Source organism: Sorex fumeus, unplaced genomic scaffold (genome assembly GCF_029834395.1).
Source record: "Sorex fumeus unplaced genomic scaffold, SorFum_2.1 ptg000010l, whole genome shotgun sequence".
Taxonomy (NCBI): Eukaryota; Metazoa; Chordata; class Mammalia; order Eulipotyphla; family Soricidae; genus Sorex; species Sorex fumeus.
The window spans coordinates 29,347,750-29,419,838 of record NW_026606067.1 but is presented as its reverse complement, the minus strand read 5'-3'; the positions used below and the strand labels follow the sequence as shown (position 1 = coordinate 29,419,838).

Below are 72,089 nucleotides of genomic sequence, written 5' to 3'. Positions count from 1 at the left end.
GCAAGCAAAATCTCTCCGTACCAGTAATCACGGATCTGGGCCTTTCCATAGCCATCAAGAGGTTCTTCCATGCTACCATAATGCAGGGACCTGGTGCAAGGGACGTCAGTGGGTAAAAATGGGGGGGTGGGTGGGTTCATCATAAAATTTTGAAATATCAAAAATATTAAGAGTGGAAAGGGCTAGGGACAACCTGACATTGGGCGTTATACTCCCTCTATTTGTTTTTTAAGATAAGAGTTCAGGGTATTATAGGCACATTTCTCCAAGGATTGTCCTTGAGGATCATATGGAATATCAGTGGTGTCATTGAATACAAAAACCTCTACAGGAGGAACTAATAAAGGCATAACTATTATCCGGTTTTAAACTTAGGGGAAGGCCCATCGTGGCCAGGCAGGCCAGCCTGTGATGAATGATAGGGTGTGCCCTCTTGCCAGCCTGGGCTGGGCCCATATAAACTTGGAATAAATATCAATAGTGACAAAAACATGTTTCTGGTGGCTGACTTCTGATATATGGGCAATATCAATGTGCCAGAGATCATTGGGTTTAAGGCCTCTGGGGTTCACTCCTGGAACTTAGAGGCCCTAAGTTACAATTATACTGGCATGATGAGCAGGTAAGTAAAATAAGACAGACATGGGCATGAGGAACATAAAGAAAGCGGGCCTGAGGCCTTTTGGATTAATATGACTTAAATGATGAAGGTCTCCTGCTAGATCTAGTGATGCAACAAGAGCTCTGGTGGAGGTGACGCAAACAGCTCCGGCAAGCCCCTTGGTTGGAGGTCCTGGCAAGCTCCTCGTGACGTATTCGATATGCCAGACACAGTAACAACAAAGTCTCCAATGGAGACGTTACTGGGCCCACTCGAGCAAATCGATGATCAATGTGAGGGCCTATCTTAATAAGACAGAGCTGAAGGGAAGTAGCATTTAATTGTGTATGGGAACAAGCAAACCAGGGGAGAAGGTCAACAACATAAACCACTATCTGAGAAAAAATTCACAGGACCTGTAACTTCCAGCAAAATCATTAGGATGGCATACAGTTCCTTGAATTGAGGAGAATTATTAGGGGAGGGATAGAAAAAGGCGGAAGGGTCAACTTTACCAGGAGACCAAAGCACCAGAGCTGCACCTTGTGAGCCGCCATCAATAAAGACATGGAAGCATTTTCAGGAGGAGAGGTTACAAATAAGCGGGTGCCAGACTGAGTCTCCTCAGAGGCACTCCAGGGGGAAGGGGTGAGCCCATCACCTGCCCAAGCAACCCCGGCAACTGAGATCCTCAAGAACCCAGTTGCTACCATGCCCGTGGCCAATCTACACAGGCTCAGAAGAGCCTCAACCATGAGTGAATCTATTGAAAACCTCAGGCTGCATGTTTTGTGGCTGAAATCTCCAGGCTCTTACAAAGTCGGGAATGAGTGACCTGCAGGATCTCTCTTTTTCCAGCAGCCTGGCAGCCATGCCCACTACCTCTGTTATCATATAAGCTCATTAACAGCCATGATCTAGAGACTCACAAATAAATCTCGGAAGACAGCAACAAGCTGTAGTGAAGCCTCAGACCCCAAAGTCACCATCCAGTTAAAAACTTAACTCCAGCTGTATCATCCTACTTAAAATTTTAGAATTCCTTACGCTCTACACCACTGATGTGCTAGGAGTAGTATACCACATTGTTGGATGGGATATGAAGTAGAAGGCTTAGCACAAAATCTCAACCTGTAACAACACATGGTAGTTATTTACACAAGGACTTAATGGCTCCAGGTTGAGATACAACAGTCTTCACACACTTTCCTCTAAGGAAAATTTTTGGGATCATTTTTAGCAGAATATTAACAAGCAATACAAAATAAATTATTTAGGACCTGCTTTGAGGGCAGGCTTTGGTGGTAGTGGGAAATTTTGAAATAATTGTGGTAAGAAGGAAGGTAGGATGGTGGGACTGGTTTAGGAATATTGACTATAATAAATTATTGTAACAACTTCATAAAAATAAAATAAAATTTGAAAATAAAAAAAGCAAGAGGGCAGAAAAGGGAGGAGGAACAATTTGGCAGTCCATTACTCCTGTGGGTAATGATTACCAAGCTGACCGGGATGTCCACAGAAGATAAAAACAAAGTGAGGATGACACCTGGCAGCCACTGGAGATCAGAAATGGAAAAGTACAAACTAATCTGGCTCCTTACCAAGCAGCTGGAGGGGGTGATTGCGGCCTTGCTGGATCATATCTGCTAAAACACCCACCTCCGTGCAGAACCTAGGTGCCCCCTCCAAGGGGAGTACGTAGCCACTTCATGATGCCCTGAGGCTAATAGAGTCCCCACAACTGTGGAACTAGTATCAAAAAACAGGAGTGGGAAGGGCTATAAAGGTTCATAACTGGCAAGAGCCTAATTCTGCAGTGCAGTATTTATTACCAGTAGGGGCTCTTTTGCACCTACATTTAGATAACATGGTTAGGTCACCAATTTGTCACCTTCCAAAAGATCAAACAGGCTTAGGGTGACTGTGGGAATACCCATCCACGGGCAGAGCCAAATGAAATTGTCTAGGAAACTCTGGAAGGAAGCCAAGGTCAACTTCTGTGGGAAAATTCATCTGGGTTTCAATGGATGAACAGAAGTGAGGGTAATTTCAGACCCCAAAATTTATATTGGGGGAAATATCTGGATTTTCTCCAAGGAGATTGTGAGGCCACCAAGGTATGAATGACAGACAGAGAGGAGCATGCTTCTTGTAAATGGGCTAAATCAGAGGGACCCCCCCCCCACAAAAGATCATCCACGTAACGGTAAATGTGAAAGTCAGCTTGATAACATTTATCTCTGTAATAGGCCTCCCATAGCAGAAAGAGGGAGGCAGGGAGGGTGGCCCGAGTAAGGTCCCTCCAATTCTGGGGAGTGTTAAGATGTTGTGCCAATACATATAACACAGATTTCATCCAGGGACTGTGGACCTCATCTTACCTCCTAGTACTGCAGAGTTCCTTAAGATCTGGACAAATATGAGGACCACTAGGGACGCTGTTGATTGGGACCTTTCCTAAAAGGAAATGTGTATATGTGAGGAGGGCCGGTCATCAGGGGTGGAAAAGGGGTCTCCATGATTTGGGAGTATACCAGCCAGCATAGCCCAGAGTTTCTGGGGCTAAAGGGGCAAAGCGTGGGGGTGGAAGAGAAGGAGGCTGAGGGGGATATTGGATTGGGTGGGGTAGGGGGTGTGGATCAAAGAAGATCAGGAGGAACAAGCAAATCGAGGATGGAGGCTGGGTCTTTCACTGGCAATTTCAGAGAGTTGAAAGAGGTCTGCGGAAAGGGTGTTTTGGATTCTGACACATCTTTGTCCCATAGGTGACAGGGCACTTCTGAATGACTGTCAGAATGGCAAAAAAATTAGAGGGGGGGGGACTTGCCATCCTAATTTTCAGCCATGTGGGTTGAAGTGATGACTCATTCCCGTTATGGAGTCATCAAAGACATGGACTGCTTTGATCCATGGGGCAATGTTGGTAATGGCATACCAGAAAGTTCCAGCTTAGGACCTAGAGAGGTGAAGACCATACCCAATAAGGTCCCCGGAGGATTCTGAGAGCAATACCTAAGTGCAGTCAGGAATAAGTCCTGAACCCCATGACTGTTGCTCCAAAACAAAACAAAGCAATAAGTAGAAAGTAAGAATTTTTAAAAGTCTAGAAATGAAATGAATTTGAAACCAAAATCAATACAAACTGTCTATGAAACCTAGATTTGCCTTCTTGAAAGAACAAAATATATAACTTCTTAACTATATTCGCAGATAAAAAGTCAAAAACACTGAGAATAAAAATCAGAAGTGAAAAGAGAAGCTTCAACAGATATGACCAAATTCATAAAAATAAATTGAAGAAACTAGGGAAAGTATGCACATTCTGAGAATTATTCAACCTCCCAAGGCAGAATCTGGAGAAAACAGAGGAGAGACATTACACAGAAGAAAATTGTAATATCAATATAATGTCTCCCAATAAATAAAATTATGCAAATGTAAATCACAATCTACTAGTGAAGAAAGACATAGGATCTATCTTTCTTGAAATTCTCTGAAAAAGTTGAGAAATAACATTTATGGTTTCTGTTAATGTAACATTATCCTAATAATGAAATCAAATAGAGACATCTTCATAAAATAATTATGGGCCAATATCCAGATGAGCATAGATGCAAAAACCTTCAACAAAATCTTACTGAACCAAATTCAGTAATATATTCTATAATGTATTTATACTCAGTGGGATTTATTCCACAATTTCATATGTTTCAGACATGCAAAAAAGCTAGTGGTATGCTTATTTGCTTATAAATATATATATGCTTATATATATCCTTATTTGTTTATATGTAATATCGTTTATGTAATATTATCTGGAATACACAATTGTCAATGTTGTTTATGTGAAAACAAAAGGAAATATAGACTGTCATATCATAGTATCATTAAGTGTATAGACATCTTTTGACAAGCACTGACATAATTCATTGTACGATAACATTGGTTTGTCCTTTCCATCTTGCCACAGGGAGTTTAGGTTTATTGTGTTATTCCCATCACAGTGCTCCCATTCCTCTGTGTTTGTCCCATAGGTGACAGGGCACTTCTGAATGACTGTCAGAATGGCAAAAAAATTAGAGGGGGGGGGACTTTTTTCTTTGTGCTCTCTTAACTTTTTTCTTTGTGCTCTCTTAACTTGTAAATATTGCTTTTCTCTTCTTCGTAAGTTCTTTGCATAGTTATTTCAAAGCAATGTCCTAGACACTGGAAGACAGTTAATGCTATGCTTTTGTAACTTGGGAGTTAATTGACTCCGAATAATGTTCACTCCTGGACATCTGTGCTCTTGACTTAAGCCTCAGTTGCCCTTACTTCCTCGCACGGCAAAGAGAAGGGTCCCAATGAAGGACAGGATGGATCCAGGGCAAGCCATGAGCTACCCTGGCATCAAAATGGGCCAGGCCAAAGTGTCATAATACTAACTATAAGTTAAGAACATGGTCATGGACAAATTCTGTTATGATCCAAAGAGTAATAACTGAAGTAGGGCCATGCTAGGATTAGGAAAGATTAATCTGGCCTGAGCACTGTAATCTGAGTCTGTGGTGAGGTGTCCCCAGGAAAGCTACCCTACAAGCTCAATATGTCTTACTGTGTTCATACAAAATACCAAATATTAAGAAGGATGATTAAGATGTTAATTAAGATGTTAATTATGTTAATGGACTAAGGAGAGGAGAAAACCCCTAAGTGCTATATCTGTCCTTGAGCCTGATGAGAGATTAGAAAGGGTCTTTGATATGTTGATTTTGCTATAGGCAATGCTGGGGAGTTGAGAGAAACTAGAGAGAGAGAGCAGGGCAGCAAGATGGAGCAGAGAGAATAGAAAGGGGGACAGAGGGAGAAGAATGTAGGGGAAGAATGCAGGAGCAGGCACGTGGAGAGAGGAGAGAAGCAGCTTTGAGAGGGAGCACAGAGAGACAAGCAGGAGATAGAGGAGGAGACGGGAATGAGGGGCAGCGTGGAAATAGAATCAGGGGCTCAGTGAGACTGGAACAGGCACATGGGGAGAATGGAATAAATGGCACCTGATCATCAAACAACATTTTCTCCTTCATCTGCTCATGGCATGGGCCGATCCAGGAAGGGGAGCAACCCAATTCCACTGAACGTAGGTGGCGAGAGGGAGAGCCGCCAGGGCTCTTCCTAGGCGCCCGAGATTACACATGCCATAATAAAATCTTTCAATGAAATGGGAAATAGGCAAAGTTAATCTTATTTCGTAGAGGTCGTATACAACAAATCCACAGCTTACATCACACACCCCAGAGAGAGGCTTGTGTCCTCTATGTGGTAATCATCACTGGGATGTTTTGTCTTTAGGAATATCTTGCAGCATCACTCATCCCAAAAATCAATAAATACATGGTATTTCTAGAATTAATGAAATATACAAATAGATTTCCCTAAAATATTTCTATCTGTAGTTTTGATCTTACTATATTGACGGTGAGATATCTTAAACCATTTCTTCATATTGGCTGAGATAGGTAAGTCTTCATATAATTCCTACAATGTCTCCTTAAGTGTTTCCTTGGCTAGAGAGTGGGTAGATCACCTGATCAACCTGGTTCAATCCCCAGCATCCCATATGGTCCCTAGATCCCTGTAAGTAGTAGTTTTTGAGTGCAGAGCCAAAAGCACTGAGCATCACTGGGTGTGCCCCCCCCACCCGCCCCCGACCCACAATAAAGTAAAAACAATAAAAACATTTCCTGGGGCTGGAGGGATAGCTGGTAGGCCCACCCCCAACCCATATCTCCAGGTGGGGCCAGGAGTTCAATGCCAGGCACATGGTCCCGTCTCCCCCAAGCACCATAGGGTACAATCCTGGAGGCCCCTAGCTCCGTGGGGGAAGAACAGGGGTGGGTGGAGGGTGACCCAAGGGCCCAAGCAGCACTGTATCTGTGTCCTCAGCCTTGAATAGCTGCCCAGCTAACTGAGAATCATGAGGGGACCCTACACCACTTGAATGCCCCTCAGGCGCCTCCCCAAACTCCTAGAAACACTTCCTGGGCTGCAGAGAGAGACAAAGGGTGTATTCTTTTCTCAGTACAAGGAAACTCAGTTTTAAGAAAGACTCTAAAAATCTTCATTAAGAAGCTTGAAAGATAGTACAGGTGTTAAGGTTCTTGTTTTATATCCTGTTGACTTTAGTTCAAATTCCAGGCACCGTTTATAGTCCTCTGAGCATAGTCAGGAATGATCATTGAGCATGGAGCCAGAAATAATCTCTGAGCACTGCCAGGAGAGGCCCAAACCCCACTTTTACCTGTCCCCCTCCTCAGCCCCCCCCAAAAGAAAAGAAAACCACAGAGAATCAAATAATCGAGTGATCTTGCTGGTATTTGTATGACAGTGCAAACATTAGCAGGGTTGTGCTTAGGGTCAGAAAGAGTGTGGACATTAGAGCCATGCAGGGAGGCCAGATTAGGCCTGGAGTGGCTTGGAGCACTAAGAACAAGCAGTGTCACTTTGTTGTCACTTTGCATTTATCTTCTTCAAACATTGATGGGACATTTGTAATAATATCCTCAGTAGAATGCTAATAATGCTCATCTGAATATTACCTCTGTAAGTGAAAATTAGTGCGATAAATTCTCACTTAGTCTCTTTTCAGTAGGTACTTTGGGAACTGTGGCTTTAAGCAAAATGACGTGATAAACCGGGTTTTTTTTCCTCATTTTAAAAAAATTTTGCTTAGTCAGGGCTGGAGTGATAGCACAAGCGGGTAGGGCATTTGCCTTGCAAACCCAACCCAGCCGACCCGGCTGACATGAGTTTGATTTCTCCACCCCTCTTGGAGAGCCCAGGAAGCTACCAAGAGTATCTCGCCCACACGGCAAAGCTGGCAAGCTACCTGTGACATATTCAACATGCCAAAAACAGTAACAACAAGTCTCACAATGGGGACATTACTGGGCCCGCTCGAGCAAAGCGAATAACGGGAGGACAGTGCTACAGTGCCACATCACACAAGCCATAAACATATTTACTCAGTGATCAGAAACGAAGTAAAAATGTCAACTCATCCTTGTTTTCAACACAGTATTGAAAATAGTAGCCAGAGATTAGGAAAAAAAGACGAAATAAAAGGAATACAATCAGTAAAATAATTAAAATTAATTCAATGAAGGATTATATAAATCCCTAAAGTACATAAGATTCATAGAAATGTAGGTAGGAAAAAAAAACAGAAAATTCCAGACTACACAAAAATAAAATATAATAAGCCCTATGAATAAATTGAATACATAGTAGGTTTGCAAAAGTATGTTGCATTTTGTATGAGAAAGCTAATGATAAATAAACAAATTATAATACTATTTATAATTACTGGAGCACTGTAGCACTGTCCTCCTATTGTTCATTGATTTGCTCAAGCGGACCCAGTAACATATCCATTGTGAGACTTGTTGTTACTTTGTTTGGCATAAGGAACACGTCACGGGTAGCTTGCCAGGCTTTGCCGTGTGGGTGAGATACTCTTGGTAGCTTGCCGTGCTCTCGGTGATGGGTGGAGGAATTGAACCCAGGTCAGCCGCGTGCAAGGCAAACGCCCTACCCACTGTGCTATCGCTCCAGCCCATAAAATCAAATATCAAAGAATCATTAAAAAAACACAAAGGACCTATATAAAACATTTAAGTCACCAATTAAAGGAATATGTTATAGGAAATAGAAAAACATTCCATGTTCATAAATTGAATGATTAGTATTAGTAAATTGATTAGTAAATTGATTAGTATTTTGATTATTCCCAAAACATGACACAGATTAAACGCTGAATCTATTAAAATACCAATGATATTCTTCAAGACCATGAACAAATACTGTGAAAATTTGTATGTAATCACAAATTGCCCTGGGAAAGCAAAGTAACTCGAAGAAAAAATTTAAGGTAAGGTTTCTCACAGGCCTCAACATTAAACTAAATTATAATCTACTCTACGTGATACCAGAATTTAAGTATGCACTCTGACCTACGGAATGGTATTGACAGACCAGAAATATGTTCTCAAGTATAAATTCTCAGTTAAAAGGATTACTAGGTAACTATAACTCTCTTTAATACATAATACATTAATACTCTAGTACATGATGCTTAGAACTTGGAAAAAATCAGTTACATCTCACACTATAAAATTAAATTTAAATTAAATATTAAAGTTAAATAGTTAAATGTAAAGTTTAATTAAAATAAAGTTAAATACAATAAACATTTTAAAATTTTATAAAAGTGGATTAAAGATTTAGATATTAAACACAATTTATCAAAATCTGAAAATAGTGTAGACAAAATATTCTGCAATAAAAATTGTTTAGTGGTTTCTTCTTTGACATGAAACACAAATGCAAACAAAAAAAATGAAAACATTATAATCTAGCCAGAAAGTTGCACACTGAAATAAATTATAACTAAAGATAAATAGCTAAAAACAAATTATAAGTTACTATATGGAAAGAAATATTGTGTACTAAGTCATCAGTACAGTGTAAGATTTTGAATCAATCTATATGTCCAACAACATATCATGAAGATGTGCCACATATACAACATGGAAATACTATGAGCTATAAGGAATGAGGAACTCATACAATTTGCGACAATATGGATGAAACTAGACAATATCATGTTAAGTAAGTAAGTCAAAAGGACAAACACAGGATGATGTCACTTATATGTTGCATTTAGAGGTCTTGAATGAAGAAATGGAAGAGTTAAAAGAGGGATACTTAGATAACCGTGGAAACCAGAGTGGAAGGGAAGGGGAAAAAGTTAGATGAGAAGCAAAAGGACTCAGATATACCTGTGGTGTCAGGGAATGATTGAGCCAAATGATGGGATTGGTAATAGAACATTATATGTCAAAAACCCAACTATGAATAACTTAGTAATTCACGGTGCTTTATTCAAATAAAATTTGAGGCAATTGGAGAAATATTCACACACTATAACAAGGCTAATATCCAAGATACCCAAAAATCTCACAACAGATCTCAACCAGGGAGAAAAACAAAAGAAAAAAGCTTAATCTCACTTCACTAATGAAGACAAAAACATAGCCATTATGCACATTAAAAATATGCTCATCATAGTTGGCTATCAGGGAAGCGTAAAAGAAAGAACAATGATATATAACTTAAGTCAGGTAAAATAGACTTTATATTAAAAATAAAGGAAAGAAAAGAATAAGTGCTGACAGGGATGTAGAGAGACATAAATCTCAGAAAATTTGCATGGAAATGTAAGCTGGTTTTGCCCCTGTATTTAGCAGGCATACGGATATCTTTTATATAAGTACCAGGAGTGAGGAGATGGCATAGTGGTCTCACACACAGAGACCTGACTTCAATCCCTGCTACTCGGTAGGGTCCAATGAACGCAGAGGAAAGAGTATGACCTGAGCATCACCAGGATCAGCCCCGTTCCCTCTCTGCCAAATCAGAATAGAGGAATTATGTAATTCAGAAACTCTACTCTTAAGTGTCTATCACCCAAATACATACATGAATAAATAAATAATTTAAAGCTACAGGGACCCGGAAAAAATGAGATTTCAGCCTTCGTGTGTGTTTGACCTCCTTTTGATCCTTGGCACATTTTAGGGCCTCCAGAGAACTGCAAGTCATCTCTTAGCACCTAATTATGAGTGAGCCGTGAACATTTCTGAGTATTTCCCCAAACCCAAAATATAAAATGTCATATTCATTGCAGCTCTAATTACTATGGCAAAGATCTCAAAAAAGCTTTATAAGTGAGTAAATACAGAGAATGTGGCATATAAACAACGTCTAGCACAGCGGTAGGGTGTTTGCCTTGTGCACAGCCAGCCCGACCGAGTGGGTTCGATTCCTCCGCCCTTCTCGGAGAGCCTGGCAAGCTACCGAGAGTATCTCGCCTGCATGGCAAAGCCTGGCAAGCTCCCCGTGACATATTCCATATGCCAAACACAGTAACAACAAGTCTCACGATGGAGAAGTTACTGGGCCCGCTCGAGAAAATCGATGAACCACGGGAGGACCATGACACATACCAATATATGCCATCTACATACATTCATTTTCTAAGAAAGACAATTCAGAATGAGAAAGAGAAATACAAATGATCTCACTAGTTTGCAGTAGACAATCAAGGGAAAATCTTCAGATAAAAACAAATTCATACTCTCATATTTGAACAGAGAATAACAAGAAGGTGGGAGTGGATGAGAAAGGTCCTGTAAACAGCTGGGTGGGGATAACTTGCATTTCAGTGTTAACACACTAACAACACACCCATAAGGTTGATTGACATTTTAAAAAGGAGTTAAAGTATATGTTGGAAGAGATTTCAAAAAATATTATTGTATGACCTGAGAAAATAGAGAAAATTATAATAAATAAAATAGTGATGTTAAATCCTTTTTAGTACATATATGTGCATACATACATATACACACACATAGATATATATATATATACATACAATTAACGTCTTTTATAAAAAATAGTTTGATGTATTTCCTCAACAATATATAATGCTCACCATCAAGTAGCATTTAACTTTCTTCCAAAAGTTATGCATAGAGACAGGAGTAAGTAAGCCCTGAGCACTGCTTTCATTTACCTTATCAATTTCAAAAAAACTGGACTCTGGAAATTTAATCTTCAGTAAAATTTCAATATTTTACTGATCACATAATTTTCTTTATTTGTAATCACAACTTATTAAATTAAATTTCTTAATTAAATCCTAAAATTCAAAATCCCTTTGTATCTGGATATAGTTGAAACTCCTAAGTCAAATATTTAGTTGAGATTTTAAATGATTTTAACCCCTTCTTTATTTGTGTTTAACCCTTTAAATTATCTTAACTCCTTTTTTCACTTGTTTATTGTGTTTAACCCTTTAACTTATTTTAAGCCCTTTTTTACTTGTACTTAACCCTCTCCAAACATATTTAAAAATTTCAACTGTATTAAATTACAGAAATTTCTATATTTTTTATAAAGTCTTTGATTACCTAGTGCATATTTATAGTGCACAGGAGAAACAAAACTGGTGTTGATGTTTTTAAATTTTTCAAGCTTTATAATATCTATACAGATTTCAAAAGTCTTCAGCTAAACAGGAAGACTGATTTGTGCTTGAAGTTGTATTACCACCACATATTTCGTTTCTCTAGCAACCTTTATGTCAATTTCATTTACTAGTCACAGCAAAGGCATCTCTATTGGGTTAAGCATTGTTCTGTGAGAGTGTTAATCATTATACTGGACATAAGTAATTTACATGTAAAAAAGGTATGCCATTAGTACTATCAACATGTATTGCACATTCTGCAATATAGCTGAGAAATATGGTTAATTCTCTGTAAAGCTTAGACTGATATTAATATCAGTCACCTAAGAGGTAAATGATAGCTATTTAAATCATTATGGTTGGAAGATTATGATTTCTTAATCTCTCTTCATTTTATCTTGTGATGATTAATATGATATTGTCTTAAGCATGAATGCATATGTATATTTGCCTCCTTATCTTTATCCAGCATCTACCTGACTTACATATTTAAGAAAGAAAAAGGAAACAAAATATACACATATTATTTTTGATGGGATATTCAAAATATGAAATTTAAACATTAAACATAAAACTTAAGTTGCACACAACTTAAAGGTAAAATTTACCTTGGCTTGTGGGAGAAGTACTGTAGCACTGTAGCACTGTCCTCCCATTGTTCATCCATTTACTTGAGCTTGCACCAGTAATATCGCCATTGTGAAACTTGTTACTGTTTTGGCATATCGAATATGTCATGGGTAGTTTGCCAGGCTCTGCCATAAGGGCAGGATACTCTCAGTAGCTTGCCACGCTCCTAAATATTTGAAGTACAATATTTTATGTTAGTTTCTAGCAAAAATAAACAAAATCATATTCAATGTTTTTAACTTTACAAGTAAATATTTTATTTTTTAAATGATAAACTGATATTTTAAAGTGATATATTTTTTAAAATGATAAACTTAGATAAACTGATGTTTTTTGTTTTGTTTCTACATAGTTTTTGAGGTAAAGTGGATTTAAAATGTTGAATATGCTTTATTATTATAATTCCACATATGATCTATTTTTAATGATTCTAAGATCAAATGATAAAATTCAGAGTACATTTTAGTTCATAAATTAGCCAAAGTTTTTCATATCACACATCTACATAAATAGTAGCGACAGTCAACATTCTTTTTAATCTTTGTTACAAAGGCATCGTAATTGAAAATTTGTAGACTTCCTTCCCTGTGATATTGTTACATCTTATTTTTCCCCTCTACATAAAAACTGCTTTATAATCTTTAGTTATATAATATTTAAATTTTCTAATTCTTTTCATAATGCCCCTTAAAAGATATGGATAAGAACCAAGACATTGAAGCTGAGTCATATGGGAGCTCTGTTCTTAGTTTTTTGAGAAATTTCTATAGCTTTTTACATAATGCCTGAACAAGACATTTTCAAATATTTAGTTTTCTAGTGATATTGAACGTGATGAATATGGGAGGGGTACAACCGCAGAATAATGTGAGGTAGTAGAAATAGGGTGAAGTGTTTTAGGCAAAATCCACATTTTTTTAAAATGATCCCCGAACATAACTTTATTTCCATATGAAACTAGAGCCAATTGAGGTTAAACTCAAGCAGTAGAGAAATCATACATCTTTTAAAAATCAATTTTCCAAAACTCTATTGAGACATAAAATGAAGACAAAATATGTGTTATGAAATTAAAATAGTTTTGTAACACACCAATGAAACATATATTATTAAACATTAAATTGGTGGACTCACTGTTATTTAATCTAAGAATAGCAAGTAGTTCTAGACTCATGATATTGGCATGTTCATTATAAAAGGTGAGAAATATAGAAAGAAATATTTCATACTGAAAGAACGTGAAGAAAATGTGGGGGGTATCAAATTCAGATAAATAAATCAGAAAAAAATAAAATTTCTGTATAATGTCACTTATAGAGTCTCCTGACCCTGCGCCTGGCTGTCCTCACCTGGGCCCCTTGGAGGCGGGGCAGGTTGAGTTTCCCTCCCCACTCCAAGCAGAACCCTGGTGGCCGAAGACCTCCAGAACCAACCATAGCCATGCTGAGACCACTATCCACACGTTCAGATGACCCTCATGCATGAAGAAACCAGCTGAGGAACCCAGGTGTGCGGGACCCATGGCTGAGACCTCCAAGGCTGCTCGGATTAGGACTGGGGCCTCCTTCACCCAGATCCCCTATCTTCCAGGCATTACACACACCAACTGTCCCTGGTGTTGTATAATCCCATCAACGGCCAAAACCCAGAGACTAGAAAATCCTGCTCCCAGAAGCACGTGGGAGCAACATACTATTATCTAGGTCTTCACAATCACAATCATGACCATCCTGTTATTCGCCGATTGCCTTGAGCAGGCCCCAGTAACATCACCTTCGTCCTAGCCCTCAGATTTTTTAAAAAGTGCCATATTCAAGGCTCTTTCAGAGTTAGGAGAATGAGACCCATCATTGTTACTGGTATTGGCATATTGGGTATGCCACAGAGAGTTTGCCAAACTCTGCCGTGTGGGCAGGTTACATTCGGTAGCCTGCCAGTTTTTCCAAAGTAGGAATGAGATAGTTAAGATGTCGCGCAGCAGCAAATGTGGCCGCACTGTTCTTTTCCGGGAGCTGGGTTTTATAGTCTCTGAGTCTTGGCCGTTGATGGGATTACACGGAGCCAGGGGGCTAGTTGGTGAGTGTGACCCCCGCCTACTGGAATTTGGAGGATCTGGGTGGAGGATGCTCAGCACTGATCTAGGTCTTACTCTGGAGAAACTGACAGGCTACCAAAAGTATCCTGCCCACACGGCAGATTCTGGCAAACTCCCCGTGGTGTATTCAATATGCCAAAAACCAGTAACAATGATGGATCTCATTCTCTTGACCCTGAAAGAGCCTCGAATGTGGCACTTTTTAAAATCTTAGGGCTAGGACAAAGGAGATGTTACTGGTGCCTGCTCGATGCAGTGTATGACCAAAAGGATGACAGTGATATTCAATTAAAAAGCAGTGGGAGAAAGAAGTATATATTTTATATAATAAATGAATACATTTTTATGTGAATTTACTGTGCATTAGTAACGTCTGACTATTACTGGAGTCAAATACTGGAGTTCATAAATCTCTATGAGGACTGGTAAAGAATAAACACAAAAGAGTTTGTTGCTGTTAAAGAAACAGAGGGAAGGTGCAATGGTGGTAGGATTAGTGTTGGAATATTGAATGTAATAAATCATCATGAACAACCATGTAAAAATAAATAAATATATTAATTCTTTAAAAAGAAACATAAAAATTTGACCTAGGGAAAAGTATAAAAGTTAAGGCACTTGCCTGCATGTAGTCCCTGGAACATTGTTGGACTGTGACCCTTCAGCACAGAGAGTAAAGTGATCCCTGTGCACTACCAGGTGTGGCCCAATTCCACCACCACCCACTCCAAAGTGGATCCAATTAGCTCAGAGTTTGCCCAGTACCTTCTAAGATTTTTGAAATTTGTAATCTTCATATGCTTGGATTTTTTCTATATTACTTATTTGCCAGGTTTATAACATAGTTAAATTATATAGTTTATTTGGTGACAACTTTTTAGAACTTTCTAAGTATTAGTTAGTATTTCTCTTTGTAGGGTAAAAGAAGAAAGTTTCTATTAAACACAAAGGAAACTCACCAATCATGACAATTTCATAACTTGATAGCCACTAAGCAATTTTGAAACATATAAGCTCAATCACACTCTCTTCTCATATTGCATTTCCAACTTCAGGGTGATCTTAATGCTAATGAGGAAACAAGAGAGATAGGTATGAAAAAGAAACTACTGTAGATGGAGATGATATGAAAGTCTGTTTTTAAAGGAAAGCTTCATACACATACATAATTTACACCTCCTCCTGGTATTAGTGTATTTATACCACTAACCAAAATTATTTTCTTAGTCTACTACTAAGAATTAATTGTTAGTTATTACTGACACTATCTCAAACTCTTTGAGAAAAACATGGTTAGGCAATCAACTTTCAGTTTAACAAAAATACATAATGCATAAAGCAATTTGCTATCTAGTTTGATATTCCAGCTGAGTAATTGTTTTGAGCAGAAAAGTGAGAAGTTATTTTCATCAATCTATAAGTTCTAGAGATTTTATGAGAAAAAATGTTTTATAAATAATAAAATAAAATGTACTTTAACTTGTCATACAAGCATGAAAATAATGAAGACTATTTCTATTGGTCATTAAAATGAAAATCCTGAGAGATCTTTGCAATATGACATTTTGGCAAATTCTTAAATTCATCTTCTAATTTCTTTGTCTCTTCTAGTTTCTTGTAAGAATGTTTTTTATTTTGGACTAGAGTAGAAATACAGCGGGTAGGGTGTTGGCCGAACGAATGGCTGACCAGGGTTTGATCTCCCAAACCCAACACAGTTACTTGAGCACCAGTAGGAGTGATCCCTGAGATCAGAGACAGGAGTAAGCCCTGAGAGTTGCCAGTGTAGCTAGAAAATAAAATAATAATGCTCTTTACTTTACAGATATTTCTTTGCTTGTGGCTAGGTTTGCACACTAGTATTTTACGTAGTTTTTGATGGATTTTTTTTTTAAATAACCTATTATCTTTCTACCATTGTACGTGGAATGCATTCACACCCAGATTTACAGAATTGGTAAAATATCATTTTACTGAACTTACTAATTTTAGGTTTGTTTGGGGGGTTTCTTTGTTATTTTATAACGTGTTTTCATGTTATTGCAAATAGCTATAGAATTACTTATTTTACCCGATGTGTATTACTTTTATTTTTTTTAATTATTTATAGAGCTGTGACTTCTAGTACTATAGTCTTGTCTAAAAAAAAGAATTCTGTTCTTTGAGAATCATATAATCTATGGATTTGTCATATATAGCCTTTATTGTATAATGCATGTTACTCTATAATTTTTGAAAGTTTTAGATACTGGATCTTGTAAAAATATACCAGCTTATATTAATGTGATTACAATATTTTGTTTCTATTGCTGGGGTCTCATACCTGTTGGTGCTCTGGAGATTGGGCCACTCCTAACAGGAATTTGCCCAGTAGGGCCTCTCAATTCTTCCACCAAGGTCAGTTCCAACAGTGCCTTGTGAGTATAAGTTGCTGGGCACTGAACAAGTACTTCATCCATTCCTGGCTACACTGCATTGTTCTCGAATGCTTGCTATTAATTCCACTTTTTCATAATGAATAAGTCTCTTGTGTACTGTTACATTTAATTAACAAGATTGTGTTCATTTTTTCATCTGTATTTAAAGAACAATAATTTTTTCCTTTTTACCTATGTTTTGGGAAATAAATTGCTAATTACCTATTAAAATGTGTTTTGGAGAATTCTTTTTCTCTTTTTATTTTGCAATGGTTTAAGGTATAGGTATTAGTTTTCCTTTGAATGTTCAGTTGTGGTAAAGAAAATTGAGCCTATATATTTGTCTTCAGGAAGATTTTTAGTTACTGTTTTGAATTCTGAAATGGTTATTGGCCTAGTCAACCTTTCTAATTTTTCCTTATTCATACTTGGAAAACTGTCTGGTTCTAAATAATAGTATCGTACCTTTTCTGTATAGATGTTCACAATAGTTTCCATGAACCTTTGTCTTTTTAAGTAGCTATTTTAACTGTACTCCTGATCATTTTTTAACTTTTCTGTCTTTTTTATGCTTCTAGATTTTATGCTATGTTTAATGTAAAGGTAAAGGTAAAGGCCCTCCCGTTGATCGTCGATTTTGCTCGAGCAGGCCCAGTAACGTCTCCATTGGAGACTTTGTTGTTACTGTGTCTGGCATATCGAATACTCTCGGTAGCTTGCTGGGCTCTCCGAGAGGGGTGGAGGAATCGAACTCGGGTTGGCCATGTTGGCCACTTGCAAGGCGAATGCCCTATCCGCTGTGCTATCGCTCCAGCCCGTTTAATGAATTCTTTAAAAATTAGGTCTTGATTTAGTTCTTCCTTATTTGTTTTTGTCTGATTTTTATTAGTTCTTATTAATGCTATTTCTCCTTTTTTAGGTTCTTTAGATGTAAGTTTAGACAATTCATCTGAAACTTACCTTCTTTATTGATGTGGGTTTAGTTATAAATTTTTCTCTCAAATCTCTTTTTTTTTGCAGTATTCCATTTATGCTCGAGCGGGCCCAGTAACGTCTCTATCGGAGACTTTGTTGTTAATGTGTCTGGCATATCGAATATGTCACAGGGAGCTTGCCAGGCTCTGCCGTGCAGGCGAGATACTCTCGGTAGCTTGCCAGGCTCTCCGAGAGGGGTGGAGGAATCGAACTCGGGTTGACCATGTTGGCTGCGTGCAAGGCAAACACCCTACCCACTGTGCTATCGCTCCAGCTCCCTTTATAACCATGCTCAATGTTAAATGTTTGAAATATTTTTTTGGGACAAAGATTCTTAGAAACATTTTTTGTGATTTAGTTCTGAAGGTGGTGAGCTCACTGGTTTTTGCTTATCTAGAAAAGTCCATCCTATCACAATTTTTTAGGAAAGAAGTTCTTGACTATGCATTTTTTATAATTTTGAATATAAAATTCTATTCTCTTCTATTCAATAGGGTGTCTGAGAAAAAATGTAATGATTACCTTATCAGGGTACCTTGTACACTTCCTAATTTTAGCAGCATCCCTTAATATTTATATATACCAAACTTTTGTTAGTTTAACAGGGAAGTTGTTTTAATTTATTTGGAAATTTCTTTTCAGGAACTTGGCTACTTGCTGCTTCCAAAATTTCTATTAATTTCCCCTTGGTTTTAAATTATTCTTGGCCATTATTTTTTGACTGTGCACTCTGCTCCTTTTCAATATTTGACTGTAATATTTCGATAATGATAATATTACCTATTCTAATGCAGCTCGACATGTTTAAAAACATGTCTTTATTTTTCTTAGTTATTATTTATTTTCTTCCAGTTAAGTTCTTATGACAGTTTCTTTAAGTTTACTTATTATTTTCTCTAAAAGATTGAGAACTTGTTTCTGTGCTTTAAATGAAGGTTTTATTACATTCATTTTATTTATCATATTTCTGCTATATATAGTTTGGAATTTTTGTATAGCTTCATTGTCTTCAGTGTAGGAATTTCTTTGAATTAGATTATTTACTTTGTTGGTGTTTCATTAAGTGATCATTTAATGTAGTTTATAGATTTCATTACTATAGTTACTTTAAAATTCTCTGGTAGAATCACTATTTCCAAGGCTTTTTAGTTATTTGTGACATCATTTCTTCTTTTTTATTTAAACCACCAGATTGACCCTTCTATTGTATTTTATTTCATTATTTTTTTAAATTTAGTTTATTTGTATAAAGTTGTTCACAATGATCTATTTCATTTAATATTCCAACACCAATATCACCACCATTACACATTCCCACCACTGAACTTTGAATATTTACACCCCAACCCCAAATCTCTGCCCTCAAATAATTTACTTTTTATTGCTTGTTATGAATAATGTGCTAAAAATAATCTTAAAAGTTTCCTTATCAGGGAGTGTATAAAGATTGTTGTATTTCATCCTAGAGGCATTAAGCCCTTGTATAAGAAAATTGCTAGCATGTTTTTAAAGATTGAACATTGTGTGCTTATGTATATATATATATATATATATATATATATATAATTTTTCCCTTTTCTCCCTGAGATTAGTTTCCTTCTACTTTACAACCCATCAAATGTGGTGTGCTACTCTTGGCACATCAGTGCCGTAAAGTATGAGATGTCACTTGATGCCTCGTGTACTCAGGGAATTCTAAAATTTTAAATACTATGATATAGCCTAGAGTAAATTAATTTTTTTTTTACTGGATGGTGACTTTGGGGTCTGGAGGCATCTCCGTGGCATGTCGCTCTGTGTTTCTCTCTTCCAAGAGATTTACTTGTGAGTCTCTGGATCATGGCCGTTAATGAGCTATATGCCAGAGGTAGTTATTGTGCATGGCTGCCAGGCTACCAAAAGCACAGGGAGATGGGGGAGTTCACCGAATTCTGACTCCATGAGCCTGGAGATTTCAGTCATAAGTCCCACATACCTGCATTTTCAGCAGATTCACTCATAGATGAGGCTTGTCCCAAGCCTGTGGAGACTGGCCTTGAGCGTGGAGGCAATTGAGTTCTGGAAGTTTTTGCCTGCCGGGGCTTGTTGGGGTGGGGAGGGGATCTCACCTGCCCCCCTCCAGGTTGCCCCTGATGAGACAGCCTAACACAGGGTTTTGGTATTTTATTTTTTCCAGGAGGTTATGCCATAGCTACTGAATTGAAGATACTTTGCATCCATAACTTCAAGTATAGGAGAGGGGCATGATTTAATCTTTTGAGAGCTTCCTGAACTTACTAATTTCTGTGGGATATACTAGTCTGAGTATGTGATCCCCTGAGACCTTTCTCTACCTGATACCAGTAGACCTTTGTATTAGACACAATCACAGACCCCTGTTATTGTTGGTTGAATATTCTAGGGATAGTATTTTCTGGACTACCAACAAAATTTCTGACTTTCAAACATTGTCTGTACTTCTTCTGGAAAGCCTGAGTCAAAATAATAAGTTTTTATACAAAGACTCATAGAGCTACAGATGCTTAGCGGTGGTTACCTAGGAGAGAAGCTTCTTTGCCAATATACATCTGATAAAGTTTTAGGAATTTCTTTTATCTACTACATATTTCCACCTCAGCGGTCATCTGTAACCTCTCTTCTGTAAAGCATTCTATTAACACCTTAGTCATATATATATATATATATATATATATATATATATATATGTGTGTGTGTGTGTGTTATATAGATAGATATAGATATATATCCTCAGTATCTAGGTACTTCCCCCACTTGCTTGTCCATAGTGGTATGATCCCCTTTCTCGTGGTTTTGAACTATTATAAGACTCTTACTTATCTGATTAGGAGGCTTAAGGGTGTTACTTCCAGAAACGCTATGCCAAAATTTCTGATTTTAAGAAGTCATGAAGCAGGCTAGTAGGCAGATAGGGCAAGGAACACCCATGGCAATGAGTTCTTGCCCTGAGACTGCCAGGACCCACTTTGTGGACACAAGATCTGATAAGACTTTTCTTTGCAGGCCCCAAGAAGGCTGGATCCTGAGAGTAGATTCTCTGAGAGGTGCTCCAGCAGAAATGAGTAACAAAGGAATGCCAAAGATAGCCATCTACTGCTTCTAACTCCTCTACTTAGCAACCACACTAGCAAGTGACTCTTACCTACCTGGGTTGAAAGTTCCACATGTAGCAGGTTTGGAGAAACCCTATAAAAGCCAACTTGGAACAAAGGAGGTGCACATATATGATGCCCAAGCACGTGTTGCTGCTGGATGCATGTGTGTTGCCTGAATGCACTGCTACCCAGGTTCGTGTCTCCTGAATCTCCCCTCTCCCCTCTAGAGACATGTACTTTCAAAGTTTTCGTACTTTAATTCTGTGATATTCATTGGAACTCTCTGTCTCTCCATCTCTGTTTCTGTCTCTTTCTCTCCACTCTGGAAAACACTTTGTTCCCTTGTTCTCTCCCAAGCACTTATATTACTTTACTCTCTCTTTAATTTCTTTTATCTCCTCAAAAAAACTTGTTGTCCTTCACAGCTACATCCTCCTGAAACTCTTTTCTGAGAGATAGGCAATACGTTCGCCTTAAACCTTGCCTGGGTAAGGTCTAGGACTCACATTCCCTTTCCTACAAAGTTCAATGCTCACAGCAGATTCTCATGAGTCCCAGATATCCCCATCTTTTCTCTCGGTGGTGGAGGTGGATGGAAAGAAAGGGAGAGATTTCTATCTCGAGGCTGGTGCTTCTCCTCTCCACCTCACATGCAGGATCAGTCATGATACTTTGCCTTGGATTTCCTAATGTATCATTTATTCTTCATGTTCTACTGCAGACCCCTTATTGCTCTGCAATTATTACTTTATTCACTGCTATCTCTTTTCATTTACAGCAATCCCCCCTCCCATTTTGTTCCACCAACGACACTATTAGTTATTCAGCCTTAAGAAAACACAATTTATTGAAATACTCTGAGGTCCTCAAGGAATAAACTGGTTCAGATTATATGGGTGATACAATGATTTCTGGAGTTATTTTATTTTTAATTAGTTTTTTGGGGGACCTCTTGTCTATCCTCTTTTACCAGAAATGGGTGTTTAATATGAATGTCTGAGGATACAGTGCTGCATGTATCCTGCAGTCCTTGGGATAATGCATATCACCCCAGTTGGTTTTAAGGGCTGTGTACACAATGCTTGGGATTGATTTGGGTCAGTTACATACAGGGAGTGAGCTCTATTCCCTGCTTTTCCTCACTGGTCCTGCTTTCTGTTTTATAATGGAATGTTTTGCTATGCCATGTATTACTATATTATCTGAGTATTTACTAGGATAAAGATAAAAGGATAAAATAAAACTTTATAATTAAATATTTAATTCTTTGATATTTACATAATATTTTATTTTATTCCTATGCCTGATTGTTAACATTAATAGTGCAATAGATATGGGTACATTAGCTTAGTGAGCTTATCAAGACAGTAATTAGGGAAAATATAAGATCTCACTAACTTCAATTACTAACTATCACATCTAGAAAACTTTTGTAAACTCCTTAAGAATCGAATGCTTCTTTCCTTGATGGCTTTAATATTTAAATGCCAGTTGTGAGAGTATTCTTATAGTATGTGTATCTATGAATTGATTTGATACAAACTATGGCCAAATTGAGAAAATTGAGTCATATGCTTAGTCATCTGATAATTTTTAAATTAAATAGATATTAGGTTACTCAAGGTGATTTTCTCCTTGGGTGACATATCCTTGGGGGCTGAGATAGCTGATGTGGCTGAGGGGGGTTCAGCAGAGATGTGGAAGCACTGTTTTTCTGAACAAGCTACATCCTTTGTTTCCCAGCTCACCCAAGACAATAGCAAATGGGAAATGTGATTATTTTTAATGTATTTTCTAGATGTTTAAATTTTTTGTACATTAAATACATCACTGAAATTTGTCCTTTATATATTTTAACATTGATTTAAAGACAAGTATAGCTCTGCACTTCAAAGCTTATTACTTTATAAACTATCGATCTATATTCATAATTTCCATTATTTCCTGTACTGAGAGGGAACCCTAATATTATTGCTGACTGTTATCAAGTGTCTTATTCACATAGGACTGCTGCAGGGAGATATGGGAGTGAAGCACGAGTAATAAGCTTTTAAGAAATAAAAAAAATAATAATCAAGATAAAATTGCCCAACCCTGAAGTAGTCCACATGAAGATCGCATCATTTTGAAATGCAAATCCTGAATTCTATAGAGATGGAGTAACTGAGGTTTAATCTAGTTACAGAAACCCAAGGCAACACCTAGAGAAGGGTAGGTCATGCCTATAAAGAGATGCTACAGAAGGCTTTCTTTGTGACATTGGCCAGATTGACTTCCAAATGTTCAGAAACTTCAGGCCAAAATCATTCTGAGTGATTGTATGTATTCTTCTCCCAAAGCGGTTTTAAGCTTGCTCTTTCAAACTCATGTTCTCTCGGACACTTACTTCTTTTCTCTGTTTTTTCTACTCTGTTGAAGCCTGTATTCTCTCTTGAACCTGTAATCCTCCCTTTATGTCCCCTTATATATTTCTAAAAATGTTTTTAATAAAAAGTATGTTGTACCCTTCTGAAATTATTTTCTGTAATGGAAGACCTTTAATGCCTGTGACAATATCAGGCCTAAATTTCCTTCCCTGCAAAGAGAAATGCCTTGCTCCAGTGCTCCTGAGTCTATGTTCTCTGGGCAGTAGGATTGCAGAGGTCATCATGCATTCTGTGCAGAGCAAGTGGACTGCAGGGCGACTGACCAGCTGGCTTGTGGGGTGAGTGAGATGTTTCCACCTGTGTGATGAGGTACTTGTAGCCAACTTCATCAGTCCTGACCAATGCCAGGTACTTACTCTGGTAGCTGAGATGAGTTAAGTGGAGGGGTGGAAGCAATCCTTTTTGAGCTCACCTCCCTTGCTCCCCACTTGACCAGGTCACACGAAACAAATCTACTTCTAATGAGAGAACTTTAGTCTCACTACTTTTTCATCTACCAAAATATTGCATATCAAATATTCTCTAAACATTTCTTAGATCATTTCATAGATTTTCTTATTCATGAGTATAGAATGGGTTAAATAACATCAATTTCTCCTGATAAATATGCTGTCAGTAGCTCACAAGGAGGAGAATGAGGAAGGAAGACTTAACAAGAGTGTCCCTGCCTCTTCTTGGTCCTCCTGGCCACCAGTGCTTGAGAAATGCCTGGCATAGGTCATACCTTCACAGCATGAACCTTCACAGCCTGCAAGTGTTGGGAGGCAGCTGTCAAGATGCAACCTGGTCTCTACTTGTTCTGCTTAGCATTAGAGATGATTCCTGTAACCTGATTATTCTGGGTCCCCAGCACAAGCTGGGCTAGGGATTGCTCTTTGCAGGAGAGGAAAGTCAGTTCCAATCTCTGAATTGGCATTCTAGATTTCAAGCCTTTCCCTCACAGAAAAGAATTTCTAATGAAAGCAAAATAGTGAAGTAAGGTAGTTTATACTGAATGGAATTGACTTAGAAAGAGGTGGGGAGAGTGGAAAAATGCAGGATCAGTGGAGAACATGGACTTGATTAACAATCCTGAATGGTTTCTGCAAGGAACTTTTGTAGAGTTCTTCCAAATAATGTAAGCTTTTAAATGAGTTTTGCATATATAAAAGTAAACCTGACATTGTTACAGGAAAGTCTATCACTGTATATGAATTTTTCTGTAGCTTTCCTTTCCTGAGGGGTCCTCTCTTCTCTGAGTGAGTCCTTGGATTTCTGCATCTGGGAGGTACCTTGGTTTATCTTCTCCAAAGTTCTCATCATTTATATATGTCAGAGGGATGTGTCTTCATGCCTTTGGGCTACGTCACAGCTAAGGAAATCTCTTCTTAAGTTTAAACATTTCCCAAAATTAAATTACCAGAATGCCCCTACCTGTCTTCCTACAACAGATAATTTTAAGTGAACTAAAAAGCAACAAAACTGTAGAATTTTGTTGCCATACAAGCACGTTAACAGCTGTGACACAGAGACTCACAACTGAAAAATGGATGAGATAAACAAGCTGCAAATATGTCCTCAGATCCCATGCCAAGCTGAATCTAATCTAGGTCACCATGGAGGCTGTGTGGTAAAGCCACCACCCACCCCCAACAGAGCTCCAGCAGCCTAAAACCTCCAAGACCCAGTCTCAGCTATACTCATAGCTGATCTCCACAGACCTGGATGAACCTCATCCTTGAGTGAATCTGTTGAAAAGCTCAGGTATGCGGGTTTTGTGACTGATGTCTTAAGGTTCCGGGAATGGGGGACCTCTTATCATCTTCTTTCAGGAGACTGTCAGTCATGCCATGAACTGCCTCTGGTGCCAAATAGGCTCATTAATAGCCGCGATCCAGAGACTCATCAATAAATCTTGGAGGAGATAACAATAGACTTACAGAGATTCCCCCAGATCCCAAAGCAACCTTCCTGTTGAAATTCCAGCTCTATCACCCTATTAAATTTTTAGAATACCTGGGGCAACATCTCATACTCTACACCACTGATATACCAGAGTCACACATCACACTGGATGGGGTATAGAGTGGAAAGCAACTGATCTGGATTAAAATATACATAGATATGGATATAGATATAGATATAGATATATAGATAGATAGAGATAGATAGAAATAGAGATAGAGAGAGGGATAGAGATAGAGATAGAGACAGAGATAGAGATAGAGATAGAGATAGAGATAGAGATAGAGATAGAGATAGAGATAGAGATAGAGATAGAGATAGAGATAGAGATCTGGGTGTAGGAGGCCCAATCCTGATCCAAGCAGCTTGAAGATCTCAGCCCCAGGTCCCGCATACCTGGGTTCTGGAGGTTTTTGGCTGCTGGGGTTCTTCTTGGGGCAGGGAGGGAAACTCAACCCACCCTCCTCTGAGGGGCCCCGGTGAAGACAGCCTGGTGTGGGAGTAGGAGATTCTGCATCACAGCTAAAAATCTCCATAACCCAGCCACAGCCATGCTCAAGGTCACTCTCCACACGTTCAGATAAGCCTCACACATGAAGGAACTGGCAGAGGAACCCAGGCATTCAGGACCCAGGGCTGAGATTTCCAAGCTTGTTTCGATTGTGACTGGGCCTATTCCACCCAGATCCCTCATTTTCCAGTAGCTTGGCAGTCAGATCCACAAACTGCCCCCCACCCAGGCCAAGTAATCCCATCAAAGGACTAGATTCAGAGACTGTAAAACAAAACTCCTAGATATAAAAAAATAATTAAGAGAAAATTGCCTAACCCTGAAGTAACCACAGTCTTTTACCCTGAGGACCTTTTATAGTTTAGCCCACTGATGTAACTAAGCAGCACACATGTGTTTAGTTTTAATATACTTGTTTGTATTCTCTTATATACATTCTTTGTTCCTCTGAGAAAACATGGCAAGCTACCGAGAGTATCCCGCCCATATGTCAGAGCCTGGCAAGCTCCCCATGGTGTATTCGATATGCCAAAAATGGTAACAATAATGGATCTTATTCCCCTGACCCTGAAAAAGCCTCCAATATGCCACCGTTGGGAAGGATGAGTAAAGAGAAGCTGCTAAAATCTCAGGGATGGGAAGAATGGAAACATTAGTGGCTCCTGCTCAAGCAAATCAATAAACAATGGGATGACAGTGATATAGTGATACAGTGATATATATATATATATACATATATATATATATATATATTTGTGCATAGCCTCAACCTATAGTAACATGTTGGCACTCTCTCATATACAAGGAATTAATGGCTCTAGGGTGAGATACAATAACCTTCACACATTTTCTCCTAAAGACACCTTTTAAAAATCATGTTAGTGGATTATTTATTACAAGCAATACAAAATAAATTATTTATGGTCTTCTATTGGGGGAGATTATGTGGTTGTTGGGAAAATTCAAAGCAATGATGATTAGAAGGTATAATGGTGGTGGGATTGGTGTAAGAATATTAAATATTAACACACAAATGAATTTCGTACCCAAGCAACTTGTCACAGAGATGACCCGGGACTTTGCAATAGGCCTTTTCCGCTGGGTTGTTCCAGATGGGGGCAGGTATTGTCTCTCCACCTGCCCTCTAAGAGGTCTGGAGGCCGCCATTTTCTAGAAGCCAGCGAGAAGCTCCATGTATGAGCCTTGGTGTTGGCAAATCTCAAGTCTCAAGGGACAGGGGAGGAGTGAGCCTTTCCCCTGGCCAGATGGGATTCTGAGATGATACCACATCCGCCCATCATCTATTTAAGCTCCCACATGGCCACTAACCAGACACACACAAATGAATCTTGGACCCGAACAATTTGTGGCAGAGATTTCTTCAGACCCCAATTATTAAAATCTTAGAATTCCTAGAGCGACATTATATTATATCCATAGAAAGCAATACAAAGCACATTGTCTAGCGGTGCATTTTCAGCAGGTTTGAGTGGTGGTAGTACTGGTCTAGAAATATTGAAGGTAAAAAAAGTAGAAAAACAGTATTTTGCAAATTCTCTGCCACACAGGCAGGGGGAGGTGGGGAATGAGGGGGGCCTACTGGGGATTTTGGTGGTAGAAAACGTGCACTGGTGAATGGATGGGTGTTTGACAACTGTAATTGAAGTTCAAACATGAAATTTTTGTTTCTATACCTCACAGTGAATAAATTTTAAAAAATTATGTTTACTTCTAGCTTGCTGAGAGATTTTATACATTTTCAATACTGAGTTAATGTCTTATTTTTATTAGTTAAAATCACTTAGCAATTAATCATCAAAGTTGACTTTTATTAATTTATTTTCTAATAGTCCTATTTTCCATTTCTTTAAATTAAGTTGGAGCTAGTGATATGAAACAATGGTGCTGTATACCTGCCAGATGGGCAGGTCGGGACTGGGGGGAACTTGGGGACATTAATGGAGAGAGGGAGATGCTGATGGTGGGGTCGCTGTTGGAACATTTTATGCCTACAAAAACTCTATTAAGAACAACTTTTTAAATCAGGGTGTCAAAATAAAAACTAAAATAAAAAAAGAATATTCAATATAATAAATTACTTTGAACAACTTTATAAAAATAAAATTTAAGATTAAAAAAACTGTAGAATTATTAAAAAACATTTTGATGTAGATTGTGGAAGTGTTAATGTTGAAAATTGAAGCATATCTTACCCCAAAATTCCAGGGTTGTTCCACCAACTCCACCACTGGGATTTCTTCAGTCAACCCAAACTTGTTATCCTCCATTGCAAAAGCCCCTTTAGTGGTCACGATTTATCAGCAGAATCATGCAAAAAAGTTTTCTCTTTGGACATTGGTAGTTAACTTTGCTGGTAAATTGTGTGGTTTTGTTAAATCCCTGGAGTGGGAGAGAAATTCATTTGACTCACAATGTGAAGTAAGGATTTTTTTCAAGAAAGGCAGAACATTAACAGTCAAACTATTGGCCTGGTGTTATATCTCTGAAAAGCTTCTAAGTATGATAAGCATTTCTAGACTCTTATCTACATGAAAGTAAAGCAAATGGAAAATGAGGTTTTAAGAATGATTGTTTATTTTTTCTCCCTGAACCAAGGAATAATTACTACATTGATTTTAACTCTTTGAAATGGAGTGATAGATTTTGCTTGCATTAGCTCAAAGAAGGCAGTCATTTGGATCTCAGTTCTAACAGAAAATTTGATTAATGTGGACATTGCTGTTTCCACACTAGAATTTACTCTGTGTTTACTAGGGAAGCTACAACTGTAATATGTGTTCTGCTACAAAATGAAGTAGCTTCAGGTTATGCAGTTACAAAGAAAACAACGATACCCACATTTGTGCAAGAGAAATGTTTATTTAGGTTTTTTTCCCAAAGAGTAAGGTTGTTTTTTTAGGTTTTGTCCTTTCAAAACAAGTTGTAAATGGTCCTTTTATTTTTTTTAAGAAAAAAAAAGTAAAGGATCTGTGTTTCGATAAAAGGTACTGGCTTTTGATTGTGCTCTGATAACTTTAAAGCTGAAGGCATTAAGTGCTACTTGCATAATTACGTTTAGGTCATACAATGTTTGAGTACCCATAGTCTACTTTCAGCACACATTGACAATCCCCAGTAAGTCCTCCAACCATCATTTATTTAAGTATCCATTCTTTATCCCAGCTGCCTTCTCCCCCAACACATGAGATCAGCTTCCAAGCTATGGAGTGATACTCCTGACCCTTGTCTCTACTATACTTAGGCATTTGTTTACTGTTATGTTACCTTATACTCCACAAATGAGTGCAATTGTTCTATGACTGTCCCTCTCTTTCTGACTCATTACACTTAGCATGATACTCTTCGTGTCAATCCACTTGGATGCAAATTTCATGATTTCATAGTTTCTAACAGCTGCATAGTATTTCATTGAATAGATAAATCAGAGTTTCTTTAACCAGTAATCTTTTCTCGGTATTCGAGGTTTTCTTTTCCAGATTCTGGCTATTGTAAGTAGTGTTGCAATAAACATACAAGTGCAGGTGTCATTTTGACTGCACTCTTTTTTCATCTCCGACATATGTTCCCAGAGGTGGTATTGCTGGGTCAAATGGGAGCTCAATTTCTAGTTTTTTGAGCAATGTCCATACTGTTTTCCAAAAAGGAAAATGTGACCAGTCGGCATTCCCACCAGCAGTGAGAGTCACCTTCTCCCCACCTCCACACCAACACAAGTTGCTTTTGCTGTTCTGGATTTGTGCCAGGCTCTGTGGTGCGAGGTCATTTCTCATCGTTTTTTTATCTGCATCTCAGTGATGTAGAGAATTTTCTCATGTGTCTTTTGGCCATTCTGGTTTCTTCTTTGAGAAAGTTTCTGTTAATTTCGTCACCTCATTTTCTGATAGGATTGGATTTTTTTTTTTTAGTTCAACCAGTTCCTTATATATCCTTGATATTAACCCCTTGTTGGTGGGGTATTGGGTGAATATCCTTTCCCATTCTGTAGACTGTCTTTGTATCCTGGTCACTGTTTCTTTCGAGGTGCAGAAGCTCTTAGTTAAAGATTTGTTTATCTTAACCATTTGTTTATCTCTTTTTCCACTTGCTTCATCAGTGAATTTTTGTCCTTGAAGATACTGTTAGCTTCAATGTCTTACAGGATTTTTCCAACCTTTTCTTCACCTTATGAATTCTGGTGTGTTGTTGAGGTCTTTTATCCATTTTGATCTGACTTTTGTGCATGGTGTTAGGTAGAGGTTTAAGTCCATATTTCTGCATGTAGCTGTCCAGTTTTTTTATCACCATTTTTTTAAAGAGGGTTTCCTTACTCCACTTGCTCCACTTCACATTTCTTGCTCTCTTATCAAAGATTAGATGATCATATATTTGAGAGTGTGTAAGGATGTTCAACCCTATTCCACTGATCTGTGGATCTGCTTTTGTTCTAATACCATGCTGTTTTAATTATTACTGCTTTGTAGTAGAGTTTGAGGTTGGGGAAGGTGATGCCTCCCATCTCTTTTCCCCCAGAACACTTTAGCAATTGGGGGCTTGTTGTTTCATATAAATTTCAGAAGTGTTTGACCAATTTCTTTGAAGAATGTCATAGGAAGTAATAAAAATAACAGACCTAAGGCTCTAGGAGCCACCTTGTGGAAATAGAAATCAAGCACTAAGAAGATCTTTATCTAAAAGTCTGGACCCACTTCTGAGAGAAGCAGCAGCAGAAACAAAGGTCAAGAAAGGAATGGGAAAGAACAGCATCATCTACTCCTATCTCTTCCCCTTTGTCACCAACTAAGCATAAGGTATAGGGAGAGTTCTGTGTGAATAAATTTGTAAAATAAAACCCTATTAATCCAACATGTAACAAAGGGGACATACACATGTATGATGAGCGTCTGTGTTGTCCAGGTTGACTGAACATGCCATCCACATATTTCCTTCGGGATGTGTTCTTCAATACTTTGATGCTGGAATGTGTACTAGAGAAAACCACATTCTCTCTTGAGAATCTTATTCACTCTTATCTCTCTGTTTTTCTCTCTCTTTATTCCCTTTCCTCAGAACTGCTAAAGAAAATCAGTACAAATCTTGCCTATAAACAAAGGTGCCCATCCAATCAAAATAATGGGGTGGGAGATACCAGCAGATATAAGGAAGCCTCCTACCACTCTTTCTCTCTTTCTCTTTCTCTCACTCATCTTCCTCCCCAACTTCTTTTCTCCCACACCCAGGAAAGCTCAGATTGAAGTTGGGTCACAAAGCTCAGGGAGTGATAAAATGCTGATCACAGGAGACTCACAAATGCCAGGACAAAGCACTAGGAGAGATATTAGGAACTGCTGGGGTACAGTGAAGAGGCTCAGTGACAAGCACAGAATGCAGGAATCTTGGACTTCCCATGTGCTGCCATGGCCAGAGATTTAAGGAAAGCTGAAGCTTCAGGGAACCATTGGGGTACAGTCCAAGAGAAGCACAGTGACAAGAGTAGGGATATTGTCCACTGGACCATTCAGCATGCACATTTAATATGACTGAATTATGTCATACATGGCTAAGGGAGAGGTCTAGATATTTGGGAAGGAACCTGGATTTATCTACTTTATCTACACAATAAACTCTCACTTCTTAACCTTCTGAGATTTTTATGAAAATATTTCACACAACTCTCAAGAACCCACCAGTGCAGGAAAAACTGCTTTTGTTCTAAAACAAGGTCTGACTTTCCTTTCTGGCAAAGAACAAGGCTCACAGCAGACTAGTGTCAGTCATAGGTTTACCCACTGCCCCCCGCCAGCCATTCTTCTTGGTGTGAGAGAGGTAGATAAAGTAGTAGATTTCCTTCTTGTGGTGGTCACCTCTCATCTTTCCACTTTACATAAATCACACAAAACCCCCACTAGCATCAAGCTGATGGCAAGTCAGCTACAAGACCAGCATGTGACAACAAGCTGGATTTCAGACTAGGAAATTGTACTAGGGATGGAGAGCAACACTGGGACAGGACCTGGTCTTTATATACTAGACCACGTGGGATATTATAGAAGTTCTTATATAGATAAGGCAGTGCCAGGGACAGGAAGAGTAAATTTTTCATGGGTAAAATAAAGGCCTTGATATTTGGGAAGAGACCTGGACATACATGATTAAACTTCAGTGAAGTCTAGCTTTAATTCTTCTGAGTTTTGTATGCAAACCTCAAGAACCCACCAGCACAGGAAAATCTATTTTTTAAAAAATGTATTTATTTATTGAATCATTGTGGGAAAAGTTACAAAGTTTTCAGGTTTTGGTCTCGGTCATGGAAATATCAAACACATTTCCCTTTACCAATACTTATTTTTCACCACGACGAATCCCAATAAACCCCCACCCCCCAACCCTCCCAATGCCTGTGAGGCAGATGAATTCTAGTTAACACTCTATCTACTTTGACTAGATTCATTGTTTCGATAAAAGATGCACCATTATTATTTAGAGTTTACACCCCCAAATCAGACATGCTGAAAAAGCATTGTGAAATGATTTCCTTTCTACAGCTGTGTTCAAGAATTAAATGATGTCACGCGGCCACTATCGGGACAGCGTGGTTTTGGATTTCTGCTATTTTACTTATTTTTTTAAATTTTTTTTGTTTGTTTCTTTTTTTTTTATAGTTGTAGATTTACAATTTTTTGTGCTTGGGTTTCGATTATACAATGATCAGATACCCATCCCTCCACCAGTGCCCATTTTCCACCACCATGGATAATATCCCCCCACCCCCATCCCCCCATCCCCCCCCTGCCTCTGTGGCAGGGCAATCCCCTGTGTTCTCTCTCTCCTTTTGGGTGTTGTGGTCTGCAAAAGAGGCATTGAGTGGCAAACATGTTCAGTCCATAGTCTACTTTCGACATGCATCTCCCCTCCTGGGAGGATCCTCCAAACTATGATAACACTTAGAAATTTCATAGATGAGAAAGGTAATGACATTTTTTGTCTTTGACACTCATCCCTCATAGTGAATGTCACAAGGAGACATTCTGCTATGCAGGACTGAACTTTGGAGTCAGTGGTCATGAGATTTTGGATCAGAATACAAATGATGAACTTTGCCATCAAAGCTCTTCTTCAATTGGTGAGTTTACAATGGCCAACCAAGCCAAAACTAGTTTAAGTGGGCTTAATTACCCCAAGAACCTTAAGTCAAGTCAAAAATTGAAAAAACTGTCCTCATTTTTTGGGTTTGATTCCAAGAATCATCTCTCAGAAATTCATTCTGGATGACAACTGACACTCAAGCACTTCCTCAGAGTTCATGGTGACATTATACCAGGTCCAAGAAAGGTAAGTCAGATAGTAACAGTTTTATGCCTCAGATTGGCACAGTTGTATACTTAAGAAAGTCAATCTCTACACTTGGTTCATGGAACACCACCCTTAGAAAAACACCTTTTTTTCTGCCAGTAATGCCATAGATTTTGTACCACTGAGAAATTGCTTATTTACCCAGGAGGTACAGAGATTTCATGGGTTTTCACCCATTGTGTCATTATAGATGCTTAGTGTAGTGAGGGATTGAAGACAATGTACCAGGATATTTCTGCATGTCTGTGTACTGGTCATAACATAGACTACTGCAGATGATAGGAAGGAAATTCTAAACCAGGCTGTATGCCACAGACCTAGCCCAGGGAAATGACTAAAATTGTCTTACCAGAAAACACTGGACCAGCAGGCACTGGTAAAAGACTTTTTGTTATTTCTTTGTAGCACTCAAGGTCATTTTGCTGCAGATCAAATGACCTTTGGAAATTTATTTCAAACAGAGATCACAACTGAAAAACATAAAATCCAGGATATACACTCTAATTTATAAAATTTGTGGTTTTTTTTTTAGATTTTTATTAGTGAAATACCATTAAGTACAGTTGTAGACTTACAATTTTTTTTACTCAGTGCCTATTTTGCAAACCACAGCACCCAAAAGGAGAAAGAGAACAAAGGGAAATGCCTTGCCACAGAGTCAGGGTGGGATTGGGGGGTCAGGGGATTGGAGGGATACTGGGATTAACGATAATTGTAAAATTTGTGTTCTTATCTTCACTTTTAAATGGTTTTATAGCCCTACTATCTGTATCTTTCTATGTATTAGATTCCTTTATAATGGGAATATCTTCAATGTTCCAGTGACATTAATGAATATTATATTTTAGTTATTCCTTATCTCCTGTATCTATCTTCCAAAAATTGTAGAACAAAAGTGAGCTTCTGAGTAGCTGACTCCAGTACTGCCACCCCAGTTATGGAGGTATCCTGGGGACCTCAGAAAAATGAGCATCCATTTGTCAGCAGGACACAATTTCAGAAGACAGATATTTCCTTCTTATCCCTAATAGAATTAGTAGTACTTGATTTCTAAAGGAGTGAATAATACATTGAGAATGGAATGCTGGAGTTCTAAGTGAACTAGTTATTCTGATTGATCATTTCAAATCTCTCCCATGGTAATGATATCCAATCAAAGCAGAATCATACACTGATCTATATCTGAAGAGATGCATAGTAACAGAGGTTCTACACTGGGACACACAGTAGAACCAGGAAGGGCTTTTATGCCAGATAGTAGCAAGTTTCAGAGGACAGGAGTCTCACTTATGAGCACGTGGCCATGGCCAGAGACCAAGAAAATATGAAAAAGTGGGGGATTGTACAGTTGGGGTAAATCTTAGTGAGGCCCAGCATCAGGAAATGGGGAAGCAAGTCTTAGCAAGGAAACATAATGTTGAGGTTCCTAAATAGACAGATTCCAAGTCATAAATGCATAATGGAAACAGATGGTATAGGAGCAAGACCACATCATCATGTACAGAAGGCAACCAGGACGAGGTAATCCAAGGACAAAAAGATAAATGGCGCACTACCTCAAAGAACTTGACCTCGCATCTGAGTTTTTTATGTGAATCTTTCATTCAATTCTCAAGAACCCAGTAAGGCAGGATAAATGAAATTTCCTGCTAATAATATCAATCTTCTAACTATGTATCCCAACTGGTCTTTGGGAGGTTTGGAGTCCCCGAAATCTGTGATTTCTAACTATGGCCATGGGTTTAACTCAAGGACTGGGTGATACAATGTAGATCTTTTTTAATATATAAAAATACTAACATGCATATTTAAAATTCATATGCATATGTGATAGAAAATTTCTACAAATTTCATAGACTCATAAATCTATTAAGGAGTCTCAGATGTATTCTCAAATATCACTAATATTTACTGCATCAATAATATTTTCAGTTCTAAATAATTGATCAATGTTTTTCAAAGCATTGCAATATGATTTATAATATAAATTATAATCATTATTTGTTGCTGTTTAGAAAAATCTGCTAATTATAATGATATATATTTGAGGATATTAACAGGAAATTATTTTAACATAATAAATAACATATTGATCATGAAACAAAATGAAGATAATAAAAGTCAGAGGTAAATTTAAAATAGGCAAAACAAACCCACCGACTTTACATAGTAATTACTAACAAGATATACATATCAATATGGTGATGAATAAACTCTTGTGAAGTAATATAGTTTTACATATTTTTATTTGAAATATTTGTTCCTTAATATTTTTTTGCCAGGTTTGTTTTCTTTTTGTGAAAGTTAACTCATCTTCTGTCACTGTCCTCCCGTTGCTCATTGATTTGCTTGAGCGGGCCCAGTAATGTCTCGATTGTGAGACTTGTTGTTACCGTGTTTGGCATATCAAATACATCATGGGTAGCTTGCCAGGCTTTGCCCTGGGGGTGGAATACTCTTGGTAGCTTGCAGAGCTCTTAGAGAGGGGTGGTGGAATTGAACCCGGGTCAGCCAGGCAGCAGTACGCAAGGCAAATGCCTTACCACTGTGCTATAGCTCCAGCCCATCAGTCTGATAATTTAAGTCTTTTATTTAACTATTGTTGGTGCCTAGCCAGGTTATAGGATGAGTCCTCAGAAGTTGACCTTCAAGTGGGCAGAACCTTGGATTCACTTACACCCATGAGTGGGCAAGCAACGGCTTATGAATCTGACTGATCTGGAAAGGGTTAACATTTCTTCAGTTAGTGGCCTGGGCCTTACTCTAACTCCTGGCAGTACAAAGAAGCAGCCCTCCCCTCTCACAATCTCAGAGGCATCTTGGCTTTGAAATGTGAACACTCTTACTTCATGCTTATCCCAGATCCAGGGTATGAGGAGGACATGACTTAATGAACATAGAGAGCCTAGGTGCTCAACCTTGCATTTCTCCCCAGAGACTGCAGCCCTTTGCTTCAGGACATGGCGGGACAATGTATGCTTTGGTGTCTTTATGATATATATTTAGTCTGTGCCCTAAAATATTGTCATGATAAAGTCATTGAGATGTAAGTGATAGAAAATAGAATAAATGTTGCTCCTTGACATGAGCCAGATCGATGCCAAGACCCTTCATGCTTTCTACATTCCAGTTCTCTCGTGTCTTATCTTTGCACCTCCGACTGCTGATATATCACTTCATGCAACAGAGAATAACTAAAATGTACAATTTTCTATCTCTTTAACAACATCAGAATGTGAACATATTTTGAAGTCTTCTTATTCTCATGTTAGTGCTTTTGTTACATAAATTAAAGAAGAAATTTTTCTTTCACTTGTAGAAATTTTTAAAAAATCATATTTGAGATCAGACTATTAGATATTAAGACGATCTTACAGAGCCAACAAAGAGAACAGTCAAAAACAATATTCATAGGGTCCTGGAAGACTTATTAGTTTGTTAAGAAGTCTCCCTCAATATCACCAAAATTAATGTGGATAACTTGAGATGTATTCAACTGAAGGATTTACCCAAAGATATATGCAATAATGGTTATCTAATGATGAATCCACATAGACATGACTTTTTAAAAAATGAATCACCATAAGATACATAGTTACAAGACTGCTCATGATCATTTTTTTTGTCATACAATGTTCCAACACCCATCCCTCCACCAGTGTACTTTTCCCACCATCAATGTCCCGAACCCTCCCATCTCCCTCCCCACTCAGCCAGTCTCTAAGGCAAGCACTTTTTTTCTTTCTATCTCTTCCAGTTTCTCTGTCTCTATCTCTCTGTCTCTCCCTCTCCCCTATGGGACATTATGGTTTGCAATACAAATAATGAGAAGTTATGTTTCTTCCTTTACCTATTTTCAGCAGGCAGTTTTTACCCAGAATGATCATTTCCAACTACCCTTGTTATAGTGCCTTCTCTATTCCAACTACCTTTCCCCCAAACATTTGAAGCAGGCTTCCAACAATAGACCAATCCTCCTGTTCTTGTTTCTACTGCCCTCAGATATTGGTTTCATATTATGTTCTTTTTACACCTCACAAATGAGTGCAATAATTCAATGTTTGCCCCTCTCTTTCTGACTCATTTCACTCAATATGGTACTCTCAATGTTCATCCATTTATAAGTTAATATCATGACTTCATTTTTCCTGATAGCTGCATATTATTCAACTATATAGCTATACCTTAGTTTCTTTAACTAGTAGTCTGTTCTTAGACACTCTGGTTGTTTCTAGATTCTGTCTATTGTTAATAGTACTGTGATAAGGATAGAAGTGCAGATTTAATTTCTGCTGTGCTTTTTTGGGTTCCTGGATTATATTTCCAGAAGTGGTATTGCTGGGTAATAAGGAAGCTCCATTTCTAGTTTTTTTTTTTTGAGGAATACCTATTTTACTTTCCAATAAGTTTGGACCAGTTGACATTCCCACCAACAATAAAGGACAGTCAATTTCTCCTCAAATCAATGCCAGCTTAGGTTACTCATTTTATTTGTGATTTGTACTGTCTCTGAGTTGTGAGAAAATACCTCACTGTTGTTTTCATTTGCATATCTCTGTGATTAGTAGTTCCTCAGAAAATCAAGCACCTCAGAATAAGTTCAACTAAAAAAGTGAAGGGCACATGCAAAGTAAACTACAAAACAGTACTTCAGAAAAACAAAGAGGACATGAAAAAAACAGAAATACATCTCCTGCTCATAGAGTGGGAGGATTACCTTTGTCAAAATCACATTATTGCCTAAAACATTGTATCACTGTAGCACTGTTCACAGATTTGCTTGACTGGGCACCAGTAACGTCTTCATTGTGAGACTTCTTGCAACTGTTTTTGGCATATAGAATATGCCATGGGGAGCTTGACAGACTGGGCTGTGTGGATGGAATACTATCGGTAGCTTTCTGGGCTCTCTGAGAAGGAGAGAGGCTTTGAACCCTGGTCTGCTGCGAGCAAGGCAAACGCCCTACCCGCTGTGCTCCAGCCCAGCCTAAAGCATTATGTATTTCAATGCTTTCCCTATAAGGATATCCAGGAAATTTTTCAATGAAGTAGATCAAATACTATAAAATTCATATGGAACAACAACCCTCCCAGAAGAATAGCTAAAACAATCCTTGGGAAAAATGAATGTGGGAGGCATCATCTTCCCCAACTTCAAACTGTACTGTAAAGTGATAATAATTAAAACAGCATGGTATTGAAATAAAGAGACCAGAAGACTAATGGAGCAGAGTCGAATATTCTGACATCGACCCTCAAATATGTGATCACCTGATATTTGATAAAGGATCAATAAATAGTAAATTGAGCAAGGAAAGTATTTTTAACAAGTGCTGCAGGAAACACTAGGTAGTTACATGCAAAAAAAAATTCAGAACTTTTTTCTAACATGGGGCACAAAAGTCAATTCAAAATAGATTAAAGATCTCAATAACAGATCTGAATTTATAAGTACATGGAGCAAAATGTGAAAAGAACCCTCCATGAGACTGAAGCTAAAGATATCTTCAAAGATGAAACATCACTGACCAAGCAAGTGGAAGCAAAGATAAAATAATGGGACTATGTTAGACTAAGAAGCTTCTTCACCTCAAAGGAAAGTGACCAAGATATAAAGACACCCCACGGGTTGTGAAAATATTATTTATCTAATACTCATCTGATAAGCAGTTAATATTAAATATATATTATAAGGCTGCATATAAAATAGAACTTTCCCAGGCAAGACTCTTAAAACCTGAGATTCTAGTCATTAGAAACTCACTCTATGATTGCTTATTGAAGTTTTTTTATCTATATGTTCATTTTTGCTTATATTGATTTTATAAATTAGTGGATTAAGTGTATTGGAACTAAGCTTAATTTGCATTGCACTGTACTATAATTATTTAAGTTTGTGTAAAGGTGAAGAGAAAAAATTGAGTAATATATATTTTATACTATAAAGTGTTAATAATTTTACATTTCATTTGCAATTTATCTTTGTAAACTGGAATAAATTCTTATTTCATTTCTAATACATAGTATGATCTTCTTAATTAACATTTGTACTTTATTTTTCATTTTTTACATAGGTTGCTTTTTTTTATAAAAAGAGATGCTTTTCTTCCCTTACATCATGCAAGCTGAAAAATATAGAACTTTATATAAACTCTACACATACCACCTTAATTAATATGCACAGATAATTTTCATGACAATGTTTTTTTCTGAGTAACACATGATTTCACTCACATTTAAATCCTGGAAGTACTCTCAAGTAAATGTGTTTTGACATAACAACTGGAAATCTCTACTGACTATTTTCAGAACTATATTCAGATCTTTATATTTATATTATTTTCATGATTATATTTATATTTAAGAATTGACATTGGAAACTTATGTATAGGATTGTTTCTAGATTTTTGACAAAACTATTTCATCTGAATCTACTATTAACAAGAAATAGAGACTTCTCTAGCAGTCCAACTTTTAAAATGTGAAACCATTCTTTGAAAAATTCTAATGGGATAAAATTATGGCTTTATTTCCCCCAAAAGTGTTAGATATTCTTTTTAAACATACAAAATATAACTTTACAACTAAAAAACTATCTTTTATGTATTCACATAAAGAGCTAGAGCTGAAATGACATCCAGTGAAACTCAAGAATTCTGGTATCATGAACAAGGAATGCAGTTAGGAAATAGATAATAAGAATAGAGAAAGTCAAATAGTCTGATTTCTTACCCATGCCTCAGACTTTTCCCTTTTTCTAATAGAAGAAGCAATAACTGCTTTATATTGTTAAAAATTTATAAAAATATAATCAGGGAGATTCTTCCAAATATAGATTGATCAGTGAATGTATCCTCTTTATCTGAACAACTCAAAGATGATGACATTTCCTTCACATCATGTCAATTACCTGCTTTTCTTTCTTTGATGTCCAAAGTTTTCCTGCAGAAGATAGAAATCTAGTCTTCCCTAATTACTCAAATTTCTCATCCATACTATAAAGTTGATTTTTCTATATTAATGTGATGACCTAGGCGAACCAGAGAAGCAAAATTAGTAATAAGTTGATAGATTTTGTGCCCCAGTAAGCTAATATTTTAAAATATTTGTTGCAGAATCCATAATTAACTACTAGGTTTTCTTAAAGGTATTTTAAATTTTGCTCAAGGTGCTGTAGGGATATTATAATGATTACAGTGCTTGCATTTAGGCCAAATCTGATTAGATCTTCAGTACTGCATATGGTCCTCTGGGCAGCATCAGCAGTTATCCCTAAGCACGAAGACAGGATTAAGCCCCAAATCCCCAGGAAAAATTCAAATAAACTAAGATTATAAAATAATTATTTATAATATATTTTGTAACTTTGCTCATGTTAATTTCTGAACGTATTAGCTGTCAAATGAATCTGTTGGTGAATGCAATGGGTGACAAAAAATGTATGTGCAATTACACAAGACCAAAATGTGTTGGTCTTTATTTCCACAGCTACATAAATGCACTAATCTAACTACTCAAGAATATTGGCATATTTTTGGCAGTCACATAGCTGGATAAAGAGTATATGCTTAGCAATACTAGAGGTGGCCCTTATCAAAAAGTGAGGTTCAGGAACAAGGTTCAATATAAAATATTAAATTGGTAGATCATATTTTATGTATTTTTGAGACTACTGACAGTGCTTGTTCTTCTACAACCTCATGAACAGTTTGGAAAAACCTGACATTTTATTTGGTATATAAATTTGTGGTTCCATTAAGACCAATAGCATTTATGTTTTAATATATTTAAAAGTTGTTTAGAGCAGCCAGATATAATTCAGGGGTTACAGCACTTGTCTTGCATGTGGCTGACCCCAGTTTGATTGTGTACGTTCCATCTGTTGCCCTGGCACCATCAGGAGTGATTCCTGATTACAGAGCCAAAAATAAGCTCCACAGAGCTCGTTGTGTCCAAAAATAAAGAAAAGAATTTAATTTACTTTTCTATAAATGGTTATCCTTTTCTGTACTATTTTAATATTCATATACCCATAATTGCTCGAGCGGGCCCAGTAACGTCTCCATTGGAGACTTTGTTGATACCCATAATTATTTTATATATTATTTTTATGTTTTGGAATATTCAAACACTATTTTTACTGTAAAATAAAATCTTAATTTTCCCCCCAAAGTCACTATCACTATGACTATCACCCCGTTGTTCATTGATTTGCTCGAGCGGGCACCAGTAATGACTCCATTCATCCCTGTCACGTGCTAGTGTAGCCCAATGGCATATTGGGAGCTCTTTCAGAATCAGGGGAAGGAGAATCATCATTGTTACTGTTTTTGGCATATCAAGTACGCCATGAGTAGTTTGCCAGGCTCCATTGTGCAGGCAGGATACTCTTGGTAGCTTGCTGGGCTCCCTGAGAGGGATGGAGGCTTTTGGGGCATCCTCTAATCACCTTTACAGGTGTTCCAAGTTAGTCATATAGGCAGGCAAGATACTCTCACTAGCCTGCAGGGTTCTCTAAGAGTGAGAACTAGAGAATACGAGATCGTTTGCAGCCATGTGCTTCTGGGAGCTTGGTTTTATAGTTTCTGGATCCTGGACATTGATGAGATTACATGGTAGTTGGTGGGTGTAACAGTCTAGCTACTGGAAGATGGGGGATCTGGGTGGAGGCGGCCCAGTCCCAAACTGAGCAGGCTTGGAGATCTTAGCCCTGGGTCCCGCACACCTGGGTTCCTCTGCTGAGCGTGTGGAGAGTGGTCTCAGCATGACTGTGTATGATTCCCGGAGGTCTTCAGCTGCTGGAGCTCTGCTCTGGTAGGAGCGGGAAACTCAACCCAAAGTTGTTGTATACAATTTATACATGTGATGTTTTTTGTCTGTATTTATTTTAAAACATTATTCACTTATCTTTTATTAATTTCATTGGATATCATCTATGAATCAGGGATAAATTGTGGCAATGATAATATACTTTGTGATGATACTGACATACAGATTTACCTATTCTTTACAAAATTAAAATCACACTTAAGTTTGAAATACATTATGTATTTTGTCAAAAAATTATTCTTTTCTAAGATGATAAAAATATTTTCAATCATCAAAGCAAGTATTTTTCAAGTCTATTCTTATCTATATAGTTGCCTGCATGTTAACATTTATGTGTAAATTATTTCACATTTTACTTGCACTTACTTATAACTTCCTGTCATATGGTATATTATATTATGATTTAAAAATAAAATTCTGGTATATTTTATTAAAGTTTGGTCTCTGGTTGAAGGCAGTACTTAGCTTTTGATAAAGCTTTGTGCCTCACTACAAGTCGAGCATAGTAAGCCACATCTTAATTACTTAATAACTGCTCATTAAGTAAATGAGCAAATGCATGCATGATGCACAATGAATAATATAAAGTGAGTCATAATATGCAATACCAAATAAAACATTTTGTTTTCAGAGATGTTAAATATAGAATAACTTAAATTGCAGATATCAATGTTGGATAACTATGATTAAAATGTGTAGCTCCTAACATAGCATAGAACTTCATAGATGATAATATAGAAAACACATAACACTTGTTGAATATTAACCCTAAGTGCTTTAGGCTTCATCAGTGAATTTCCCTTTTCCTCCTCCCCCAGAAGCTTACAGTGCTCTTGTGAGCACCCGTAATCACCTGAATTTATCTTTTACCTTTCCTTTGTGCTTTAACTGTCAGTTATTACAATCTGACAACCATCATTGTCTAAGTGATCATTTCTCTATTCCAGCTGCGTTCTCCCCCAGTTCGCGAGACAGGCTTCCAACTTGGAGCAATAATATTTCACAGAACGTTAGAAGATTATTTTGTGTTAAAAAGAAAATATTTAAATGTTCATTTTTTTCTGAATTTAGTTTTGTTCTTTTCAGTTTTTCTCAAGAAAATTTTCTTATTGAGGAAGCCAAGTCAAAACTAATGTGGGATTAAATAGAAATGCTTTAAATTTATCACTTAACTTAACAGTCAAAACTAAAATAGAACTCATGATGGGGCATTTATATCATATTTAGTATATACATGAGACCCATTGTTTTTACTGTTCAATCGACAGTTTTACCTGACTGATGTTGCTGTTGTCCCAAAATTCCAAACGGGAATGGACCACCATCTCTTTCACGCAAAATTCTACTTCACAGAGAGGGGAGAAAGGGCTGCAAAATTTAAGAAGAGAACTCCCAGAACCACTACCATTGGGAGCTCTTTGGCACTATTTCAGAGACATGGAAAGATGCCGTCATTGACAACATCAACAAGGAATACAGTCGGCTGGGTCAGCACCACCTTAATTGTGTAAGGAATGCCGAAAGTGGGAAAGCCACAAACAGATGCCTGTCTTTGGAAACTCTTGAGCTCATTCGCCAACATGGTTTGGCATGAGCCTCAGGGAACAAGAAAATATCTGAGCTCATAAAGCTGTGCAGAGAAGTGATAAAGGAAGACATCAAAGAGAGAAGAGCAGCAGTGCTGGCCAAAGCAGCAGAAGCCAGGAAAAGTATTCACAATACCCACCTGTCTTTTGCCAACTTTAAGACCAAGATGACTGTCCTCTGGTTTACTGATCTATAACATCTTCCAGAAGGGCAATGGAGAATATCCATGACATCAACAACTATCACCCGATCTGCCTGTTTTCCATTGTCTACAAATTATTCACTTGAGTCATCCTGAATAGAATTGGCAAAACCCTAGATGAAGGACAACCATGCAAGCAAGCTGAGTTCCGAAAAGGATTCAGCATGATTGACCATATCACTTGGTGACCCAGATCATTGAGGTTTCACAAGAGTTCAAGATACCACTTGAACGTTCATTGATTTAAAGAAGGCCTTTGATTCTGTTGAGACTGAAGCAGTCATCAAAGCCTTAGCCAAATAGGGAGTTCAAACTCAGTACATCAGGATCCTTCACAAGCTGTATTACGGATTAACCACTAGGATCTCACCATTCTAAGGAAGTGATCATCCACATAATGAGAGGGTTCAACAGGGTTATACCATTTCACTGAACTTCTTCAGAACCACCCTCATGAGATGACTGGAATGGGAAGAAATGGGAGTGAAGATAGATGGTTGGAAACTACTCCACCTCCGCTTCACTGATGATATGGTTCTAATAACATCAAACATTAGCCAAGCAGCACAAATGCTGGCCGACTTCAACTGTGAGTGTGGAAAGGTCGGACTGCAGCCTAATCTCAACAAGACAATGTTCATGAAAAACAAACAAGTCCCTGATGTTCTGTTTGCTCTCAACGGAATGAACATCTGAATGCAGTAGCTTTGTATACCTGGGTCGAGAACCCAACATGAGGAATTCCTTGGTTCCAGAACTTCTCAGGAAGAAGAGAGAGATGTGGAACGCCTTTAAGAGCATCTAAGAAGTTATTAAGAGGACTAAGAAGCTCAGCTTCGGGCACATCTTTTCGACTCCACTGTTCTTCCTGCACTAACATACGCCTCAGAGACCTGGGCCCTATGAAATCAGGATGAGAATGCCATTCAGATCATCCAAAGAAGAATTGAAAAAACTATTCTTGAAGAATCATGCTTCACTCATCTGGAGTTCCAACCTCTGATGACAATTGAAGATTAGGGATGCTGCCTCGTTTGTCATGGTGTCGAAAATCAGATTGACCCCACACGTAATGCTATCTAGAGATGACCGCTGGACTAGAGCTGTTACTTACTGGATTCCACGGAATCTCACAAGGACTCGTGGCCGCCCACCTATGATATGGTTAGATTTCTTTGTCAAAACCCTGAACACACGGTTTGAGGCCTTTCATGTTCTTGGAGAGAGTAGATGCCATTGGGCTACACTAGCATGCAACAGGGATGAAAGGAGACGTTACTGGCAACCGCTTGAGCAAATAAATGATCAACAGGTTGACAAATGATACAGAAGTGATAGTATATTCATAATTTATAAAATAATTCAACAAGAATTTAAATATTAAAACAATTTGAATATCTCAGAAAAGCACTAATTTTTCACTAAAGATATTTTGGACATATGAAGTATAGTACCAAATAACCAAAACTTTTAAACCTGTTCAAACATATTCTGTTCTTTAATTGGTAATTTCTTTAGTACACATATGCAAGTTATTTAAAGAATGATCAAATGCTCAAATCTGCACATTTATGTAAATGTGCATTTATGCTTTTTTTGTTGCCTTTGTTTTTTACCCAGAGTAGGGATTTTACCATGAGTTTTACATATGCAAGGTATATATGTTCTACTGCTGAACTGCATCTACATCTATAAATACATATGAATATATAAACTTACATTGACTAGATTTTCACATGCAGATGGATTTATATGTGTGCATCTGCATAGCAATATGAATACAAGAAATTAAATATAATTCTTAAGTAACCAGTTAGTCCTTTAAAGGTAGCATATAGAGTTTATTAAGCAACCAAAGACATTATATAATCCAAATCAAACAGACTTGTAGTCTATGGCCTATAGGATCAATATAGTTCCTGTTTCATTTAAAAATTTTCATGAAATTTGTTTCATTTTCAGCTAAAGCATGAATGACATCTGAAAATATAGAAGTTTTAGATATTGAAGATATTTTCAATATTGATCAAACCTGTGGTATAGTCTTCAGTATATTTCAACTATTAAATAGAAAATTATAAACATAAATTCCTATTCCAATGGAAGATATTATATATTCCTTTGCTTTCAAATTATAAAATCCCATGTAAATGTTAGCCCTAAAAATTGCAATAACAATGCCAACATAATTGCAACAATTGGTATAGTCAAGGAAACAAATATTTATTTAGTATTTCTTTTAACCTTTGACTGTAAGTTATGTAATGAGTAATATAATATATGAAAATTAAAATTATAATTACTGACTCATAATATTTAATTAATAGTCATTAAGTATTCGCATTAACTACAAAGATTTATACATTTTCCTTGTAGATTTTCTTTATTTTATGTAAGCTCATTTTACTTTTCATTCAAGCTTGAAAGAAATTTTACCAGAGTCTGTACCCCAGGTTAATCTGGCAATGGTTATATAAATGCTTTTGTTCATTTTGGTTATGGCTTGTATTTTAAATTAAATGTTTGTGTGTGAAATTTTTTGCAGTTGGAGCACTGAGAAAAGAAATGCGAGAGGAATATTTAAAGCACGGAGGGTAATGGCTCACTCTGTCTCTGTGACAAAGAAGAGCTCCCCACGGCCTCCTTTTATTTACTTTCCCATCAGATACACCTTTAAGAAATTCAGGAAATAGAGAAAGGACCAAACATGATAACCTCTCTCAGGTTCTGTATTGCATACCATAATGCCCAAAAGTAGAGAGAGAGATTATGGGGGATCACGTCTGCCATGGAGGTAGGGAGAGGGTGGGAAAGAGGGGTAGACCGGGGAGATTGGTGGTGGGGAATGTGCAATAATGGAAGGATGGGTGTTTGATCATTGTGTGATTGTAACCCAAACATGAAAACTTGTTACTATCTCACGGTGATTCAATAAAATTTAAAAAAAAAATTCAGTAAAGTAGAAAAAATCATTGACAAAGGAATGTTGGAGCACAGACTACACATATCTCATAAGGAGCGAAAGCACACATTGCCCTGCCATGTCCATGAAGAAATGGCTTCAATCTCTGGGGAGGAAGGGCAAGGGTGAGCACACAGGTTCTGTGCCTTAATGAGTCAGGACCTTCTCACTGGGGTCTGGGATGAGCAGGGGATGGAATGTCTACAATCCAAAACCAAGCTAGGTCTGAGATTGTGGGAAGGGGAGGACTGCTTCTTTGAATTGCCAAGAGTTAAAGCAAGGCCATCACAGCCCAGGGAAGACTTGTTAACCCTTTCCAGATCAGACAGACTCACAAGCCTTAGTCATATTTGTGTGCAGGCTGAATCTGCTTCCATCCTTGTCAAGGAGAGTGTTAACCTTCTCTCCTTTCATACAACACAAATAGTCACATATGTAGTTTAAGCTTGTTTTTTAAACAATCCTTGAAAATAACATAATATAGAGAAAGGAAACAAAGTTTTAAATTGTCTATATTTATCTTCGGAGAGCCCGGCAAACTACCAAGAGTATTCATATGCCAGACACAGTAAAAACAAAGTCTCCAATGGAGACGTTACTGGGCCCGCTCGAGCAAATCGATGATCAAAGGGAGGGCCTTTTTTATCTTCATATGAAGGTCAAATATACCTTCTAGTTTTCTGTTCTAAATATTAAACAAAAATCATTTCTCTCAAAATTTATTTTTATAGGTTATGAAAGTGACTAAGGTAAGCTCTAAGCAATTCCTCAAACACCAAATATTATTTCAAAACAATGACCTACAATGAATGATAGCTCCTTTCTCGTCACATCAGTGCCATAACTGCTTGTTTTTATTCATCTGATGTGTGCCAGTCTCTGTGGTATAAGAGGATATCTCATTGTTTTGATTTGCATCTCCCTGATGATTATCAATGTAGACAATTTTTTCATATGTGTTTTCTCCATTTGTATTTCTTCTTTGAGGAAGTTTCTGTTCATTTCTTCTGTTCATTTTTTCATGGGGTTGGAGGGTTTTTTTCTTGTAAAGTTCTACCAGTGCCTTTTATACCTTGGATATTAACCTCTTATCTGATGTGTATTGGGTAAATAATTGTTCCCATTCCATTCTCTGTCTCTGTATCTTTGTCACCATTTCTCTGGAGGTGCAGAAGCTTCTTAGCTTAATGTCATCCCATTTGTTTATCTTTGTTTGCACTTGCTTGGGCAGCATCATCTTTAAAGATGTCTTTAGTTTTAATGTCTTAGAGGGTTCTTTTCTCATTCATTATTTGTGGAAATGCCAACTGGTCCAGAAACTTTGGAAAACAATATGAGTATTCCTGAGAAAACTGGAAATAGAGCTTCTATTTGATCCAATGATAGGACTTCTGGAAATATACATTTGGGGTGAAAACACACACAGCAGAAATGACATCTTCACTGGTGTGCTCATTACAGCACTGTTCAGAGTAGCCAGAATCTGGCAACAGCATGAGTGGCTGAGAACAGGTGACTGGTTAAAGAAACTATGGTATATCTACACAATGGGATACTATAAAGCATGAAATTCGATTATAAATGGATAAACATGGAGAGTATCATGCTGAGTGAAATAAGTCAGAAGGAGAGAAAAAGGCAGAATGATTCAACTTATTAGTGGGATGCAAAAAATATATAATTAGATTAATTCCAAAGAAGAGTAGAAACAAGGACCAGGAGAATTGGTCCATGGTTGGAAGCCTGCCTCAACAATTGGGCAAAAGGGAAGCTGGTATAGAGAATAGACCATTAGGATAATGATGGTTGGAAGGGATTGCTCTGGATGAGAGATGTGTGTTGAAAGTGGGTAAAGGACCAAATATGATGACCATTCTGTTTTTGTATTTCAAACCACAATAGCCAGAAAGGAGAAACACACACACACACACACAGACACACACACACAAGTTCCTGCTATAAACAAAGGCTGGGAAGGGGATGGGTGGCAGCATGGATATGAGGGATATTGGTAATGGGAAATGTACGCTGGTGAAGGAATAGGTGTTGGAACATTGTATGACTGAAACCCTATCATTAAAGATTTGTAACTGTATCTCACAGTGATTCAATTAAAACAGACAAACAAACAGACAACTGTTGGGAGAAAATCCCCTTTTGTGCTATATTAAGCCTTGAGCTCTACCCTGGTGGATGTTCCCAGAGCATTCAAAACCTGTTACAATGTATATTTATGACCACAGGTCAATGCAGCCATGGGACAGGACCCTGGGACAGGATGTGTCTGGCACATGTGCAGGTGACAGCCTATGCATTATGATCAAAGGAAGAATATAATCCTATCTATAGAACTATAATGAAACACTGTAATCCTGTCTATAAAGCTGAGATGAAATGCGTTTTTGATTTGACCACTGTAACTACGTGACTAACTGCAAATATTCAAGCCTATATAAACCTTGTTGTTTGCTCAATAAAGCAGAACCGATTGTCGTGACCCCCACCATGCTCGTGTGCTAATTTCCTTGGAGGAGGCAGAGACAAGGTTTGCTCTTTATCCTCGGACCCCTCCCCTTAGCTGGAGGGAAGCTAGGCCCTGTCCTCAGGACTCTGAGCAGTGGCCTTTTGCTGGACGAGGGAACACGCTGAACACAGCCCAGAAGAAGACCCCAACAAACAACAACAACAAAACCTCAAACAGTGGCCTAACCTTTGGTCTCATCTCCCAACTTTGATTTGTCATGCTGCTTACTTTTCTTAAAATAAAACTCCAGGGGCTAGTGAGATAATACATTAGCTAAGTCACATGCTTTGCATGTAGCTAATTATAATTATAAGTCACATGCCTTGCATGTAGCTAATTAATAACAGCATGTAGCTGTTATAATTCCCAGCACTGTACAAAGTCCTTAAGAACTGTGAAGAGTGATCTCAAAGTGCAGAACAGGAAGTACTCCTGAGTGCTGTTAGATGTGATGCAAAACCAAAAAAATACATAAAGATACCTGTTGCACTGTGGATATAGTAGTATATATAACATGATCACGATCATGATCATCCTGTTGTTCGTAGATTTCCTCGAGCAGGCACCAGTAACGTCTCCTTCTTCCTAGCCCCGAGATTTTAAAAGAGTCATTTCAATGCTCTTTTAGGATTAGGAGAATGTTAATGTTGTTACTGTGTTTGGCATATCGAATACATCACGGGGAGCTTGCCAGGCTCTGCCGTGCGGGCGAGATACTCTCGGTAGCTTGCCGAGATCTCCGAGAGGGGCGGAGGAATCGAACTCGGGTCGGCCATGTTGGCTGCGTGCAAGGCAAACACCCTACCGCTGTGCTATCATTCCAGCCCAGGAGAATGAGACCCATCATTGTTACTGGTATTTGGCATATTGAGTATGACACGGGAAGTTTGCCAGACTCTGTCGTGCAGGCAGGATACTTTTGGTAGCCTGCCAGGTTCTCCAAAGGAGACATAAGATAATAAGATGTTGCGCGGCTGTGAATGTGGCCACGCACTTCCGGGAGCTGGGTTTTAAAGTCTCTGCATCTTGGCTGTTGATGGGACCAACCTGGCACTGGTGACAGCTGGTGGGTGTGACACCTACCTACTAGAAGATGGGGGGTCTGGGTGGAGAAGGCCCAGTCCCAATTCGAGTAGGCTTGGAGACTCAGCCCCGGGACCCGCATGCCTGGGTTCCTCTGCCAGTTCTTTCATGCATGAGGCCTGTCCGGACGTGTGGAGAGTAGTCCCAGCATGGCTGTGGTTGGAGGTACTCAGCTATTGGGGCTCTACTCGGGGTGGAGGGGGGGAGAGAAACTCAACCTCCCCCCTCCAAGGGGCCCCGGTGAGGACAGTCAGTTGCGGGGACAGGAGACTCTATTATTAATAATAATAATAAAACTAGCAGAGCCAGAAGACCAGGCAAGTCCACACTTTGGCCTCTGTCCACCCCACATGCACGCACAAAGCTCTCTACATGCCTGTGTCCACGGCAGGGCCGTTTGCCAGAAGCACAGAAGGCACGTGGGGCGGTGTGTGTGTGTGTGTGTGTGTGTGTGTGTGTGTGTGTCTGGCAGCAGGGGTCTGTTATAGTATAACACATATACTATAAATTCATATACTTTATATACATTATATATAATACACACATAAAATGCATATAACAATATATAATATAGTTTATATGCTAAAATATGCTATAATATACAACATATATACATCTATACACATCTATATGCACATCCATATATATTTGAGTATATATGGTGAATATATATATTCCGGTGAATATACATACCAGAATATATATATGTATATGCATCAATGAAAATATACACAAATATTAACTTTTAAAGATATATATGTATATGTATATATATATGTATATATATATATATGCTGCATCCATTGAAGACCTTATGGTACAAGTACGAAAGATCAAGTACGACATCATTGGTCTGACCGAAACGAGAAGACATCAATCCCATCATGCTGTTTTCGACACTGGAGAAGAACTGTTCCTTGGAACATGTGATAAAAGAGGCGTCGGTGGTGTCGGTATCCTTGTCAACACAAACTTAGTCACGAGCATTGATTCATTTGAATGCCTAACAACCCGAATCGGACGATTACACTTGAATAAATGTGGCTCACTACCGGCAGTTTCTATCTTTGTTGTCTATGCACCAACATCCAGTTATGGTGAAAGAGAAACTGAGAAATTCTAAATGGAGCTGGAGAAATTCTATAAAGAAGATCACACCTTCTACAAGATCATTGTCGGTGATTTTAATGCCAAGATAGGACCAAGAAGATCAGTCGATGAACTCCACATCGGAACCCATGGCCTGGAATGGAACGAACAGGGTGACAGACTATCTGAGTTCATCATGTCAATCAAAACCTTCCATGGTAACTCACAATTCCAAAAGGCTAAATCTAAACGTTGGACATGGGAGTCTCCCGATGGATGGTTCCACAATGAAATAGACCACATCATATTCAATCGGCGGTTTTGCCTAACCGATGTTGCTGTTGTCCCAAAATTCCAAACGGGATCAGAACACCGTCTTCTTCGTGCAAAATTCTACCTCACAGAACGAGGAGAAAAGAATGCAAGGTTTAAGAAGAAGACTCCCAGAACAACCACCAACTGGGAACTCTTTGGCTCTGTTGCGGCAACATGAGAAGATGCCGTCATTGACAACATTGATGAAGAATACGATCGAATGATTCAGCACCTCCATGTTTGTGCAAGGAATGCCAAGAGAGAGATAACCACAAAAAACCGTCTTTCTTCGAACACTCTTGAACTTATTCGCCAACGTGGCTTGGCACGTGCCCCAGGCAACCACAAACAAACGTCCGAACTGACAAAACAGTGCAGAGAAGCCATCAAGGATGACCTCAAAAACAGGAGAACAGCAGTACTGGTAGATGCAGCAGAAGCTGGGAAAAACATTCGTAATGCCCGCCTGTCCTTCACCAATTACAAAACCAAGATAACTGCCCTCCGACATCATGATGGATCTATCACATCTTCCAGAAGGGCAATGGAGAAGATTATTCATGACTTCTACTCAGATCTCTTTAATAACCACATGCACTTGCCCACATACCACATACCACATGATGGATATGTCGTTCCCAATGTTCTCCCTTCCGAAATCCAACATGCCATCTCGTCGGTAAAGAAACAAAGAGCACCTGGCCCAGACAAGATCCGACCTGAACACCTGAAGAACTTACCATCAGTACTCATCAATACATTGGCTCGACTCTTCACACGCTACCTGTCTGAATGCAAGGTTCCATCCCAATGGAAAACCAGCAAGACTGTACTACTATACAAGAAAGGAGACATCCACGACATTGGCAACTATCACCCAATCTGCCTATTGTCTGTCATCTACAAACTATTCACTCGAGTCATCCTGAATAGGATTAGCAGAACACTAGATGAAGGACAACCATGTGAACAAGCTGGATTCCGAAAAGGATTCAGTACCATCGACCATATCCACACAATAACCAAGCTCATTGAGGTATCTCGGGAGTTCAAGATGCCACTCTGTCTAACGTTCATTGATTTAAAGAAGGCCTTTGATTCTGTTGAGACGGAAGCGGTCATGGAAGCCCTAGCCAATCAGGGCGTACAAACTCAATACATCAGGATCCTTCGTAAGCTCTATTGCGGATTCACTACCAAGATCTCACCATTCTACAAAGAAGTTATCATCCATATCAAGAGAGGGGTTCGGCAGGGTGATACCATTTCACCAAAACTCTTCAGTGCCACCCTCGAGAACATCATGCGATGACTGGAATGGGAATACATGGGAGTGAAGATAGATGGTCGGCAACTACACCACCTCCGCTTTGCTGATGACATCGTTCTAATAACACCAAACATCAACCAAGCGGCACAAATGCTGAACGACTTTGACCGTGAATGTGGAAAGGTCGGACTACAGCTGAATCTTACGAAGACAATGTTTATGAGAAACAGCCTTGTTCCTGATGCTCCATTCGCTCTCAACGGAACCACCATCTCCGAATGCAACGGTTATATATACCTAGGTCGAGAAATCAACATGATGAATGACCTGGCACCTGAGTTGCGCAGGAGGAAGAGAGCGGCTTGGAATGCCTTCAAGAGCATTGAAGAAATAACTAAAAGGACAAAGAACCTCCAGCTACGAGCACATCTCTTTGATTCCACTATTCTTCCTGCATTAACATATGCCTCAGAGACCTGGACCCTACGAAAACAGGATGAGAATACTATTCGGGTCTCTCAAAGAGGAATCGAAAGAACTATGCTTGGAATATCACGATTCACTCAAATGAGAGATAGAATCAGGAGTTCTGATCTTCGTCAACGCTCAAGAATCAGGGACGCTGTCTCATTTGCCAAGACATCAAAAATCAGATGGGCTGGACACGTAATGAGGTTTACAGACAACCGCTGGACTAGAGCCATTACTGATTGGATTCCACGAGACATCATAAGATCACGTGGACGCCCACCTATAAGATGGTCAGACTTCTTCGTCAAGACCCTAAATGATCTGTTTGAGGCTCTACATATTCCTAAAACGAACAGATACCATTGGGCTACGCTAGCACGCAACCGGGATGAATGGAGACGTTACTGGCACCCGCTCGAATAAATCGATGAATAACGGGGATTAAGCGATTAAGTGATGTATACATATGTACATACATACACGTACATATCTGTGAAGAGATATGTATACACATAATTTGCACACATACAAACCTATAGATCTTAAAAGTTTTTTAATATAAATATGTGATTGATGGAGTTGGGTTGAATCACACCTGACAGGTGCACATTACTTCTGGCAGTGCTAAAGGTAAGGTAAAAGGTAAAGGCCCTCCCGCTGATCGTCAATTTGCTCGAGCGGGCCCAGTAACGTCTCCATTGGAGACTTTGTTGTTACTGTGTCTGGCATATTGAATACTCTCGGTAGCTTGCCGGGCTCTCCGAGAGGGGCGGAGGAATCGAACTCGGGTTGGCCATGCTGGCAGTTCTAATGAAGTCAAAACTAGTGCTTGAGATTTAACCTCAGTGGTCTCTATGCAGAGCGTGCATTTTACCTGCTGTCCTATCTCTACCGCTCAGAATTGTGTGATTTTATCTGTATTTGAAGTCACTGTCACTGTCACTGTCATCATTGTCATCCCATTGTTCATCAATTTGCTTAAGCGGGCACCAGAAACATCTCCATTTGCCCCAACCCTGAGATTTTAGCAGCCTCTCCTTACGGTGCCATATTGGAGGCTCTTTCAGGGTATTTAAAGTCAAATGCCAAAAATATGAATACACATACACATTGTCTTTTAGGTTAATACATTACAAATGACTGTATTATATTTTAAATTCTAATATTTATTTTTAAAATATGTTTGTGTATGCTTTCTCAGTCTATAGAAAATCATATAAAATCTGAAGATGTGTGGTTACTCTGATAACACTAAAATATCTGCAAGGTCATAATAAGAACAAGAACTCAAACTTTTGTTGTAATTTCCAAAAGCCCAAAATTTCAATTGTTCAATTTTCAATTGTTGCATTGAAATAAAGGTTTGTGATATAAATGAATCTATTTTTATTTACACTTCCTCTCTCTTATTTTCTTTATCCTTTTAGGGGAAAATTGGTTAGTTAAGTGAAAAAAGTCTTTCCATCTCCGTAAATTTTGAGAAAATATATTTTTATTTCCTAATTTGGCAAGCATTTCCCCCCCTAAAATTCCAATGCAACATTTTTGTGGATGATTATTTTTTGTTGTTATATTTTGTAAATCAATGGCAACATATTCTTATGTTAATTACAAAGTGACTACTGTTAGAGTAATCTTAATAAGAATTACAAAGTTTAGTGTTAAGAACATAATTCTAGCAACAAAATTATCAAAGCAAACTTTTTGTTATAGGTAATATGCTTTATAATCAATTTTACACAAATATGTTGTTTGAGGATTTTTTGTTTGTTTGTTTTTTGGGGGGACACCTGGTGTGTTGAAGGCTTGATTCTGGGTCAGTAGTATGCAATTTCAAGCCACCTTATTGATGAGCTCTCTCTCTAGGCTCCTTAAATTTTTGGAGTGACATACTCTAAAGGTTAGTACTTGGAAAAACCATAAGTATGATTGAATCATTTTTGTTAGCCTTGTATATTTAGATAAGATCTTCAGGATAAATAAATTAACATTGATAATTGTTAAATGTACTCTAAGAAATGTGAAATCATGTGATGTACAAGAATTTATTTGTGCTCTATGTGTCAGTTGCTCTGAACAAGGAAAAGAATACTGAACTTTACTAATAGTTACTTTAATTTTTATCCAACAATACTCATGATTAAGGAATATTTAAAAATACTATTTCAGTACACATCAATTTAACCTTGAGTGGAATGGCCTTGCTCCAGAAACTTGAGCCCTATACTTAGACATACCATTGTGACTCATCAGTAACCTGAAAAGACATTCCCACATACAATTGATATCCCTTGAACCAAAGCTTGGGCCCTCTGCAGAGCATTCTAAAATGGGTAAGCTTATGAGTCACCTGGCAAATAGATGAGAGTAAGTTTCCTGAGTACAGTACGTGCTGTTTCCATAACTCAAAGGAACCTGATCAAACACTCAAACACTGTGCGTCTTTCAGTCAAAAGATCAAGGTGAAATATATATAAATATATATACATATATAAATATAACATAGATAAATATATGCATGTGTGTGTGCGGTGAGGCATGAAGTAACAGCAGGCTCAACATCAGTCACTAAATTCATAGGTGATGAAAGATGAAAGACCTCTGGAGTTTTATTTTTTTCTTTTAACCACTGGGATGCAGGTATTTTAGAAAGTTTATCTGTAATGTGTGCTATTTTCAGATGAACAAAATTAATTAGCATGAGTTTATCAGTGCTTTAGTAGAGGTTCTATAAAATATTAGTAAAAGTAAATGTATTTCAACTATAGAATGATAGTGAAAGTGAATCAAATCATTTTGCATACCTGCATACCTGCGTACCTCATGCCAGGCTGAATCTCATATCCTGGGCACTCAGAAGGCAGGGGGTGAGTCTGCAACTGCCTAAACAGAACCTCAGCAGCCGAAAACCCCCAGAATCAAATTACTATGATGCTTAATGACTGGACTGCACAGGCTTGGCACAAGCCTCGTCAGGAATGGATCTATTAAAAAACCCGGGCATGCAGGTTTTGTGGCTGAAATCTCCAGGCTCTCAGAGACTCAGGGATGGGCAACCTTCCTCTGTTCCCTGTTCTTCCAGAAGCTTGAAAGTCATGCCCATGGATCTAGTGCCAAATAAGCTCATTAACCAGCCATATAAATAATCTTGAAAGACATCAGTTATCTGGATAGATGCTTCCGGACCCTTAAATCACCAATTAATTAAAACGTTCACCCTATCAGAATGCCCTGCCACTGAGGCAGGGTGGGGAGGTGGGGGATGGGGCAGGGGTGGTGGGAGGATTGCTGGGAACATTGGTGGAGGAGAATGGACACTGGAGGAGGGATGGGTGAATAATAATTGTATAACTGTAAAGCAAACACGAAAGTTCTTAAGTTTGTAACTGTACCTCACGGTGATTCACTAATAAAAAAAGAAGAACCAGTTCTAGTTCTCTACCAGAAAAAAAAGGAAAGAAAGGTGATATAAACTCTCTGTATTTTGCATAGGTTGGTATATATATTTTTAACAATTCTTTCAAAAATGCAAGGCATTTCCCTAATTAAAACCATAATCTCTCTATCAAATTACTTTCAAATACAGATTGAATCACCTGAAAAAAATTTCACCGTATCTAACATACAGGATTCCTGCAACGTGCAGCCACATTTGTGGCCACGCAACATCCCATACTCTTTACCACAGATATACCAAGAGTAGCACACCACATTGGATGGGATGGGAAGTAGAAGGCAAGCAATCTTGATTAAGAAAATATTAACACAAGGTGAAACCTTTAACAACACGTTAGTAATCTCTTATACAATACATTTATTGTATAAGAGTGAGATGGCTCCAGGGTGAGATGCAACAATCTTCACACACATTTTTTTTACTTTCTTAATTGAGTCATTGTGAGATAGACCCTTATAAAGCTGTTAATGATTATATTCAGTCATACAGTATCCCAACACCCATTCATCCACCAGTGTATATTTCCCAGCAACAGTGTTCCCAGATTTCCTCCCTTCACCTCTCACTCCCCACCCACTGCCTGCCTCTATGGCAGGCACTTTTCTTGTCTCTGTCTCTGTCTCTCTCTCTCTTTTGGACATTGTCATTTGTAATATTGATACTGAAAGTTTACCAAGAATATCCCTTTACCTACTTTTAACACTCAGATCTTGTCCAGCGACACACACTTTCTTTAAGGAAGTCTTTTTGGAGCATTTTTAGTGAATCAATCAAAACAAATTATTTAGGGCCTGCTCTTGCATAGGCTTGGGTGGTGGTTAGGGGAAAAAAATGGTGGTGGGAAGGTGGAATGGTGATGGGATTGATGTTGGAATATTAAAGAAAATAAATTACTGAACAACTTTATAAAAATAAAAAAAGAATGAAAGAAAGAAATTGTCTTGGAATACCTCTTTTGCACCCTGAAAAATTCTCATAAAATCACATGTAATTCAATAAATAACTAATAATAATTTTGAGTTCTAGACTATTAAAACATCATTTTGGAATTTTAATGTGTAAGTTCTAGATTAATGTATTTTTTTATGCCTTGTGTGAAGATCTTTTTAAATGTTTCACAAAAATCAGTAATTTGTGAGGTTCACATATTTAGAATAGGGACTCTCGAGCAGTGTTCTGGGGACCAAGTAGGCCTCAGTGTCAATTCTAGAGCCTACAGTGCTGTGCTTCATGGGTTAAACAGACTGGGGGCCTTCCAGGTTACAACTGGGAGTATTTGGAATGTTACATGGTACCATGATTGAACTCATGTCTCTGGAATATAAAGCATGCTCTCTGATTTCTAGACATTCCCTTGGCCCCTGACTCACATTTTTATTATTGTGAGATGATGATCCCTGATGCTCACAGTTTCTTTGACTCTACCAATTTTGCTCATTAAATATTCAATTGTTGCAAGATATTACATGACTATAAGTAGATAATATAAATATTAGTTTCTAAGAATACTGAAAGGTCTATTTGTTGATGAGTAATGAATAAAGCATATTGTGACTCATATGAACAACTCTTAGTTATATAAGATAATAGAGTCATTTTCTACTTGATGGGCTGGAGAGATAGCACAGTGGGTAGGGCATTTGCCTTGCATGCAACCAACATGGCCGACCCGAGTTTGATTCCTCTGCCTCTCTTGGAGAGCCCGGCAAGCTACCAGGAGTATTTCGCCCACACATCAAAGTCTGGCAAGCTCCCTGTGATTTACTCAATATGCCAAACACAGTAACAACAAGTCTCACAATGGAGACCTTACTGGGGATCACTGGAGCAAATCGATGGACAACGGGAGGACAGTGCTACAATGCTTTCTACTTGACTGTATGGTAAATTAAATGACGATTCCTGTATCTCCTGAACATAATTAAATCATATAATTTCTTTTGTTATTTTAAAAGATAAAAGAAATTTTATTTAGTGACAGTGATGCACGTGGTCTGAATAAGCCATTGAGAGTTTGGGGGTACTCTATATGAAGCAAACTAAGTGCTTTTTATTAAAAACAACTTCAAAATTATTTAATTGGAGAACAAACTATATACGATATTCCCAAAATAAGATTGTAGAGCAAAGTGACACACAGATGAGTTATGTGCAGATACATAAATATTTAAGCAGATACGACTCATGCCTTTTATGCTTCTCTGTGAAAAATTATTTAACTTCTTTATCGATCATTGAAATCTCCCATTAATTTTTGTCATTTTAATTATGTAGATATTGAAACTCAACTAAATAAATTATTACTTAAGAAAGCATTTAGTTGTAAGCACGAAAGTTTAAAAGTCTGTAACTGTACCCCACAGTGATTCCCTAATAAAAAATTTAAAAAAGAAAAAAGAAAGTGTTTAGCCTGAAGTTGTACAAAGTAAAAAATAAGGCATCCTGACCTCTAGCTCAGTAAATCTCTTGAGAAGTATCCTTTTTAATAGTGACTTTCTCTTATCGGTTTTTGCTATGCACTAATTATCATACACTTTAAAAGTTTTGAAAGACAAGAGGTGCTACCAATAAAATGAGTGTTCACTTTAATGTCAAATAATCCAATGCTTTCTGCAGTGACCTATTAATAGTCCAGTGGGATTCATTCTGCCACTTTATTCTTTAAAGCAGTAAGTGTCCCAATTGCATGTGAAATGTTACACCACATTAGTATGACAACATAATCAATAAATGGCTAGTTCAATCAGTGTTCTGAGGACTTTGCAGAATAGAAGGTCGTGTCTGATGAGAGTACAATAGCAAGTGTGCTCAAGTGATTACAGTGATTTGATAGTAATTCGAGTATTACTTTTACTTAGTCACAATGTTTAGCTTGGTTCTTATCTAAGGTAGTTTAATAGTAAGCTCCTTTGGCTTTAAACACTTTATAATTAATCTAATTCTTAACTGAAATTCAAGATATCTCTATAAATATATTTGAAATGGTCACCACTGCCTTTATAAATTTAATGATGTGAGCATAACAAGTGATTGCTATTGTTACATCCAAAGAGAGGAATATTTTCATTTTCTTCAAAAATTCTAAGCAAATATATATTGTTTAGTGAAACAGCACTAAATCAAGCACAATGTTGGTATACAAGAATTATATTAATAAATTTATATTTTAAAAACATAATAAAATTTATAATAGAATGAAAATGTTCTAAGAATTTTTTCCTGGACATTATAACCTATCTTTATAAACATGCAAAAATGGGGCAAAAATTAAGTTATTTTAACATTATATGAGTATATGACTTGGTCACTTGATATCCTGTTACTCATCAATTTGCTCCAGTAGGTGCTAGTAATGTCTACACTTGTTCCTGTCACATGCTAATGTAGCCCAATGGCATCTGCTCGATACAGGAACATGAACAGCCTCAAACAGATTGTTCAGGGCCTTGATGAAGAAGTCTGACCATCTTGTAGGTGGGAGGACACACGTTCTTTTGACATCACATGGAATCCAGTCAGTAACAACTCTTGTCCAGTAGTCATCTTCAAATCTCATTATGTGTCCAGCCCATCTGATTTTTGACGCCTAGGCAAAAGAGACGGAGTCCCTGATTATATATCAACGATGGAGGTCGGAACTCCGAATTCCTTCTCTCACTTGAGTGAAGCATGATACTCCAAGCATAGCTTTTTCTATTCCTCTTCAGGAGACCCGAATTGCGTTCTCATCCTGTTTCCTTAGGGCCCAGGTCTCTAAGGCATATGTTATTGAAGGGAAAATTGTGGAGTCAAAGAGATGTGCCCAGAATCGTAGGTTCATCGTCCTCTTAGCTATTTCTTTGAAGCTCTTGAAGATGTTCCACACTGCTCTCTTTCTCCTGCTCAGCTCAGGTGCCAGGTCGTTTGTCATATTGAGTTCTCGATCTATGTATACATAACTGCTGCCTTTGGAGATGTGCGTTCTGTTGACAGCAAATGAAATGTCAGGAACTTGTCTGTTTTTCATAACAATTGTCTTCATGAGATTCAGCTGCAGTCTGATCTTTCCACACTCATGGTTGAAGTCAGCCAGCATGTTTGCCACTTGGCTAATGCTTCGTGTTATTAGAACAATGTCATCAGTGAAGCAGTAATGGGTGGCTCAGTACTCTGGAAGCAGGCAACACCAGTAAGTAGACATGAGCACTAATCTTTGAAGTCAATACTGCTGAGTACTGTGGGAGTAGGTTCCTGGCCAGAACATGTCTGCAGAGATACTATGATATAAAAAGAAAGACAGTGTGGAGCCTTAGAGATAGTACAGTAAGCAAAGCACTTGCTGTGCATGAGACCAATCCACATATTATCATCAGCATCACACATATTGTCCCCCGAGCATTCCTGAGTACAGAACCAGGAGTAACACCTGAGCATCAATGGATATTGTCTCCCTCAAAGGTAACAAACAAACAAAAATAAAAATCAAAAAATGAAAGACAAGGATAGAAGGGCTTTATAAAGTTATCCTGTAAATCAACATTTGGTAAATATGGGACGATTTTCAGGTAGAAATATATTCAACCCAAAGATGGATAATTTTTTTTAAAAAATGTAAACATTTTTTAATTGAATCACCATGAGATAGCAGGGAGATGGTGGAAAAGGGGGTATGCCGTGGATATTGGTGGTGAAATACATTTTGAGTAAAAAACAGACTGATTTGCAATAAGTAAAGACAAGTTACGATAGAACTTGGCATACCCACATATATTAAAAACAGTTATACTTGCAAGCCATAAAATAAATAGAAAATAACAGAGGGTATTGTAAATAGAAATGAGACTATGTGAGTTATAAAAAAAATCTTTACAAGTAGCTAACTTACACCAATACATTCAACAATTTTTCTTCAGGTGATGAGAGAAGCATAAAAATCCACCTGCATTAATCTGGCAATATTCTAAATTGAAATGCAATGCAGATAAACAGAAATAAAATCTCATTATAGAGATACTATATGGAATTACACTTGATAGTATATATATACATGTATATATCTATATACATATAATTTCAATTATTATATATAATATAATAGAATGCAATGATCTAAACAATTTTTCCAGGGCATTATAATCTCACTGTATCACTGTATCACTGTCATCCCGTTGTTCATCAATTTCCTTGAGCAGGCACCAGTAACATCTCCATTCCTGCTAGCCCTGAGCTTTTAGCAAGTGCCACATTGGAGGCTCTTTCAGGGTCAGGAAAATGAGACCCATCATTGTTACTGGATTTTGGCCTATCAATTATGCCACAGGGAGCTTTCCAGACTCTGTAGTGCAGGCAGGATATTCTCGGTAGCCTTCCAGGTTCTCTGAGAGAGAGAACTAGACAACTAGGTTGTGCAGCCACATTTGTGGCTGTGTGCTTCCGGGAGCTTGGTTTTATAGTCTCTGGGTCTTGGCTGTTGATGGAATTACACGGCGCCAGGGGCAGTTGGTGGGTGTAACACCTAGATACTGGAAGAAGGGGAATCTGGGTGGAGAAGGCCCAGTCTCGATCCGAGCAGGCTTAGAGATCTCAGTCCTGGGTCCCACACACCTGGGTTTCTCTGCTAGTTCCTTCTTGTGTAAGGCTTGTCCAAACGTGTAGAAAGTGGTCTTAAGCATGGCTGTGTCTGGTTCCTGAGATCTTCAGCTGCTGGTGCTCTGCATTTCAGTTTGCATATGTATAAAAATGAGATTATAATCCACCATTTATTATTATAATGAGAATAATAATTGGTGGATGATGATCTCATTTTATACATATGCAAACTGAGTCAAGAATTAACATGATTAACTTAAATATATATTTAAGTTATTTAATTATATATGTGTATATATGTATATACCAATATTTAATTATATATTTGTAATATATCCAGAAAGAAATTCAATGCTTTAGTAATATTAATCATTGTACTGACACTTATTTAAGTATGACTGTACACACTCTTTGTTTTTATCCATTGCCACATGCAATTCTGGATGTGCAGGATTCAGAAAGATAGTGTGGGTAAGGAACTTGAACGTAGAGCCTGAGGTAAGCTTGGAGTGCTTGTCTTGATTTTTCCTCAAAACAAACAAAACACACACACATCCTCCTCACAGAAAAAAAAATCCAATCCCAAATGTGTAGGGCATGAGAAAGGAAATGCATGAGTTTTTTAAACATTATTAAGAAATAGTACATTGGGCAGATTATGAGGGCGTTTGCCTCACACATGGCCGAATAGGTTTGATTATTGGATTTCAAACACTGCCAGGAATGATCCCTGAGTACAAAGCCAGGAGCACTACCCTGAACACTGCCAGTTGTGGCCCCAAAACAAAGCAAAATACCCAATATCTAAACAAAAACAATCAAACAAAAAAAGATGCAAGATTTGTGTTAGAAAAATAAGAACAGTTAGCTTCTGGAATCACACTTATAACACTGGATAAAACAAAGCAAAACCTTGGGCTTCTTATCTCTTTTCATTAGTTTTTTTTTTAATCCCAACACTATCTCCTTTTTAATGTGCCTTCTATCTTCCCAATGATTTATAATACTGCCAATAATAATTTCATACCTTATAGAGGGCTTTAGGCAACAAATGTAAATGTTAAAACTATACTTGTAATAAATATCAAGATCTAATATATATATAAAACATTGAATGGATTGATACTTCATATACATTTAGTAACTAAATTTAGACATCTCAAATTATCATTTCATCAAATATGCAATAATTTTACTACATAAACAAATTATTAATTAGAAAAACACTATCTATAGCATAATTGAATAAAATCTTTTGGAGAAGACCGAATAAAATCATTCTGAAAAATACAATATCGATTAACTCGCTTGTTTCACTACTACCCTTTGACCTACAATTCAGTAGAGTGAATTAAAGCAAACGTGTCAGATTTTAAGGTGTAATAGATTGTTGGAAATATTTTTTAGGTGAAGTCTGGTAGGAAGACTTTTGGAGATGCATTTGAAAAGCTCTAAAATAAAAGTTTTACTGGAAAGTAAAGATGGCTTATGAATGACAAGAAGAGTGAGAATTTATAGTTTAGATATCTCATATACCTTCACTAAAGAAAATATAGAAGATTTTACTGTCAAAGGAAATAGATGGAGTTCAATCATGATCAAGCTTTAAAATGTACCTCTAGAAACACCTAGATCAAAATGACACATTGCTGTGTATCTACAAGATATGATCCTCAAAACATTTTATGCAGTTATATACACGAGAATAACAACTCTTAGCAAATAGCAAAAGAAAGTTTAAAAAATAAACAATAGCATGGGACAGGGAAAACTTGTTAATAAGACATTTGTTGTAGAACTATGAAAATATGCAGCTATAATTTAACTTTCAGCACTTATAAAAACTGATTTATGAAAGAATTCAAAAACAGCTATAAATATGATTCTTTCTTATAACCAACAACTCATCATTCACTGATAGCAAAACTTTCGACATTAATTGCTTAGAGAATGTAGAAATCCTCGACTAGGCAGTCTTCAGTTAGAGAATTACTAGTAAATGAAAATCATCTCTATGTTGCCTTCATGAATTTCAATAATTAAAATCATTGAAAATGATGAAAATCATCATTTACTAGTAAATGAAAATCATCTCTATATTGCCTTCAAAAATTTCATTCTCTTCACATTAACAGAATTTTAATTTAATTAATTCATTTTTTATTGTTTTGGAGTCAGAACCAGTGATGCTCATGGGCCACTCCTTTTTCTGAACTCAAGAAATGCTTGTGACTAGGTTGAATCAAAGTAGTCTGCATGCAATGCAGAAACTAATGCTCTACTATCTACTATCACTCTGGACCCTAATAGAATACTTAATAGTTAGTAAACTTGTTACAAATATCAGAAGCCATAAATGAAATTACGATTCTCTGGTATTACATATCAAAGAAGTCTGTTCAAGTGCTTTCTGTATATCATAAAACAAAATTAAATCTCATCTTTGGATTTAATCTCTGGCACCATGTATGGTCTCCTGAGCACCACCTGGAATGAGCCCTGATTACAGACTAAGAAGAAATCATGAGCATAGCAGGATGGAACCCCAAACCAATAATAATAATATACTTTTTAAAATCCTGAAAACCAAGCAGAAATGAATAGGAGACTAGTAAAGAAGAGTATGTGAAAGTGCTAAAATTAGTTTTACAAGAAATTCAGTATGTTTAGTGCATTTCCAGTTAAATAAATAAAATGTGGAACAAAGCAAAGACTCTTGTTAAGGGATTAAAAATATGAATTAAGGGTCCAGAGAGAGAGAACACTGGTTAATGATCTTGCCTTAAATATAGCAGAGCTAGGTTCGATCCCTGGCATCCCATGTGGTTCCCTGAGCACTGCCAAAAGTGATTCCTGAATGCAGAACAAGTAATAACTGAGCATTGTGAGTTGTGACTCGAAGTAAAGGTAAAGGTAAAAGGTAAAGGCCCTCCTGTTGATCATCGATTTGCTCGAGCGGGCCCAGTAACGTCTCTATTGGAGACTTTGTTGTTACTGTGTCTGGCATATCGAATACGTCACGGGGAGCTTGCTGGGCTCTGCCGTGCAGGCGAGATACTCTCGGTAGCTTGCCAGGCTCTCCGAGAGGGGCGGAGGAATCGAACTCAGGTCGGCCATGTTGGCTGCGTGCAAGGCAAATGCCCTACCGCTGTGCTATCGCTCCAAATTATATATAATTATATCAAGAAGAAGAAGAAGGCCCTCACGTTGATCATCGATTTGCTCAAGCGGGCCCAGTAACGTCTCCATTGGAGACTTTGTTGTTACTGTGTTTGGCATATCGAATACATCACGGGGAGCTTGTCAGGCTCTGCCGTGCGGGCGAGATACTCTCGGTAGCTTGCCAGGCTCTCTGAGAGGGGCGGAGGAATTGAATTCGGGTCGGCCATGTTGGCTGCGTGCAGGGCAAACGCCCTACATATTTATAGTCTTGTTACTAAAAATGGGCTGGAGTGATAACACAGCGAGTAGGGCATTTGCCTTGCACACGGGCCGACCCAGGTTTGATTCCTTTGTTCCTCTCGGAGAGCCCGGCAAACTACCGAGAGTATCCCACCTGCACGGCAAAGCCTTGCAAGCTACCCCTGATGTATTTGATATGCCAAAAACACTAACAAGTCTCACAATGGAAACATTACATTTGCTCGAGCAAATCAATGAACAATGGGAGAACAGCCTACAGTTAATAGAAAGTAAGATATGTTGTTTAAATGTGTAGCATGTAAATAACAAGAAAAATTATTTATTAAAAAATCATTAAAATATCAAAATTGCAAAAAGCAAAAAATGAATGACATTGAGATACCAATTAATCTATGTCTACAGTAAAAAGATCAGTAAAGAACGGAATCTGTTTAATCAGCATAAAAACAAAGAACAACCTAAAATAAAACAATAATATGCAATAGAAATGTTAAACTTATCAGTTATAGGGCATATTTGAAGAAAAACTCGAGAATATAAAATAAGGGACAAACTAATATGAGAATCAACATTATCATTTTAAATAATAGGAAAGAAGAATTAAACATGTGATTATTAAATATATCAGATCATCTTATAGAAAATCTAAACTGCTGCTGTGCAATTTAGATTCATAGAGTAAAGAAAACAATAACCATTATACAACAAAACCTTAATTATTAACATAAGCAAGTTTATTGCCTGCTCAAGCACAGCATTCAACTATACAAAATACCAGTTTTCACTCCAAATTACTATTTTTATGTACATCTCCCTTGCAACTACTAGATAAAAATGTTTGGATGATCTCATGCCTAACAAAGCAATTTTAATCAATAACACTGTGCTATAAACTCCAACACTATTAAAAGATTAGGTCTTAACTGTCCTCAAATTCCCCAAATTATAATGATGTGACACGATATACTATTACAGTGGTAATCATATTGCTAATTATAAATATAACAAGTCAGCATGATACACACAAACTTATCCAAAGAAATAAACCAATTTTATCTCAATAATAGAAGTAACAATAAGAAGTACTAGACATGCAAATAAATATTTACAGTCCCACTTTCAGGGAGAAAACATTTGATTTCATGATACTCATTTTTAATTTAGCACTAAAAGATTCAAGAAAGCTAATATAAATATTATGAGATATCAGTATGAAATGAAATTGGATTTGTTTCTCTCTTCTGAATTATTTTACTAAGAATAACACCTCCTATGTATGTAAATGTAGCTTAAAGTAGTAGGAGTCCATATAATATTTATTCTGTTCCATATAAATATATATCACACATACACACACACACACAAGCACATCTCCTTTGTTCAATGATGGGCAGATGGTGGTTAACAGCTCTGTTATTGTCAGAACACTTGTAGTTGCAGTAATTTTGTTTGAGGCCACATTGGGCAGTGCTCAGAGCTTTATCATAGCTCTGCACTGAGGGTTTACTCCTGACAGTGATAAGGAGTGCCAGAGATCGAATCCAGATCAGCTGTGTGGAAGGTAACCCTGTTTACTGTACTTCTTTTTCGTTCCCATCGAGTTCTGTAGCACTAACTGAAATCTCTGTGGTGTGTAAATTATAAGCACTCACTCTGCTTGGACGCAGTTCTTAGCACCTTTATACCACCCTAGGAGGTCTCTAGAATCACATCCCAACCCTGTTTTCCAGAAGATGCAGCATATAGTGACATAAGGTTAGATATCATCACAACTAGCTCAGTGTTGGTGACTTCAGTTACTCCACTTACAGTTGGGTCTGCCTATGTGTAGTTGTTGCCATCTTTCCAGCATCCCATTTTTTATTGAGCACCTTGGTAGGGAGCAACTGCTCTAAGCTATTTCATTTGCCCAATGTGCTCCAGATTCTTCCTATTCAGTGATCACAAAAAGCTGTGATATCCTACAGTATACATTTTTTTTCAGTACAAAAGGGACAGAATGATATATCCTGAAGGCTAAAATGTCCCTTACACTATTTGATGTGTTGTATGATGGTTGCCTTAGCATTGAAGGAGAGGCAGTATACATAGCTATCTTGTGCAGTCTTAGAACACTGAAGAATAGGGTAAATTCATATCCAATAAGAAAGGCAAAAGTGATATCTTCCATCTTTGTTCTGGCATAGCCCTTCTCTAATATGTGGCATAAATAACATTGCACTGTAGCACTGTCCTCCCATTGTTCATTGAGTTGCTCGAGTGGGCACTAGTAACGTCTCTATTGTGAGACTTGTTATTGCTGTTTTGGGCATATAGAATACACCACGGGGACCTTGCCAGACTCTGCCATGCAGGAAGGATACTCTCGGTAGCTTGTCAGGCTCTCCTAGAGGGATGGAGGAATCTAACCCAGGTTGGCTGCGTGCAAGGCAAACACCCTGCTTGCTGTGCTATAGCGCCAGCCCTATAAATGACACTGGAAGGAAAAATGCCAGGGTAGAGTCCATTGGTCCTTGGAGTAAACAGTGAAGACATAACCATGCAACAGACCCTCTGGTCCAAGAAATAACAGGAATCATTTCCCAATTCTGTTTGCTATAGCCATATTCATTTTAACTAACTTGAAAATTTTCCTTGAGATTTTTGGTTCTCAATTCCTCCAATAGTGATTCTCTCTTCTCCCACACTTTCAGAACAGCTTAGGAATGCTCTTGATATGCATGTCCCCAGTCTCTTCTATTTCATATTCAGCATATCTGCCTCTCGAGAGTCATAAGTGCACTGCTCGCTTATGACTCACTATTGCACTACATTCTCTCATCACAATCCATTGACTTTTATTTTAAAATCTATAATCAACATTCTTTGTATCTTATACAGTGTAGGCAGCTACACCTAAGTGTAGAAATCCATGAGTTGTCTTTAAACTGAAGTACCCACAGCCTTTACCTAGACAGATATGAGAGTTGTTCTAGCAGTGTCCCCACCAGTTGTCACCTGTCCTCCTTAACTATTGTCAGCATTCCCCCACAAGGACTTAACTGCCTCCCATTCTAGGAATAGTGTCTGGGAGACCTGAATTAATTTTCTCTGACATACACTCTCCTCCATCTTGCCTCATTCTCCATCTTCTGGTCAGAAATCAAATTACAAAGAAGACCTTAGGAACCACTTGGGATCCAACTGGGGTGAGAAGGAACAATTTGTCTCTTCCGAAGAGGAATTCTGGAAATACACCCTCATCAAGTCTCTGGCCAAACTGGAAAATAACCCAGCAAACATATAGAGTGCAAAGCTCAAACCTGTTAAAGCAGCTCAGGGTGCTGGGTATGAGAGAGGGTACTGTGTTTCTTTCTGGGTATCAGAAAGGGTACTGTGTTTCCTTTTGGTAGCTCCATTCAGTCATGAGAATAACATACACCTTCCAACACATTTATGTGCAGATGTACTGTGTCGTATCTTGGGATATTTTTTCCTCTTCTGTCTGTTTAATTTCTTACTTGCTTCAATGTTTGGTCATCACTTAGTAAAACTAGCAAGATACTCATTCTCTCAAGATACCAAATCATAGTCTCTTTTTATGGAAAAACAACTATATTGCATATATTAAGTAGGCTCCAGATTATTGTCATAGTGTGGTACCACTGCCTACGTTAGAAGCTATGCATGTTCAGAAAAAGCCCCTAAAGCATGTCAAGAACAGGGATGAATGCATGTCAAACCTATAAAGTTTTATAAGATATACTTATTAAAAACACATTAAAAACAATAGAGAAAACCAAAATACTTAGAAGTAAATAGAAGAGTTTTATTTGATGCTATGGTATTGGATAGACTAATCTGTGTTCTTATTCATAGTGAATGGTACAATACAAAGGATAAATTCTGTTAGATCAAAATTTAAAATATCAGCTATATGTTTTGTGACCACACATTTAACCCATACTGTGACAAAATGTATTGAATGAGTAGAACTGCATAACAATTGTATCCACTAAAGTGTATAAAGAATAAAGAAGCCAAATGCGGGCAGGGAGATGGCACAAACTATTGGAGTACATGACCTGAGTGGGAAGAACCCAAATGACCCTAATGGCCCTCAGCACTGCAAGCCCTTAGCTTAATGTCGGGGTAGAGGAGCACCAAATTTTCATCTAAAATTCATAATCACAGGATAGAAAACACACACAAAAAGGCATTATAAAGAAAGGAGAACACAGTAGCCACCTTAATTAATTTTGGGCAATGATGTTTTGACTAGATATTTCAGGTAGAATTGTACATCACATACTGCACCCTAGTTTGTGAATGTGTTTATCATAGGAGGAAAGGTTAATTATTCTGAACTGATGTATACTAGGGCGGAACAATTAAATAAATCACTTTATTATTTTTTTATTTTAATTTTTTTCATTAGTGAAACACCATGAGGTACAGTTGTAGATTTACAATTTTTTGTGCTTGGGTTTCGATTATACAATGATCAGATACCCATCCCTCCACCAGTGCCCATTTTCCACCACCATGGATAATATCCCCCCACCCCCATCCCCCCATCCCCCCCTGCCTCTGTGGCAGGGCAATCACCTGTGTTCTCTCTCTCCTTTTGGGTGTTGTGGTCTGCAAAAGAGGCATTGAGTGGCAAACATGTTCAGTCCATAGTCCACTTTTGACATGCATCTCCCCTCCTGGAAGGATCCTCCAAACACACTTTATTTGGTGTTTCCTTCTCTATCTGAGCTGCCCTTTCCTCTAGAATGCCCGACTGGCCACTAAGCTATGGAGTAATCCTCCTGGTGCTGATCTCAGCTATTCTTGGGTATTAATCTCATATTTTGTTATTTTATATCCCCCAAATGAATGCAATCTCTCTATGTCTATCCCTCTCTTTCTCACTCATTTCGCTTAGCATGATACTTTCCATGTTGTACCACTTGTATGTAAATTTCATGACTTCATCTTTTCTAACAGCTACATAGTACTCCATTGTGTAGATGTACCAAAGTTTCTTTAACCAGTCATCTGTTCTTGGGCATTCAGGTTTCTTCCAGTTTCTGGCTATTGTAAAGAGTGCTGCAATGAACAAACAAGTGCAGATGTCACTTCAAATATACATTTTTGCCTCTCTGGGATATATTCCCAGGAGTGGTATTGCTGGGTCAAATGGGAGCTCAATTTCTAATTTTTTGAGAATCGTCCATACTGTTTTCCAAAAGGGCTGAACCAGTCGACATTCCCACCAACAGTGAAGAAGTGTCCCTTTCTCGCCACATCCACGCCAGCATCGGTTGCTTTTGTTCTTTTGATTGTGGGCCAGTCTCTGAGGTGTGAGATGGTATCTCATTGTGGTTTTGATCTGCATCTCCCTGATGATTAATGATGTAGAGCATTTTCTCATGTGCTTTTTTGCCATTCGGATTTCTTCTTTGAGAAAGTTTCTGTTCATTTCATTGCCCCATTTTTGGATGGGGTTGGATGTTTTGTTCTTGTGGAGTTTAACCAGTATTTTGTATATCCTGGATATCAACCCCTTGTCAGATGTGTATTCGGTGAATATCCTTTCCCATTCTGTAGACTGTCTTTGTATTTTGGTCGCTGTTTCTTTTGAGGTGCAGAAACTTCTTAGTTTAAGACACTCCCATTTATCTATCTCTGTTTTCACTTGCTCAGACAGTGGCATGGCATCTTTGAAGATACCATTAGCTTCAATGTCATGTAGGGTTTTGCCAACTTTGTCTTCAATGTATCTTATGGTTTCTGGTCTGATGTTGAGGTCTTTAATCCATTTTGATCTTACTTTTGTACATGGTGTTAGGCAGAGTTCTGAGCCCATTTATTTGCATGTAGCCGTCCAGTGATGCCAGCACAATTTGTTAAAGAGGCTTTCCTTACTCCACTTCACATTACTTGGTACCTTTATCAAAGATTAGATGATCATATGATTGAGGGGAGATGTCAGTGTATTCAACCCTGTTCCATTGGTCTGCAGTTCTGCCTTTGTTCCAGTACCATGCTGTTTTAATTATTACTGCTTTGTAGTACAGTTTGAAGTTTGGGAGGTTGATTCCTCCCATTTTCTTTTTCCCAAGAATTGCTTTAGCTATTCGTGGGGGCTTATTGTTCCATATCAATTTCAGGAGTGTTTGCTCCATTTCTTTGAAGAATGTCATGGGTAT

General features: G+C 37.9%; 1 pseudogene; it reads right to left on the bottom strand.

Moving 5' to 3' along the window:
* Nucleotides 1-47,031: 47,031 nt before the first annotated feature.
* LOC130020195 (uncharacterized) lies at nucleotides 47,032-47,134 on the bottom strand (annotated as a pseudogene).
* Nucleotides 47,135-72,089: the final 24,955 nt, after the last annotated feature.